This window comes from Ranitomeya variabilis, chromosome 1 (assembly GCF_051348905.1).
Source record: "Ranitomeya variabilis isolate aRanVar5 chromosome 1, aRanVar5.hap1, whole genome shotgun sequence".
Lineage (NCBI taxonomy): Eukaryota > Metazoa > Chordata > Amphibia > Anura > Dendrobatidae > Ranitomeya > Ranitomeya variabilis.
The window spans coordinates 320,932,213-320,993,160 of NC_135232.1; the positions used below are offsets into that span (position 1 = coordinate 320,932,213).

Here is a 60,948-nt window from a genome sequence, read left to right on the forward strand (position 1 = left end):
CCTTTGTTTTTATTGATAGATCAGGCGATTCTGAACGCGGCCATACCAAATATGTGCAGGTTTGATTTTTTTTTTATTGTTTTATTTTGATTGGGGCGAAAGGGAGGTGATTTGAACTTTTAAATATTTTTTATTTTTTTTATATTTTTAAACACTTTTTATTTTTTATTTTGGCATGGTTCAATAGCCTCCATAGGAGGCTAGAAGCATGCACTACACGATCGGCTCTGCTACATAGAGGTGAAGCACAGATCACCTCTATGTAGCAGAAATGCAGGTGTGCTTTGAACGCCGACCACAGGGTGGCGCTCAAAGCAATCGGCCATCAACAACCATAGAGGTCTCAAGGAGACCTCTGCTTGTTATGGCAATGCACCGATGACCCCCGATCATGTGACAGGGGTCAGCGGTGCGAGCACCACTGGCCGCGCGGCTGGGAGCGCTAGTTAAATGCCGCTGTCAGCGTTTGATGGCGGCATCTAACTAGTTAATGGACGCGGGCGGATTGTGATTCCACTCGCGCTCATTGCGCGCACATGTCAGCTGTCAAAAACAGCTGACATGTCATGGCTTTGAGGTGGGCTCACCGCCGGAGCCCACGTCAAAGCGGGGGATCTGCCAGCTGACGTACTATTCTGTCAGCTGGCAGAAAGGGGTTAAAGTCACTTTCAGGGGTGTACATGACAGAAAATACCCAAACTTTACACCGTTCTAAAAACTACTCCCCTCAAGGTGCTCAAAACCACATTCAAGAAGTTTATTAACCCTTGACGTGCTTCACAGCAACTGAAACAATGTGGAAGGAAAAAATGAACATTTAACTTTTTTTTTTGCAAACATTTTAATTCAGAACCAATTTTTTTATTTTCACAAGGGTAAAAAGAGAAAATGAACCACAAAATTTGTTGTGCAATTTCTCTTGAATACACCGATACCCCATATGTGGGGGTAAACCACTGTTTGGGCGCACGACAGGGCTTGAAAGAGAAGGAGCGCCGTTTGACATTTTCAATGCAGAATTGGCTGGAATTGAGATTGGACGCCATGTCGCGTTTGGAGAGCCCCTGATGTGCTTAAACAGTGTAAACCCCCCACAAGTGACACCATTTTGAAAACTAGACCCCTTAAGGAACTTATGTAGATGTGTGGTGAGCACTTTGAACCTCCAAGTGCTTCACAGAAGTTTTTAACGCAGAGACGTGAAAATAAAAAAATCACATTTTTTTACACAAAAATTATCTTTTTGCCCACAAATTCTTATTTTCACAAGGGTAACAAGAGAAATTGGACCATGAAAGTTGTTGCTCAATTTCTCCTGAGTATGTCGATACCCCATATGTGGGGGTAAACCGCTGTTTTGGGCACACGGCAGAGCTTGGAAGAGAAGGAGCACCGTTTGACTTTTTCAATGCAGAATTGGCTGGAATTGAGATCAGACGCCATGTCGCATTTGGAGAGCCCCTGATGTGCCTAAACAGTAGAAACCTCCCACCAGTGACACCATTTTGGAAACTAGACCCTTAAAGGAACTTGTCTAGATGTGTGGTGAGCACTTTAAACCCCCTGGTGCTTCACAGAAGTTTATAACGTAGAGCCGTTGAAATAAAAAAATCGCATTTTTTCTACAAAAATGATCTTTTCGACCCCAAATTTTAATTTTCACAAGGGTAACAGGAACAGGAGAACTTAGACCTCAAAAGTTGTTGTGCAATTTGTCCTGAGTACACCAATACTCCATATGCGGGGGTAAACCACAGTTTGGGAGCACGGCAGAGCTTGGAAGAGAAGGACTTCCGTTTGACTTTTTCAATGCAGAATTGGCTGGAATTGAGATCGGACGCCATGTCGTGTTTGGAGAGCCCCTGATGTGCCTAAACAGTGGAAACCCCCCACAAGTGATCCCATTTTGGAAGCTAGACCCTTTAAGGAACTTGTATAGATGTGTGGTGAGCACTTTAAACCCCCAGATGCTTCTCAGAAGTTTATAACGTAGAGCCTTGAAAATACAAAATCGCATTTTTTCTACAAAAATGATATTTTCGCCCACAAATCTTTATTTTCACAAGGGTAAAAGGAGAAATTAGACTCGAAAAGTTGTTGTGCTATTTGTCCTGAGTACGCCGATACCCCATATGTGGGGGTAAACCACAGTTTGGGCGCATGGCAGAGCTTGGAAGAGAAGGAGCTCCGTTTGACATTTTCAATGCAGAATTGGCTGGAATTGAGATCGGACGCCATGTTGCATTTGGAAAGCCCCTGATGTGACTAAATAGTGGAAACCCCCCACAAGTGACCCCATTTTGGAAACTAAACCCATTAAGGAACTTATCTAGATGTGTGGTGAGCACTTTGAACCCCAAAGTGCTTCACAGAAATTTATAACGTAGAGGCGGGAAAATAAAAAAAAATCTTTTTTTTCCCTCAAAAATGATTTTTTAGCTCCCAATTTTTTATTTTCTCAAGGGTAACAGGAGAAATTGGACCCCAAAATTTGTTGTCCAAATTGTTATGAGTACGCTGATACCCCATATGTGGGGGGGGGGGACCACTGTTTGGGCACACATCAGGGCTCGGAAGGGAAGTAGTGACGTTTTAAAATGCAATGATGGAATGGTCTGCGGGTGTCATGTTGCATTTTCAGAGCCCCTGATGTACCTAAACAATAGAAACCCCCCACATGTGACCCTATTTTGAAAACTAGACCCCCCAAGGAACTTATCTAGATATGTGGTGAGCATTTTGAATGCCCAAGTGCTTCACAGAAGTTTGACACAGAGCCTTGAAAATAAAAAAATAATTTTTTCCCCACAAAAATGATTTTTTAGCCCCCATTTTTTTATTTTCATAAGGGTAACAGGAGAAACTGGACCCCAAAAGTGGTTTTCCAATCAGTCCTGAGTATGCTGATACCCCATATGTGGGGATAAACCACTGTTTGGGCGCATGGCAGAGCTCAGAAGGGAGGGAGCACCAATTGACTTTTTGAACGCAAAATTGGCTGTCGCGTTTGGAGACCCCCTGATGTACCTAAACAGACCCCCTGATGTACCCAATTCTAACTCCAGCCATAACCCCAACACACCCCTAATGCTAATCCCAACCCAATCAATAACCCTAATCAAAACCCTAACCCCAAAACACCCCTAACCCTAATCCCAACCCTAACCATAACCCTAATCACAACCGTAATGCCAAAACACCCCTGTTGTGAATTTGGATTCTGGGCTCCCCCGGTGGCTACTGGTGGAATTGAACTTGTGACATCATCTTCCCTGTTCACCTGTTCTGATTAGATCTGGGTGTCGCTATATAACCTGGCTTCTCTGTTAGATGCTTGCCGGTCAACAATGTTATCAGAAGCCTCTCTGTGCTTGTTCCTGCTCCCAGACATCTACTAGATAAGTTGGACATTCGTCCATGTTTTGTTTTTGTATTTTGGTTCCAGTTCACAGCTGCAGTTTCGTTACTGTGTCTGGAAAGCTCTTGTTGATCAGGAATTGCCACTCTGGTATTATGAGTTAATGCCAGAGTCCTAAAGTAATTTCTGGATGTGTTTTGTTAGGGTTTTCTACTGACCATGAAAGTATGCTTTCTGTCTTCTGCTATCTAGAAAGCGGACCTCAAATTTGCTAAAACTATTTTCCTGCTGCGTTTGTTGTTTCATCTCATATCACCGCCAATATATGTGGGGGGCCTCTGTCTCCTTTTTGGGCATTTCTCTAGAGGTGAGTCAGGTCTTATATTTCCCTCTGCTAGCATTATTTAGTTCTCCGGCCGGCGCTGGGCATATAGGGATAAAAAGTAGGACATGCTACCTGGCTACTTCTAGATGATGCGGTAGGTTTAGTTCATGGTCAGTATAGTTACATCTTCCAAGAGCTTGTTCCTATTGAGGCTTATGCTAGTTCTCTGGCCATGGAGATCATGACAGTTTGACCGGCCCACTAAAGGGTTAAAATCCTTGGCTGAGAAAGGAGAGAAATAAGAAGTCTGCTGAAAATTTTTTTTTTTTTTTTTTTCTCTAGTAGTTAGTGTGCTCTTAATTGGATCACTTGCCAGTCTGTCTATGCTGCAGTCTTTCTTTTTTTTCTCTCTCCTTCTAATCTTTGAATGGCTCTATGTTCACCTGTCTATAATGGATCTACAGAGTGTAACTGCAGGTTTGAATAATCTCGCCACGAAAGTACAAAGTTTGCAAGATTTTGTTGTTCATGCTCCGGTATCAGAGCCGAGAATTCCTTTGCCGGAATTCTTCTCAGGGAATAGATCTAGCTTTCAGAATTTTAGAAATAATTGTAAGTTATTTTTGTCCCTGAAATCTCGTTCTGCTGGAGACCCTGCACAGCAGGTTGGGATTGTGATTTCCTTGCTCCGCGGCGACCCTCAAGATTGGGCTTTTGCATTGGCACCTGGGGATCCTGCGTTGCGCAATGTGGATGCGTTTTTTCTGGCCTTGGGCTTGCTGTATGAGGAACCTCATTTGGAACTTCAGGCAGAAAAAACTTTGATGTCCCTATCGCAGGGGCAAGATGAAGCTGAAATTTACTGCCAAAAATTCCGTAAATGGTCTGTGCTTACTCAGTGGAATGAGTGTGCCTTGGCGGCTACTTTCAGAGAGGGTCTTTCTGATGCCATTAAGGATGTTATGGTGGGGTTCCCTGTGCCTGCAAGTCTGAATGAGTCCATGACAATGGCCATTCAGATCGATAGGCGTCTGCGGGAGCGCAAACCAGTGCACCATCTGGCGGTGTCCACTGAGAAGACGCCAGAAAACATGCAGTGTGATAGAATTCTGTCCAGAAGCGAGCGGCAGAATTTTAGACGGAAAAATGGGTTGTGTTTCTATTGTGGGGATTCTACTCATGTTATATCAGCATGCTTTAAGCGTACTAAAAAGCTTGATAAATCCGTTCCCATTGGCACTTTACAGTCTAAATTTATTTTGTCTGTGACCCTGATTTGCTCTTTGTCATCTATTACTACGGACGCCTATATCGACTCTGGCGCCGCTTTGAGTCTTATGGATTGGTCCTTTGCCAATCGTTGTGGGTATGATTTAGAGCCTTTGGAGACTCTTATTCCTCTGAAGGGGATTGACTCCACCCCATTGGCTAATAATAAACCACAATACTGGACACAAGTGACTATGTGTATTAATCCGGATCACCAGGAGACTATTCGTTTTCTGGTGCTGTATAATCTACATGATGATTTGGTGCTAGGATTGCCATGGCTGCAGTCTCACAACCCAGTCCTTGACTGGAGAGCTATGTCTGTGTTGAGCTGGGGATGTAAGGGGACTCATGGGGACGTACCTTTGGTGTCCATTTCATCATCTATTCCCTCTGAAATCCCTGAGTTCCTGTCTGATTATCGTGACGTTTTTGAAGAACCCAAGCTGGGTTCACTACCTCCGCACCGTGAGTGCGATTGTGCTATAGATTTAATTCCGGGTAGTAAATACCCAAAGGGTCGTTTATTTAATCTGTCTGTGCCTGAACATACTGCTATGCGAGAATATATAAAGGAGTCCTTGGAAAAGGGACATATTCGTCCATCGTCATCTCCCTTAGGAGCCGGTTTTTTCTTTGTGTCAAAAAAAGACGGCTCTTTGAGACCATGTATTGATTATCGGCTTTTGAATAAAATCACGGTTAAATATCAATACCCATTGCCGTTGCTGACTGATTTGTTTGCTCGCATAAAGGGGGCCAAGTGGTTCTCTAAGATTGATCTCCGTGGGGCGTATAATTTGGTGCGGATCAGGCAGGGGGATGAGTGGAAAACCGCATTTAATACGCCCGAGGGCCACTTTGAGTATTTGGTGATGCCTTTTGGTCTTTCTAATGCCCCTTCAGTCTTCCAGTCCTTTATGCATGATATTTTCCGCGATTTTTTGGATAAATTTATGATAGTGTATCTGGATGATATTCTGATTTTTTCGGATGATTGGGACTCTCATGTCCGGCAAGTTAAGAGGGTTTTTCAGGTTTTGCGGTCTAATTCTCTGTGTGTCAAGGGTTCTAAGTGCGTTTTTGGGGTTCAGAGAATTTCCTTTTTGGGATATATTTTTTCTCCCTCTTCCATTGAGATGGATCCTGTCAAGGTTCAAGCTATTTGTGATTGGACGCAGCCCTCTTCTCTTAAAAGTCTTCAGAAATTTTTGGGCTTTGCCAACTTTTATCGTCGATTTATTTCTGGTTTTTCGGATGTCGTTAAGCCATTGACCGATTTGACTAGACAGGGTGCTGATGTTGCTAATTGGTCCCCTGATGCTGTGGAGGCCTTTCAGGAGCTTAAGCGCCGTTTTTCTTCTGCCCCTGTGTTGCGTCAGCCTGATGTGACTCTTCCTTTTCAGGTTGAGGTCGACGCTTCTGAGATCGGGGCTGGGGCAGTGTTGTCGCAGAAAAGTTCTGACTGCGCCGTGATGAGGCCTTGTGCCTTCTTTTCCCGTAAATTTTCGCCCGCTGAGCGGAATTATGATGTTGGGAATCGGGAGCTTTTGGCCATGAAGTGGGCGTTTGAGGAGTGGCGCCATTGGCTCGAGGGGGCCAGACATCAGGTGGTGGTATTGACTGACCACAAAAATTTGATCTATCTTGAGACCGCCAGGCGCCTGAATCCTAGACAGGCGCGCTGGTCATTATTTTTCTCTCGGTTTAATTTTGTGGTATCGTACCTACCGGGTTCTAAGAATGTTAAGGCGGATGCCCTTTCTAGGAGTTTTGAGCCTGATTCACCCGGCAACTCTGACCCCACAGGTATTCTTAAGGAGGGAGTTATCTTGTCAGCCGTTTCTCCAGACCTGCGGCGGGCCTTGCAGGAGTTTCAGGCGGATAGACCGGATCGTTGTCCGCCTGATAGGTTGTTTGTTCCTGATGATTGGACCAGTAGAGTCATCTCTGAGGTACATTCTTCTGCATTGGCAGGTCATCCTGGAATTTTTGGTACCAGGGATTTGGTGGCAAGATCCTTCTGGTGGCCTTCCCTGTCACGAGATGTGCGAGGCTTTGTGCAGTCTTGTGACGTTTGTGCTCGGGCCAAGCCTTGTTGTTCTCGGGCTAGTGGATTATTGTTGCCCTTGCCTATTCCTAAGAGGCCTTGGACACACATCTCGATGGATTTTATTTCAGATCTGCCTGTTTCTCAGAAGATGTCTGTCATCTGGGTGGTGTGTGACCGTTTTTCTAAGATGGTCCATTTGGTTCCCCTGCCCAAATTGCCTTCTTCTTCCGAGTTGGTGCCCCTGTTTTTTCAAAATGTTGTTCGTTTGCATGGTATTCCTGAGAATATCGTTTCTGACAGAGGAACCCAATTTGTGTCTAGATTTTGGCGGGCATTCTGTGCTAGGATGGGCATAGATTTGTCTTTTTCGTCTGCTTTTCACCCTCAGACTAATGGCCAGACCGAGCGGACTAATCAGACCCTGGAGACATATCTGAGGTGTTTTGTGTCTGCTGACCAGGATGATTGGGTTGCTTTTTTGCCATTGGCGGAGTTCGCCCTCAATAATCGGGCCAGCTCTGCCACTTTGGTGTCCCCGTTTTTCTGTAATTCGGGGTTCCACCCTCGATTTTCCTCCGGTCAGATGGAATCCTCGGATTGTCCTGGAGTGGATGCGGTGGTGGAGAGATTGCATCATATCTGGGGGCAGGTGATGGACAATTTAAAGTTGTCCCAGGAGAAGACTCAGCTTTTTGCCAACCGTCACCGTCGTGTTGGTCCTCGGCTTTGTGTTGGAGATTTGGTGTGGTTGTCTTCTCGTTTTGTCCCTATGAGGGTCTCATCTCCTAAGTTTAAGCCTCGGTTCATCGGTCCGTATAAAATATTGGAGATTCTTAACCCTGTTTCCTTCCGTTTGGACCTCCCTGCATCCTTTTCTATTCATAACGTTTTTCATCGGTCGTTATTGCGCAGGTATGAGGCACCGATTGTGCCTTCCGTTGAGCCTCCTGCTCCGGTGTTGGTTGAGGGTGAGTTGGAGTACGTTGTGGAAAAAATCCTAGACTCCCGTGTTTCCAGACGGAGACTCCAGTATCTGGTCAAGTGGAAGGGATACGGCCAGGAGGACAATTCTTGGGTCACTGCATCTGATGTTCATGCCTCTGATCTGGTTCGTGCCTTTCATAGGGCCCATCCTGATCGCCCTGGTGGTTCTGGTGAGGGTTCGGTGCCCCCTCCTTGAGGGGGGGGTACTGTTGTGAATTTGGATTCTGGGCTCCCCCGGTGGCTACTGGTGGAATTGAACTTGTGACATCATCTTCCCTGTTCACCTGTTCTGATTAGATCTGGGTGTCGCTATATAACCTGGCTTCTCTGTTAGATGCTTGCCGGTCAACAATGTTATCAGAAGCCTCTCTGTGCTTGTTCCTGCTCCCAGACATCTACTAGATAAGTTGGACATTCGTCCATGTTTTGTTTTTGTATTTTGGTTCCAGTTCACAGCTGCAGTTTCGTTACTGTGTCTGGAAAGCTCTTGTTGATCAGGAATTGCCACTCTGGTATTATGAGTTAATGCCAGAGTCCTAAAGTAATTTCTGGATGTGTTTTGTTAGGGTTTTCTACTGACCATGAAAGTATGCTTTCTGTCTTCTGCTATCTAGAAAGCGGACCTCAAATTTGCTAAAACTATTTTCCTGCTGCGTTTGTTGTTTCATCTCATATCACCGCCAATATATGTGGGGGGCCTCTGTCTCCTTTTTGGGCATTTCTCTAGAGGTGAGTCAGGTCTTATATTTCCCTCTGCTAGCATTATTTAGTTCTCCGGCCGGCGCTGGGCATATAGGGATAAAAAGTAGGACATGCTACCTGGCTACTTCTAGATGATGCGGTAGGTTTAGTTCATGGTCAGTATAGTTACATCTTCCAAGAGCTTGTTCCTATTGAGGCTTATGCTAGTTCTCTGGCCATGGAGATCATGACACACCCCTAACCCTAATACCAACCCTAATCCTAATCAAATCCCTAAGCCCAACACACCCCTAATCATAATCTCAACCCTAACCTCAAACCTAACCCTAACCTTAACCCTAGTCCCAAACCTAACCCTAATCCCAAACGTAACCCTAATGCCAACCTTAACCCTAATCCAAAACCTAATCCCAACCCTAGCCCTAATCCCAACCCTATCCCTAACTTTAGCCCCAACCCTAACTTTAGCCGCAACCCTAGCTTTAGCCCCAACCCTAACCCCTAACTTTAGCATCAGCCCTAGCCCTAACCTGAACTTTAGCCCCAACCATAACCCTAACCCTAACTTTAGCCCCAACCCTAACCCTAGCCCTAACTCTAGCCCAATCCCTAGACCTAAACCTAACCCTAGCCATAACCCGAACCTAATTGGAAAATAGAAATACATACTTTTTTTTATTTTATCATTTTTTCCTAACTAAGGGGGTGATAAAGGGGGGTTATTTACTATTTTTTTATTTTGATCACTGTGATAGGATCTCACAGTGACCAAAATAAAACAAGAGGAAGAATCTTCCTCTGCCGGCCGGCACATCATGGCAGGCACACTGCGCATGCGCCCGCCATTTTTTTCCGACGGCCAGGAGGGGACGCAGGAGGACCCAGGGACACCGGTAAGTATGATAGGGTCCCCGAATCCCCCAATTTCTCTGTCCTCTGATGTGCGATCACATCAGAGGACAGATAATGACACCCAACTTTTTTTTTTTGCGTTCGCTGGTAAACGGTTAATTACCGGCGATCGCAAAACAGGGGTCGGTAAAAACCGACCCCGATCATGTTCTTTGGGGTCTCGGCTACCCCCGGCAGCCGAGACCCCAAAGATCTGCTGGGTGCCGGCCGGCAGGCACACTGCGCATGCGCCCGCCATTTTTTCTCCAGAAAAAGATGGCGGCGCCCATCGGGAGCCACGAGGAGCATTGGGGGAGACGGGTGAGTATCGGGGGGCTATAGGGGACCCCATTTCTCTGTGTTCTGATGTGCGATCACATCGGAGTACAGAGAAATTAAATGGGAAATCGCGGTTTTTGGGGGGTTTTTGCAGCCGCCGGTAAACGGCTAATTACCTGCGGTCGCAACCCAGGGGTCAGTAAAAATCCCCCAAATCATGTTCTTTGGGGTCTTGGCTACCCTCGGCAACTGAGATCGCAGAGAAAATCCGACTCTGAGGGGCGCTATTCACTTTTTCCACAGCGCCGTTAATTAACGGCGCTGTGGTTTAAGTACCCTTAACTGCCGCCGTTAAATGGCATATCGGCGGTCATTAAGGGGTTAAATCTTTCCTGCCGGTAGTTCTGCTGCTCCATGTCAACAGAACAGCTGTTCCTCTTCCGAGCTGCTCTGTTGACAGGGTGTAACTGTTGACGTCATGCTGATTAACAGTAAGGCAGAAGAGAGCTGGCTGTCAATCAGCATGACATCAGCAGTCGTGCCCCATCAACAGAGCAGAGTCAAAAAGAAACAGCTAGTCTGTAGAAGTGATGTCAGTGGAAGCTGCAGAATAGCCAGCAGGAGCAGTCTGTGACCGATCTATATTAGCACTGCAGAGATCTTCGCTGGGCAGGACAGCCAGGCAGTTAGCAACTATGTGCCTTTTAGTTCATAGGCCCATAGTAAAAACAATCAAATAGTCCTAGATAACCCCTTTAATTTATTATTAGAAATTGGAAACATTCACTTGATAATTGAAACTGATCTAACAGCAAGGTGAATGGATGTTAAAATTGTGATGCCAGCCTTTGCCAGTAATAAAGTTTGTAGCATACAACGTTTATATTCTATCATGATCTTTTGCATTGTGTTTTTTTCTATCCATTGGTCAGATATCTTCAATGTGCTTGGTGATAAGAGGGATAAAGGAGCTATGGTGCTTACTGGAGTGCTGTGGTCCCTTTACTGCTCTAGGAGAGTGTGACATAAAAAATGAGAATCCCCAGCAATGTCTGGCATTTGTACAGGAGTACTGCCATCTACGGTCCAAACGGGATCCGGCGGAACTGATCAGAAGAGGGAGAGTTTCAGGAGGGACAAGTTTAAATGGAGCACCAGGTTAGGTGTCATTGATGATGCAGTTCCCCAGTATAAAAGGCCTGCACGCCAAAACAGGAGAATGGACAGTCAGGACTGGTGTCAAGGAAGATGCTGAGGCTGGGGCGCCAGGCCATGGCAGGAAGCGTGAAACAGAGGGTTGTGGCGCACCTGGAATCAGAGCCCAGGCGGCACCTGACAAGTTCCGGAATCCAGACGTCACCGGTCAAGGCCCAAAGACCAGACCTGTGTCAGGCAAGTTCGGAAGACCAGACTACAACGGTCAAGACCCAAAGACCAGACCTGCGCCGAGCAAGCCCCGGAGCCCAGACGATGCCAGTCAAGAACTGAGGCCCATCCCTCATCCCACCACTTGGGGGTGGAGGCTTATGGTTGTGAAGGCAGGTGCATGTGAGCCGAGCCGTTGCTTTCCAGCACTGATGTACGGCACAGGGGTTGCCTGGGCTAGTATAACAGACAGTGTGTGGGCTAGTTGAAGCGAATGAGGCCCAACAAGCCTTGTTAGTCTTTGTCAGAAGGACTTGTGGTCTAGCGGGAAGAACCATAGACCCCCGCTAGGGTATGTGTTAGGGGAAGAAACAGTACAGTGACTAATTTTTACTGCAGCTATTTAAAGTGGCTAAAGAAAATGTACACACCCCTGTTAAAATGCCAGGAGAGTACAAAACGTTTTTCAAGGCATTAGATATACCATTGAACAGTGTGAAGAGTGGTTTAAATTTGGTATAGCAGTGACATTACCTAGAACTGAAAGACCCTCAAAAGTTGATAAAAAGACAAGAAGAAAATTGGTTAGGGAGGATACCAGAATAAAAAAAACAGAAAAAAACAGCCTTACCAACACCAAGTCAGATCACAAATGCACTAGCAAGATGTAGCAAACCCCCATGATAAAGACGGGGGCAGCTCAGGTGGCCAGGATGCCTACAGTTACATTAAAGCAGCTGCTGGAATATCTGACAAGCAGGACCAGGAGAAGAGTTCAACAGGGTTGGCATCAGCCTAGGGCACTAACTGTTAGGGCTGGCGGAACGTACCGAATAATATAAAGATAGTAATAAAGTGCGTTCGCAGGCCGGTATCCACCATGCAGCAATGGAACCTGCTGCTAGGTAATGGCGGCACTATATGCGGTATTACACCAGAATAGACATAGGTTCCGTCACCCGGTATGAACTGATGCGAACTCTGTTGCTTCACAGAGTCGCAGGGAAACAAAGGAAATACTGTGCCCTGTTAGCAGTCACAGGGTGCAGCAGAGGGATGCTAGTGGGATCCCTGAAACTCACCCCCAATACGCTGGTGATTGATCTCACTCTGACCCTCGATGGCTTTTGATCCCGCGCCTGAGGACGCCCTGAGTCAGATGCTGAGATCAAGCGGGAGTTCCCACCCTACACTGACCAGTTGTCAGGACTAATTAAAGATTACCGCACAGAGTGCGTACAGCGCCGCTCTGGCGGATGCCACTAACCACCCTAACTAGGGCTAGGAAAGCGCACTGATTGCGCACGGCGCCACACTGGCGGCCACTGCTAACAGATGCAGTATCATGTGCTAGATGTGCGGGAAAGCACTGTCAGGCGCTAGGTAGCTTCCACCATTCGCGAGCAGTCAACTCTAGGGATTGGAATGATTCGGAGCTTTCATCCATCGACAGGCATACATCCACACACACACGTTAGCAAGTTTATACTAGCACATGGCCGAGTGGCCATGCGAACCTTTTATAGTAGTAGCACTCCAGGACCTTCCTGATGGTCCAATAGGAGTCTCAACAGGACCTGAGCATGTGACCCCCAACCTCCAAAGGGAGGTCGACCAGTGGGCATGCTCAGTATGGGAAAAGCAGGACTTAGTCCCTGAAACGTCTGCTCGCTGCTGATCAGTGCTGGCTACAAAGGCAGAACCAGGAAAGGCAGCAGTAACCAAGTGCACAGTATCACCTTGAGCCAGACGCTGGGACCGACGTCTCTGCTGAGCAGGCTCCACTGCGGCTGGAGGAGAATGGGAGACTGCAGCGGACATGATTCGACATTCCCCCTGTGCAGCAGCAGGAACTCAACACCTAACAAACACCTTCCTGTCTGTGGGGGATCACTAACCCTGCACTCAGTTGTATTCACGTATAAGAAGTAAATATAATTGCTGTGAGCGCCGCCCAGGGCAAGAGCAGAAAAGCTGTAATCAGCTGCCTGCTCTGCCAGGAACTCCATCAGAATGCAGGCTACATCTATCCTATGCCCTGTTGGAGATGGCATATGCAGAGAAGATGGGCGGTGTTATGATGTCACTGCATCGTGCTGTTCAGTGCCAACTGCTGTACCAGACAGAAGAGGAGACTGGGGCTGTGCTGAATGGGGACAGTGGATTCATTGAGTACATGCTTTTTTTAAATTTTAATTTCCAAAATAAAAGGGGCAATCACAAGAGGAGCTGTGGGGACATTACTAGGGGATGGCTGCATGTCCATTATGAGGGAACTGGCTGTGTGGACATTACAAGGGGCTGGCTGCGTGGACATTACGAAGTGCTGGCTATCTGGACATTATGATTGTCTGGCTGTTGGGGCATTATGAGGGGATGGCTGTGAGAACATTACAAGAGGGGCTGGCTGAGGAAACATTGCAGAAGAAGCTGTGGGGAACATCATATTATATGGGAAACTGGGGGACATTATACTATACATTACATAAGGTGCTGTGGTGGACATTATACCGCAAGAAGGCTGTGGTGCACATCATTATGTGTAAGGGGACAGTGTGAGGAGTGGGGTACAGTTTGGAGAGGACAACATGATGAGCAGTATGAGGGTATATTGTAACAAGGGGATATAGAATGGATATGAGGGTGCAGCGTGAAATGGGAGCACAGTATACAGAAAGGTTAGCATGGTAGGTGAGTGTGGAAATATAGAGAGTGTAAGGGAAAACAGTGGACAGGGGACATCCATGATATAGGTCATGGTTCATAGGCATAAGGGTAGAAGGTGTGTTGGTTAAAGCTGATTGTGACAGACAGTGTGGTTGTTATAGCTCATCAGGACAGATAGTGTGAAAGTCATATATCATAGGAGGCTTATTTAGGACATAGCATGCTTTTATGCAGAGGGCATTTTAATAATACTTTTATTTTTAAGGGCTCCATATTGGGATTTACTGCAGAAGAGGGAAGAAGAAGGGAGTCTGCAGATAAGAGCAGTGGATGTGAAAAGTCATCATGACATCTGGACAAGATGGAGACAAAAAGAAAAAACTACTCAATCAGAGAAGATATCATCTATAAAGTATATGGATGTAAATGTTTACTAGTTGATACTGACTACGTCTCATCAGTACTATGGTTCCTGTATGGTCCGTAGTCTTATAGTGACTGATAACCAGGGCCAGTTTTGCACAAAGTGGGGCTCTGGGCAAGGTTTGAAGTGGGGCCTCAAATGCTAACATATTGCACCATCACACAGATACATTTTGGTTGTATTTACATGCACTGAGTTCAGGCAATTATTGACAAAATTGACGTCATTCGACGCTTGCTTCCTGGCCTCTTTACACTTGTTGAGGAAGAATGATGGGTACGGAATGATCACTAGTGGATCAATCTGTCCCTGAACAGTATTAGGTTATCAGCAGCATATCTACAGTTTCCACAGGATGATGTGCTGCTGAGAATAATGATTTTTGTTCCAGCATATACAATCAAATCACTCGATGAGTAGGCAGCATTATGCTTGTTTAGTATAATGCACCCCAAAGTGTTCCACATAGTATAATACACCCCATAGTCCTCCATATAGCATAATGTGCCCCATAGTCCTCCATGTAGTAAAATGTGCCCCATAGTCCTCCACATAGTATAATGTGCCCCATAGTCCTCCATATAGTATAATGCACTCCCCATAATCCTCCATATAGTATAAAGCACACTCCATAGTCCTCCATACAGTATAATGCACACTATTGTCCTCCACATAGTACAATGCACTCCCCATAGTATAATGCACCCCATAGCCCATCAATCCCCCATACAGTATAATATACTCCACGTAGTCCTCCATACAGTATAATGCACCCCTTAGTCCTCAATAGAGTATAATGCAGCCCCATAGAGTACAAATAGTATAATGCACTCCCCATAGTCCTTGATATAGTATAATGCACTTCCCATATAGTATATATAGCTTAATGCACAGCACATAGTCCTTGATAGAGTATAATGCAGCCCCCTATATGGTATAATGCAGCCCCCATATAGCAAATGCAGCCCCTCATAGACCTCCAGTATTATGGCCACCACATGATATAATACAGCCCCCCATACGGTACAATGCAGGCTCCATAGTCCTCCAGAATTATTGCCACCACATGGGAGAGTGGGGGCCCTAGGCAAATGCCTAGTTTTCCCTGCTCTACCGCTGACCCTGCTGATAACATCAACTCACAGAATCTCTTTACCACTGTTAAACGCTTTCCAACGTTGGGCTTAATAATATGCCGATGTCGGACACCGTTCCTTTGATGTGGGCTCCGGCGGTAAGCCCACATCTTTTCCAGCACATGTCAGCTGTTTTGAACCCGCTGTCAAACTCTCACATCGGCATTTAACACGTGCTTCCGGCAATCGTGCCGGAAATCACGCCCATCGGCACCCGTGTCACATGACCACAGGTCGCCGATGGGTTGGCATGATAACCAGAGGTCTCCAGCAGACCTCTATGGTGGTCACTGCTGGATTGCTATGAGCTGTAGAGATTGACACCCTACTGTGAAATGGTATGGCATCCCCGCTCAACGTCGGCAGCCCTATATACCCTTGTAAGGCCCTAAACAGATATTTAGATAATAGACAATGCCCCCCTCTTTTACTACTAAATAAACATATGGTGTCTTATTTAACACACAACAGTAGGTCACCCATAAGCACAGGATATGGCAAAAGGCCACAATATAAAAAGGGTAAGATTTTAAGTGGAAATCACAATCGCTACCTAGACCAAATGGTTGGTGTATACAAAATATGATCAAAATGTCATTGTAGTAGATAGCTGTAATAAAATAGCGCTTTATAAATATAGATATCCACCAGACTCAGGAATTCATATAGATATAAGCACTCATATAAAAAAAAACATAAGGTGCTCCCCAATCAGGACAAAGGAAAAATATCCAATTTATGACACGATTCCAGCCAATCCTGCTGGGATCATAGACATCCATAATAGATGTACATGTTTTACAGTCAAAACATAATAAAGGCATGAAACAGCTTGTCCCAAGCATAGGTAAGTATGTTAATACACTCACACTACATTACATGCACATATACACACATTTAAAGGGAACTTGTCACATTAAAAAATGCTATTAGGTGTAGAGATAGTGGCGCAAGTATCAAGGATTTTCTGCCATGAATATGACAGTAACCATACTGTTGTCAGAAGAATGAATATTTAAAGAGTGTATTCGTGCTGATAAGTCCTTATGTTTAGTAGAGAAATGCCCAATAAATATTGTAACCAATGGTGGTATAGTATGATGGTAATAGCAGGTAGGGGATTGAAAAACACCATAAATATTACACCAATTCTGCATATACAGTTTTGCACAGTAAAGTACCTAAAGACATTCAGTCTTAAAAATATTCAGTCTTAAAAATATTATCGGCAAGGAGACAATACTGAACTGTCTATTACCATATGAGGCGGTGCATTGTCCCAGCACTAGAGGACCCGGTGTCTGTGTAGGCAGTCGGATGATGAGATGTCGGAGAGCTGTCCCGGCCGGTGGCAGCTACTCTGTGCAGTACCTCCTGTAGTCAGCGGCGTCCCATCACTGTTCCATGGTGCTGTGCTCCGATGCTGCGGGCTGTCGCTATTCCTAGGTGCTGCGTGCCGAAAGTGAAGTTGATCCAGCTGGAACAGGACCTTCGTGACATTGTAGACCACATTGTAGACCATCTCATCATCCGACTGCCTACAGCAGCAGAATACCAAGACAGACACCAGGTCCTCTAGCGCTGGGACAATGCATCACCTCATACGGTAATAGACAGTTCAGTAATGCCTCCTTGCCGGTAATATTTTTAAAACGCTATTAACCTGCAGACATGGGGTTAATCTGCAGGTTAACAGCAGTGTGATCCTGCCCAGTGCTGACACTTAAACCTCCGCTGCCAGGAGGAAACTTCTTTCCTCCTGGTACTGTTTGGGTTTTCAGTCACGGGGGTGGTGCCACCGCGGGTTTAGTTATCGAGCCAACAGCACTGACTGACAGCAGCTCAGCATTAGGGCCAGCAGTTAGTCAGTCCTGGGGGGCGCTGTTACAGCTGCCACTCTCTATACACAGAGCCGAGAGTGAACTTGTGCCGGGCCACCCCCGTGGCTGAAACTGAAATGCAATTGGGAGGAATAAAGTTTGTTTTCTCCCGCAGGGGGGGGTTTAAGTGCCGGCACCAGAGAGGGTCAGAACTCTATTACCTGCAGTTTAACCCCATATATGTAGGTGAATAGGTGATTTTTTTGAAGGTGGGAAAAGTTCTGAAATGCTTCTTCTTGGTATGATTTTTTATGACAAAAACCTGACATTTTAAATAGGTGCGCAGACATTTTATATCCACTTTATATGTGTTCTTTTTATTCTTGTCCACTGTCTGTTGTACTAGGAAATATGATAATTTTGAAATAGTGCACATTATATAAGACTGCTATTAACACAAAGATTAATTGAAATAATAAACAATTTTGCTGCTTCTTAACATTTTTACAGAATATTCATGACCAGAAAGTGTTTTATAACAAGGAAAGAATTCTAAAGGACGTCAGTGGAACACAAGTGTTATAATTATGAGTGGTCATTATTGATCATCTACAAAACTCTCATTTGTCTGTGGATAACTATAATAATTTTTATTAACCAGATTTGCTATACATGTATACTGTGCTGCTAGGTTTGTGTATTATCTAAAAGTGGATGAGAGTAATTGTTCAAAGAACTGCCACTTAATTGGTTATTGTTCAATTCAGACAGTAGAGAAACTATTTTACACCACAATAGGGCTTCTCCAATGTGGCCACCAGAAACCACACAGTTTATTCTGCAATTATTAGTAGTTGTGGTATAAGATATGTAGTATGCAGATTGGGTCCATCAAGTGCACCTTGCTCCACACAATGACAAATGTAAAAACTGCCTTACTTTATTTGCAGAGGTGGGAAAAGTAAATGTAAGAGGTGGGAGGTTGCTATGTTTCGATGGTGGCACCATCCAAACTTCGTTAGGTTTAGGACAAGAGGCAGGGCTAAGCAAGGTGCATTGTCTTGCTCACTGGATATAAGACTCCACGCATTGGACATACACCAGTTAGACTAAAGAGATACATCAGCTAAATTAGAAGTCCTATTTTCCTACCGGGACGCAGAGGAGATTCCAAAGGGTGAGTATACTCTTTAGTTTTGGATATTCGTATTGTTATAAAACAAGAAGACAAAGAATATTGAAAGCTTTTCAGGAAAATCCTTCAGGGTATGTTCACACTAGGTGTTTTGCTGCACTTCTTTTATGCGTTTTTTAATGCAAATTTTCAGCAGTGTTTTTTAGTACCAGCAAAGTCTGAGATTTCAGAAATCTCATGCACACAGCTTGTTTTTTTTGTTCTCAGTATTTTGTGGTTTTCTTGGTTTTAGCAGAATAGAGCATGTTTTTCACCTATTGTATGTAATCAGTGGTGTTGCTACGTTTTTTGTGTCAAAACCTTATGGAGTAGAATATTATTTATTTTTTGTCGCTAAACTTTATCAGCATGCACAAGAGACAAATGTAGCATGACAAAAACGCAGCAAAAAATGCAAAAAAAACCAGGCAGAAAAAAAAATGCAGCAAAAACGCCATGTGTGAAGATAGCCTTAGAAGGCTATGTGTATATGTTGTGCATTTGCAGCGGATTTTTCTGCACCAAAACTAGAGTGTTGGCAGAAAAAACACTGCATACAACAAACACAATTTTGATGCTTTTTTAGTGTGTATTTGCTTGCTTTTTCCGATTCATTTAATTGGATGAAAAACCGTAAAAACACTAATAGAAATTACATACTGAAAATTTTAAAAAAATGCATCAATGGTTAAAATTTGCTTCTAAAAAGGTAAGCAGCATATACATGAGATTTCAAGAAATCACTTTCATTTTGCTGGTAGTGTAAAGCGCTGTGGTTTTTTACTCTTGAAAAATGCTCTGAAAAAAAAAGCAACAAAAAAAGCAATATTTGAACAAGTCTTTCGTATATAAGAATTATACGCTCATATTAGAAAAGTGTTACATATTATCAGTGCTTGGTTTGTGTGGGTCTTTGTGTATTCCCTAGCTATTTTATATATTCTAATTACTGATCATCCATATATCATTATTATTATTATTATTATTATTATTATTATTATTAAAGGCCTTCAGCTCAATCTCGAGCCATTGCGACTTGATGGATGAATGCTTTTTAGGAAGATTGATCTTGTGCAAGCCTCAATAGGTCCACCAGGGTTTTCTCCACCATTATCTCGACTGTATCAAGCCATTGTGTTGCTGGTTTTCCTCTTTGTCTATAATGGCTAAAAAAAAGGTTTTCCCTTTTTGGTAACCCTAAGCTCCGTTCACATGTCAAGTAGTAATTTCCATTTTTGCATCTATTTTGGGATCATAAACAGGAATAAAATGTTACAGTACAGGATCCATCCATTTGATGGGGAACAAAAGTGTCATAAAATGTCTCACATTTGCCTCATTCCAGCTGCATCAGCTGGGAATTAGCTTGATCAAAAAACTTTGAGGTTATCTACTGTTGTGTATATTTGCCTGTGGCTAACTTTAATAAGAATATTGCATTATTAGATGTAAAACACAAAGAAAACAACATTTTACAAAATGTGCAGCTGCCAATCGACCAAAAGAAAATCCTGGAGGTACACAAAATGTTGTTTGATGAAAATACAGTTCTGACAATTCCAACAAAAATGCTAAGATTTTGGAGCATACATACATATACTGTAAATTTGTTTATACTCAAAAATCTTAGCATTTTTGTTGGAACTGTCAAAACTGTATTTTCATCAAGCAACATTTTGTGTGCCTCCAGGATTTTCTTTTGGTCCATTGGCAGCTCCACACTTTTGTAATATTTGTTTTTTTAAGAAAACCCTTTAAGGACTAAGCAATTATTCGTTTTTGCACATTTGTTTTTTCCCAACCTTCTTTGAAGAGCCATAACTAGTTTTGAAAATAGCCATATGAGGGCTTCTTTTAGGCCTGGGTCACACTTGCGAGTTGAATGCGAGAAACTCGCGCATCAATACGTGGCAATGCCGCTGACACTCAGGACCGGAGTTTGTGGCTGCATAGAAATACATGCAGTAGCACGCTCCGGTCCCGAGTGTTGGCGGCAGTGCCACGTATTGATGCGCGAGTTTCTCGCATTCAACTCCCAAGTGTGACCCCGGCCTTATTGCGAGACAAGTTATAGCTTTGAGTGACACTTCTCTTTTTATCATCTAATGTACTGAAACATAAGAAAAAAAAGTTCCAAGTGTGATAAAATGGTGAACAAAATGCAATACTGGTGTGTGTGTTGTTTCTATGGTGTTTATTGTGCGGTAAAAATGACCTGTAAACACAATTATTCAGGTCAGTCTGATCACGCTGATAGAAAACATGCAGCAATTTTCTTGTATTTAAGTGATAAGAAAAATATCACAATATCGTAAAAAAAATTTTTTTTTTGCTTTGCGTTACCATTTTCCGAGAACCAACACATTTTTATTTTTATGTTGAAGAGGCTGAGTGAGGATTTGTTTTTTTGCATACTTAGATGACATTAGACTTAAAAAAAAGTGCAATGAGTTAACAAGCCCTTAAGCCATGTGCGCATGTTGAGTATTTGGTCAGTTTTTTACCTCAGTATTTGTAAACCAAAACCAGGAGCGGGTAAAAAAATGCAGAAGTGGTGCAGGTGTTTCTATTGTACTTTTACCACTGATTATTATTACACTCCTGGTTTTGGCTTACAAATACTGAGGTAAAAAAAACTCACCAAATTCTCAATGTGTGCAAGTGGTCTTAGTGTTGATATGACATGATTAATTGCTACATTTTGTTTTCCAGAAAATATATCCAATTCCAGCAGATCTTCTGTCTGGAGCTTATGAATTGCCCAAGGAGTAGTCCTTTCACTATTGGCAGATTCACTATACAGAGAGTCTCCATGTCTGGCCACTGTGGAACATGGGCTCCTAACAGAATGCCTGATTCCAGTGAGCAAGTTTCCTATACAGTTTACTGCTCTGAGGATCGACAAAGTTACAAAAATGTCCATAAAAAGTCTACTCTTGCTGCTGGGAAAGACCATGCCCATGTACATGAGAACTGCAATTACCCAACTCAAGGGTATTCTCCAGAGAGAAATACAAAGATGGCTATCACAAACACATCTAATAGTGTGGAGTCTCTAGAATGTTCATCTGGCAGTGATGACCTCTCCTTGGGATACACCTCTACTACTGATGGGCTAGCTTTAGATGGACCAGAAGAACAGGTACAGGAAGCTCTGAATCACCTTAACCAGTCAATCGAGGACCTTAGTACAGGACTTCAGATGATTCCATGTTCCACTGAAAATGAGGAACATGAAATGGTTGGGAATTGTGGAGAAACAGATAATTCTTTGTCAGCTGGCATCTGCCTAAATCCTGCACAGCTACCTATGAGTAATAATCTGATCGCCTACAATACTCTGGATGCTATACCAAGGCATGAACATTATATCAATTCTATAGCCCCTGGAAGACTGAAAAGGAGTCGCCCATCCCTCGATCTTCTTCGTAATGCCATAGTGGTAAGTCAGAAATGAGAAGCAGGTAAATGTCTTGCCCACTTTTTATAGCTTTCATATTGTGAAGTGTTTCCTCATTTCTCCGTCACTTACAATCATGAGTGCTTTGCTTTATGCTTCTTCAGGACGAACAGCAACTGATTCCAGTACATTTGGATCAAGATGTAGAAATGTGTGACGAAGACAAGCTTGAATTCCAGGAGGAGACTGATGAGAAGAATAAGAAAAAGAAAACTAATTCTGAACCTGTTCGGTTTGGGTGGATCAAGGGTGTAATGGTAAGAAGAGCCAGACATTGTAGAAGAAGTTCCTTTACAATCTACAAGCATCCTCAATGTTTGTATATTGAAATATGTTCAATACTTTAATACGTTTATTATTTTATTCTCTCTTCAGATCCGGTGCATGTTAAATATCTGGGGTGTCATCCTGTACTTGAGGTTACCATGGATCACTGCACAAGCTGGAATAGGTATGGACAATTGGGTACAATAAATTTTCTGATTTGGACATCCCAAATATAATATGACCATTATTTCTTGTTGTTCTTTATTTTATTTTATCTTTTTGAAAAATTATTACATTAAACAGCTAGATTATTAAAAATGATGAGAAAAGACACAGAATATGGAAAAAGAGGGAATTCCAGGAATTGATTAAAAAAAGACATATTATGAAGGGAAGCCTGTGTTGGACAGATACTGTAGACTTTCTGCGAACAAAGTGAATATTAGAGGAGTTTAGAGGACCAGGTCAATATAGAATAGAACAATATATATTTTATATATATATATATATATATATATATATATATATATATATACACACACACACACACACACACACACACACACACACACACACACACACACACACACACACACACACACACACACACGGGAAGTGACCAAAACTACCATATTTTCTCTTTCCTTTGTTTAGGTCTCACATGGCTAATCATTTTAATGTCTGTACTAGTAACAACTATGACCGGCTTGTCAATTTCTGCAATCTCTACTAATGGGAAAGTTAAATCAGGTACGTTTTATCACACTTTTTAGGGATGCAGTAGCACTTTGTATCACTGATCAGAAACAAAAAGTTATTACTGATATTTATTTAAGAGGTTGTTTATTAGGGATTGCATTTTTTTCCCACTTGTTCATGGGCTGTGTCTGTCTGTCTGCGTCTCCTCCACTTAAATGAGCTGTAATACCAGCCACAGCCCAAGTGCAAGTGTGTCATTTTTTTTCATTATTATTGTTTGAAAAAATTCCCAGGTAAGACTAACATTGATAATGAGTCTTTAGAAATGTTCCTTTACAACTGAAAGCTTTCCACAAAGTTTCCTTCCAATGTTGGTCCCATAGATGAACTTAGTTAAAAAGTAAAAAAAAAATTGTGAAACTATAAAAGTCACAAAATAATAACAAAAACTAAAAAATATATTGTACCCATAAATAAATATTTATATGAAAAAATGCTTTTTCATCACACCGAACAAAAAGTGGAATAAAAAACGATCAAAAAGATTAATGTAAATAAAAATAGTATTGAAAAAAGACTCGGCACATGTTTCTACTACGCTCTGCATTGAGCGCTTACACTGGGTTTTCCATGTAAATCTCTGAAATACGTGATTCAGATGGAAGCCCCGGTGGAAGATTCCCTATAATGAGGCAGATGGAGGCACGGTGGACGCTCTCTGACCTATGATCTGGCGGTGTCTGTCTTTTTAGGATTGCATAAAAGTGCTGTCAGCCACAGTTTTGTGCACCTCTGAAAAAAATGACAACACTGAACCGAGACCAGACGGACTCCAGAGTAACTCTGCTGCCTCATTACAGTGAATGGATCCCTCGGGGGTTTATCTGAATTGCGTCACTCAGAAATTTAGATGGAAACCCCAATGTAAGTGCTCAGCATAGAGCGCCGGATAAATGTGATCCCATATATTAAGTAAATTGTTCCTAAAAAAAAGCTTCAAATTAATCCACAAAAAAGCTAGTCCCCACTCAGGTCTGTCATCTGTCAATGGGAATATAGATGGTTTCCAAGTTACTGGTAGTAAAAAGACGCTGAAAAACCAAAATGGCTCCTCGACTCCCAAAGGAAATCCAGCTATGGCCAGGGTCACACTTGCGAGTGTGATTTGAGAAACTCGAGCAAGTCTCTCGCATCAATACCTGGCACTGCTGCTGGCACTCAGGACTGGTGTGCGGCTGCATAGAAATACATGCAGCCACATGCTTCAGTCCAAGTGCTGGCAGCAGTGCCGAGTATTGGCATGAGTTTCTCGCATCAAGATCGCAAGTGTGACCACGGCCTAATTGTGAGCTCCCAAATCAAAATGCCTCTCTCCCTTCTAAGCATGTAAGACGACCAAGAAATCTCACAGAGCTGGAAGAATTTTCCAAGGAATAATGGATAAAAAGCCCTCAAAGAAGAATTGAAAGACTCTTGGCTGGCTACAAAATGCATTTACAAGCTGTGATACTTTCAAAAGGGGGTGCGACTAGGTACTCACCAAGCAGAATGACCAAACTTTTGCATTGGCCCATTTAACTTTTTGCAATATTTAAAATGTAAAACATGAGAATTTTTTTTGCCTATAATGCAAGGGAAATGTGTCCCCTTTAATGTTAAGCCTTTTAGCGATCATTTCATCTTCATCTTGCTTAACTGTTCACAATAGCAGTAATTTTGACTGAGCCTGATTGTAACAATATAAGATAATTATCTAATTTACTGCCTAGGTATCACTTGAGGCAGTTACTTTATAATATTTCCTCACAGTCAGTGGTGTATGTAGAGTCCGATGGGCCCCGATACAAAATTCGACTCAAACAAAAAATGCAGCACTCTGTGGCACCATAGCATGTAAATATGAAAAATGAATTGCATTACTGCACTAGAAACATGAAAAACCATGAAAGCTTAGCACATAAATTGGCCAACTCATATGTACATGGAATCCACATTAAGGCGTTTCTCCTTTCCAGGACCTATCAATTTCATTCCTCTCTTAGAATATTTATTCTAAGGAGAAATGCCTTAACGTGGCTTCCAGGTACACATGAGTTGGCCAATTTATGCGCTAAGCTTTCTCGGTTTTTCATGTTTCTAGTGCAGTAATGCAATTCATTTTTCATATTTGCATGCTATGGCGCCACAGAATGCTGCCTTTTTTGAGTGTATATGAGTTGGTGACTCTAGGTTAGCACCTGTTCACACTTGGTTTATGTTTGGAAGTGACGGTCAGCTTTTTGAAGTTTGATACAAAATTCGGACCTGGGCTACCAACGACATGTTTGGTCAGATGTATGGACCCTTGTAGGGTTCTAGATATTATGTCCCCAGCCTGTCTCCTTCCTGCAATAATCTTCATCCTGGCCCCTCCCTGTTATAATGTCCCCCATCCTGGGGACCCTCTTGGTATAATGCTACCCATACTGGGCACCATCCTGGTATAATGCTACCCATCCTGTGACCCTTCCATTCTTCTCCAGCACATTTTAAAAGACACAATTGTTTCTACCTTCCCCCACTCCCACAACATGCAGTATCCTCCTCTATAGCTGGTACAGAAGCTGGCAGCTAACTTTGGCACGTCAGCATGAGCAGCACATGATGTCACTGCCATGCTCTGCCTGTCACAGGCAAGCCAACATCTGCAAAAGGCCTCTGATTGGTCGGCAGCATGTATTAGAGTGCAGGGAGCTGGCGGCTTTCTGTGTCGCAGTACATTTTGGATGAATGTGCATCAGGGGATGCTCATCCAGGTGAATTTGAGGTTGGCATTGGCAAGCATGTTGCAAGTTCACTCCAAAATCTGATGGGTGTGTTAAAAAAATCACATGCCTTATGGATCATCAGAGTGGCATCCGATTTTTACGGATACATTACAGTTCTGTAGCATAGGAAACAATCCTGATTAATAGCTGTTAAGTAAAAAAAACGGACACCACATGGATGACAAGTGAGAAAAGAAAAATCGTGCCACTCCCCTGGATGAGAATGGGACTGAATTCTTATACCTAAGTGTGAGTGAACCCTAAAAATGACAATTCCTTCCACTTTTATCTGTCTTCCCTGTCATGTTGAAATGTAACATGTATTTCCTTGGCAAACAGGTGGAACATATTTCCTAATTTCTCGAAGTTTGGGACCAGAATTAGGAGGTTCTATTGGACTTATATTTGCTTTTGCAAATGCAGTAGCAGTTGCAATGCACACTGTAGGCTTTGCGGAGACAGTTCGAGACCTACTTATAGTAAGTTTGTGTACTCACCTTCTACCGTGTACATAGTCTAAAACAAACAAAAAAATTGGTAAGAAAAGATATTGATGAAGCGTGTTCCTAACTGTCTATTGAACTTTCTTAGGAATATAAAGCTGTGATTGTCGACCCTGTCAATGACATCAGGATCATAGGTGTAGTTACTGTAACAGTTCTTCTGTTCATCTCACTAGCTGGAATGGAGTGGGAAGCAAAGGTACAGTGAAATACATTTTATAACATGTTTCCAGGCATAATAAAACCTTATTTAGTACAAATAAACTAATATTTATCTCAATAATTTTAAACAGGCACAAATAGTATTCTTCATTGTCATCATGGTGTCTTTTGCAAGCTACATAGTGGGGACACTGTTACCTCCTAGTGAAGAGAAACAAACTAAAGGATTCTTCAGTTACCAAGGTGAGAACCCACATAGACAATCAGTTCAGATAGGTGTTATAATAATTGGGCCACTCAAGTATGCAAATCCTGAATTGATATGATTGGCTCCATGTGCAACTGCATGCGCTTGTATACATTGCGGATGGACCATTGAGGTCCTCATGGAAAATTGCTCATGTGCGCTAGCACATAGGTGACAATTGGTCCCTACGTTCATCTGAACTCAGACTTAGACATGAGTATCTGTAAGGTCAAAATTCATGAAATTAAACAAAAGCTTTATTCTGAAGAATTGCATAATACAAAAGCCTGGCCTGGCTAGATAACACATTTTTTCATCAGTGTTCATTTGATCATGTCTATGTGTAAGTGCAGCGCCCCAGAGTCCTGGTCGTTGCAGTACTGTGGCTCCGCCACTATGGGGAGCTATGGTACGTTTGATGGCACTGAAGGAGTTCATCTGATCAGGTATCACAGACACCAATACATTTCACAGTCGGGCCTCCGGGGGGAGCAAAGGGTTCTATTCACTAGGCCACTCCCCACCATAGTGGGTAAACTGGGGGTCAGGCAGGAAGTTAGATCAGAAAGCTGACTGGGTTGGAACCAGGCAACACCTTGTGGCAAAGGGTGTTGTGGGGGAAGATACAGTAGGGTCTCTGTCAGGGGTGGGATCCTGACAGAGGCTTGGCAACGAGAACGAACGTAACGGGACCGTGCCTGCTCAGGATAGCGGCGGTGTCCAAGGAAGGATCAGAAGCGAGATAGATTGTGCTGAGTGAGAAACGAGATCAAAGCAATAAGGAGAATATACCAGTAGGAGTCGTGCTGTAAGACCGAGGCAACTTCCTACTGAGGCGCACTACCGGTGGCCGGAACGCCGAGGGAGTATTATAACATTCAGCTTCATGCAATACTCTAAACAGCGGCAGGACAGTCAGTCTAAGGCGGGCTGTCTCACTTAAATCACCTATGCAGTCTTGGGGGGCAACTTGTGGAGAGGGGCGACTCTAGGGTCCCGGAAGAGCTCCGAGCCTACCCGTCAAACGGGTGCCGTCCCAACCAGAACATCAGGGAGGGACGGAGGATTAGCAGAACATCATCTAATCGAGTTGTGAGGGAACTTAAGAAACAGACACAACAGTTGTGGGGACTTTCTGTAAGCACAGCAGGGAAGGACCACAACACATAGCGCTAGCAGGAAGGCACAGATTTCCACCTGTGAAGAGAACTCTGGAGGTGCCATTGGACCGGCCGGACTTGCGCAGCCTGGTGAACCGTATTCTGGACTGAGGACCCAGAGATCTTCAGTAAAGAGGTAAAGAGACTGCAACCTGGTGTCCTCGTTATTTACTGCACTGCACCACCACCATCTACATCCATCATATCTATCACTGTACGCCCCTCGGCAGGGTCACGGACCGGGCCTAGCCACTGTGACAACCCCAGAGCAGAGACTCAGAGGCCCGGTACCGGGTACCCCTCGGCCCTGCGGCAGTGGGGGCGCTACATAATCCTTTCATGTGCACACAGGCTCAATCTTCTTGGAAAACATTGTTCCCAACTGGCGTGGAGAAGCTGGCACGTTCTTTGGAATGTTTTCTATATTCTTTCCATCTGCTACTGGCATCCTTGCTGGTGCAAACATCTCAGGAGACCTTAAGGTATAGTATTATTATTATTATTTATTGTTATAGCGCCATTTATTCCATGGCATAGTGTTCTGAATGTTGCAGTTTTACAGATTACAGTGACATACAATTATACCATACCATTGTTGTTTTTATTACCCTATGTTTACCTTCTATACTGATGCCATACCAGTAATGTTGGTGCTGGGTTTTCTAAGGCTCACATGATATGCCATGTTTCTCCAAAAATAACACAGGATGTTAAAATAATTTTTTGTTTGGAAAGATTGGTTCGGGCATACAGATGTATATACACATACTGCACATATGGTACCTACCAGCCTCGTTCCTTTAGACTCCCGCAGTTAAAGGATCTTTGGTTGCATCAGTGTCATATGACCGTGATGTCACCAAAGATCCTTAAGCAGTAGTAACCTAAGAATAGAAAAGCTGGGAGCTCCTAAGGGTGCATGTCCACGGTCAGGATGGCCGGCGGTATCGCCGGAGCGGCGAAGCCGCTCGGCGCTAAGCCCCGCCCCCTTTCTGGGATGCGATCATGCCGGATGTGTACTGTACACATCCGGGATCATAGCACCCCTCGCCATAGGGCCCTGTGATATTACTTGCGGCGACGCAGCGTCGCCGCAGGTAGCACGGACATGCTGCGATCTGAAAAGACGCGCAGCATGTCCGGAGTCGCAGGGCCGCCGCGTGCGGGTTTCCACGCATAGTGGACACGGGATTTCAAAAAATCCCCTCCACTATGCTGGAACATCTGGACGCTGCGTGTTTGACGCTGCAGCGTCAAACACGTAGCGTTTACTTACCGTGGACACTCACCCTAAGAGAGTGGAGGCCCTAAGAAATTGCTCAGTTTTCCCTCTCTTCCCTCTAATGCTTGCCCTCCATACTAGCCTGTCTCCTCTTTAGTTCCTCTAGACTTTGCAGTTACAGGATCTTTAGTCACATCATGACCATATGGCCGTGTTGTCACCAAAGGTCCTTAAGCAGTCTTAACCTCTTAATAGAAACACCTAAGATTGAGGGCCTTGGGCAATGGCGTAGTTTATTCCCCCAAGACCAATTCTGAGTGTAACTAAGGTTTATTTTCGGAGTATGGATTATACTCCAAAACTCCTGTAAAATCATGCTAGGGCTTATTTTCAGCAAAACACAGTAGTTATGCTACATGAGCCCTGAAATCAATCAGCGGTTGCTAATAGGCAGCACTGCTAACACATCTCCCAGACGTCCAAAGTCCGTCATTAAAACGAGAAAGCACAATAGTTCAATAGTGGATGTTGATTGGCTACAGAGCTCACAAGGCATAACAATGTCACGTGAGCTTCAGGAAATCTGGCAATGACATTCCTGGAAGCGCTGATACGAGAGTTGAGTATAGGGTATTTTTATTTTAGGGAGTATATAGTATTTAAGAATGGGTTGACCTAATAGTGGACATCTTAAAGACTCATCTTTTAATACATATTTCAGGATCCAGCAGTGGCCATACCTAAAGGAACCCTGATGGCCATATTTTGGACCACAGTGTCATACCTGGCTATTTCAGCAACTATAGGTGAGTAGGTAGTTGAACAGCATCAGCTCAGACAGTAAAACAATTAGAATGTGATTCACCTGCATGAACATTTATCTGTTGCAAACATTGTCATATATGTTATTCTCATATATCTCTACAGGCTCTTGTGTCCTCCGTGATGCCTCTGGCATCATTAATGATACAATACTTCTAAATAACACAGACTGTGAAGGGCTTAGCTGTCAGTTTGGCTGGGATTTTAGTGAATGTCGCCAAAATGAAACTTGCTACTACGGGCTAGCAAACCATTATCAGGTGAGAAAATGTTATGGATAAAATAAGATTGAAATGAATGTCATTTTTTTTAATTTTCATATTAGGTTTTCATTCTCCAAAATCAAAGACAAATAAAATAAAAGTGACAAAAGTCTATGATCTGATTTCCAGAACTCTGGAAGGAATGTAGTGATTTTTTTTAAATTATTTTTGTATCTATTATGGGGAATAAAAAGGAACAGATGTCATATTTCACATTACATTTCTGACTTTTCATTGTAGGCAATGAGCATGGTTTCCGCATTCAGCCCCCTCATCACAGCTGGAATCTTTGCAGCCACCCTGTCCTCTGCTCTGGCCTGCCTGGTCTCTGCTCCCAAAGTCTTCCAGGTATGAGGATATTGGAAATGCCCATTAAATTGTGAGATGTTCGCTTCATTTTGTGCCTTCTAGACAATGAACCATGAGATACAATACAACACTATATATGTTCTCATTTTAAAGCGAAAATGTAATTGTGGGATACCGACATGGCACAATATGCTATGGACCCACATCATATTTTCCAACATAGTTACATGTCTATTAAAGGCAATCTGTCACCCCAAAAACGGCCTATAAACTGCCACCGCCATCAGGGGCTTATCTACAACATTCTGTAATGCTGTAGATAAGCCCCCGATGTATCCTGAAAGATTAGAAAAACAGGTTAGATTATTCTCACCCAGGGGAGGTCCCGGTTCTGTTCGGGTCCGATGGGAGTCACGGTCCGGGTCCAGCGCCTCCCATCTTCATACGCGGACGTCCTCTTCAGGTCTTCTTGCCGCGGCTCCTGCACAGGCGTACTTTGTCTGCCATGTTGAGGGCAGCGTAAAGTACTGCAGTGCGCAGGTGCTGGGCCTCTCTGACCTTTCCCGGCGCCTGCGCACTGCAGTACTTTGCTCTGCCCTCAACAGGGCAGACAAAGTACGCCTGCACCGGAGCCGCAGGAAGAAGACAAGAGGACGTCAGCGTATGAAGTTGGGAGGCGCCGGACCCGGACAGCAACTCCCATCGGACCCTTATCAGAATGCTGTAGATAAGCCTCTAATGGCGGTGGCCTTAGTTTAGTTTATAGGCCGTTTTTGGGGTGACAGATTCCCTTTAAAGGTGCTTGAAATCATTTTATGGGCACTCCCAAGCATATTTCCTTACCACTAACATAGAATGCATCTTTGCAGTGCCTGTGTAAGGATAAGCTGTACCCCTTTATTGGATTCTTTGGGAAGGGCTATGGCAAGAACAATGAGCCTATCCGTGGATACCTTCTCGCCTTTATTATTGCCATTGCATTTATCCTTATTGGTAAGTGTATTCTATAACCCATCAATCTGTTCCATTTACAGTATACAGTGGGCTGAGAATATCCAATATTAGGTATAGATGGCAATTTATGAAATCTAGTGCAGAAAAAATGTGTTGCCCTTTCCTATGTGGTTATATTAGCAGTCAAAGTAATATATATATATATATATATATATATATATATATATGTATGTATGTATGTATGTGTATATATATATATATATATATATATATATATATATATATAATCAAAGGTTTTGTCCACTACTAAAGTTACCTTAATATCTGCTCCTTATATAATTACGTACAAATTACTAATTACTACCAAAGATGACCCTATCCGAATATACAGTATTCATGTGTCCTGGCAGCTTAACCCAATACTCGACATAAGATGTGAAGGGGGCTGCCTGGCTGATTTGGGTAGCTATGTTAGCACCTTCCTCTGTATATGCATAGGCTGGAACAGAGAATGGGTCTGACTGAGCAGTTAAAACGAACCAAAAAAAATCCATGAACCAAAGCACCAGACGATCTCCTTCAGATGATCACTTTATTAGTAACATTATACACACAAAAAAACATTACATGCAATGTTTCGGCCACACAGGGCCTTTATCAAGCCATACAAATAAGAGATGTTTTTATTTATGATATTTTTATGGATTGTTAAGGGTCCAGAACGACTGAAACGTTGCATGTAATTTTTTTTTTCGTGTACACTGATACTAATAAAGTGATCATCTGAAGATCGTCTACAACATCATGGAGGGTTGTACCAACACTGCACAGACTGCAGAGAAATGCACGGGATATATGTTTTGTGAATTAAAATCAACCAGTCAGACAGGAAGTTAAGGGCAGAATGTGTAGCTGCCAAAGCCCTTTCATCACAACATTTGGGAGTAAATATTTCATGTTATTTCATGGAAAGAAATAAAGAGGAAAATGAAATATACTAAGGAATAATTGACAGAAAATCTCTGCAAGGCAGATGTAATGCATAGAGTTATAAAGAAGACCTAACATCTAGTCAAAAGTGGCCAAATTTTTGCTCTTATTTTATCCCGGCTGCCTCTCTAATACATAGTATTAAAGATTTTGTTTTTCTTTGCTTTTCGTTTTTTGAATCCTTCATATGCTTCCAGAAATATAGCCCTTTTTATCTAGTACAATGTTTATGGTCTTTCCCTGGGGGATGGGGCAGAGTAGCCTAAAGCCATGCCCCTAGAGATCCCTTAGAATGATGCCCCCTTAGTAAAGGTCAGAAAATGCAGCACTAAGCAAATCCTAGTCACTATTGACATGATGACAGTGACGGGTCCTTTTAGGTTTGGCAGATTTTTACTTCAGTGCAGTTCATTTGTTTTTACTAATCATATCCGTTATTCCATGTAATTTTCCTTAATGTCTATTATTTAACTCTTATCTCTCCACAGCTGAGCTAAACACAATTGCCCCTATTATTTCCAATTTCTTTTTGTGCTCCTATGCTCTCATCAACTTCAGTTGCTTCCATGCTTCCATCACCAACTCTCCAGGTAAAGACAAAACTGTATTCTTCCATTATCCTCAGTGTCTAAATCTTTTTTTCTTTTGTTTGCTTTTCTAATTTTACTGTGTATGTTAGCGTATTTTCTAAAGGTGATATTGACATGCAATTGTCACCAGATGTAACCCATCCAATCCACCTAGGCTAGGAAATCAAACCATAGATGTCCTCAAATTAAGTTATGCGTAATAATGAAAAATGACACAGGGAAAAATTACTGAACACATGAAGAAAGAGAGGTGCAAAAAGCCATGGAAAGTTATATGACACCAGCTGAAATCTATCATTAATTAGAAGGCAATTCTGCCACTTAGTGAAAAATAATATCAGCTAGTTCAACTGATGGCCTATAAAAAGGTGTCTCATTACCAAGATGCCACATTGGACACATCTCATGATGGGTGAAATCAGTGAGCTGTCTCAAGACCTTCACAACCTTATTGTTGAAAAACATACGGATGGCATTGGTTACATAAAAATTTCTAAACTACTACTAAAGAACATAATTTCACTATAAACTGGCCACAACTAGGTGGTCTCCACAAAATTTCAGACAGTGAAAATAATTATCAGAACAGTTGTTCAAGAGCCAGGGACCACTCATCAAGAGCTACAGAAAGACCTGGAATCAGCAGGTACAATTGTTCCAAAGAAAACTATAAGTAATGCACTTAACCTCCATGTCCTGTATGCACGCTCACCATGCAAGACTTCATTGCTGAACAAAATGCATGTTCAAGCACGTTTAAAGTTTGCTCAACAATATTTAAACAAGTCTGTGAAATACTGTGAGAATGTAGTCTGGTCAGATGACACCAAAATTGAACTCTTTGGATGCCATAATATTCTTCTCTCTACCCATGAAATGTTCCCTGTGCCATGGGTTGCAACACAGCCCAAAAGCGTGATTGATCTACCCCCATGCTTAACTCTTCCATGAAGGCCATGTTTGGGCAGATGTCTCTAAACAGGAACAATGCACCACAACTTAAGAGTCTGCTAAATCTTTCCGAAGGTTTTTAGCAGTCTAGCAGGGATTTTGATTTGCCTCTCTAGCAATTCTACGAGCAGCTGTCACTGAAAATTTGCTTGGTCTTCCAGACCTTATCTTGACCTGTTAACTGCCATTTTTGCTAAATTCAATTCGAACTGAGGAAAAGGCAACTTGAACAGCTTTGCTATATCCTTATAGCCTTCTCCTACTTTGAGGGCATCTAAAATTTTAATTTTCAGAATGCTAGGCAGCTGCGTAGAAGAACCATGGCTGCTGTTTTTTGTTTTATATTTAAAGGAGGCTTTCTATAAAGCTGATGAATCTGCATCACCTGGATATATATATCCTGTGGTATATTGTCTCACTCGACTGGACACAGAGGTAGAAATAGAACACTGTCTCTTTAAGAACATGCTTGGTTTATTAAATGCAGCATAAACCAAGCTGTAAAAAAGTAAACATGGCCCTCTCCTAGCAGAATCACAAAACAGTCCTTCTGCTAGCGGAGATCAGCCCGCTCAGGGTTAGCAATGCCCACGATTCAGGTCCTCTGACACAGGCACAAACATTTTCCTTGAGTGCTTTCTCTTCTATCACTGACCACTGCTGCCTTTGGAGGCAAGCTACTTAAGCCCCAGACCATGTGACTCCTCCCCCATGTGACTGATCACATGACTGTGACACCACACAGGTCCTGTCAGCACACGACGGTGCCGGCTCTGCAGGTGGAGATAAGATGGACATCCTCCCATCCACTCTATGGATGCCCACATACAAGCCAGCCCATTATGCAACTTAGCTTAACCCTCACAACACTTAGTGTGCTGGAGGAAAAACTCTGGGTTTTATATCACTAACGCCATTAGACGTAATTAACCCCTTTCTGACCTCGGAAGGGATAGTACGTCCGAGGTCAGAAGCCCCACTTTGATGCGGGCTCCGGCGGTGAGCCCGCATCAAAGCCGGGACATGTCAGCTGTTTTGAACAGCTGACATGTGCCCGTAATAGGCGCGGGCAGAATCACGATTCGCCCGTGCCTATTAACTAGTTAAATGCCGCTGTCAAATGCAGACAGCGGCATTTAACTACCGCATCCGGCAGGGCGGCCGGAAATGATGGCATCGCCGACCCTCGTCACATGATCGGAGGTCAGCGATGCTTCAGAATAGTAACCATAGAGGTCCTTGAGACCTCTATGGTTACTGATCGCCGGTAGCTGTGAGCGCCACCCTGTGGTCGGCGCTCACAGCACACCTGATTTTCTGCTACGTAGCAGCGAACAGCAGATCGCTGCTATGTAGCAGAGCTGATCGTGCTGTGCCTACTTCTAGCCTCCCATGGAGGCTATTGAAGCATGGCAAAAGTAAAGAAAAAAAGTAAAAAAAAAATGTGAAAAAAATAAAAAAAATATAAAAGTTTAAATCACTCCCCTTTCGCCCCAATCAAAATAAATCAATAAAAAAAATATCACACCTACACATATTTGGTATCGCCGCGTTCAGAATCGCCCGATCTATCAATAAAAAAAAAGCATTAACCTGATCGCTAAACGGCGTAGCGAGAAAAAAATTCGAAATGCCAGAATTACGTTTTTTTGGTCGCCGCGACATTGCATTAAAATGCAATAACGGGCGATCAAAAGAACGTATCTGCACCAAAATGCTATCATTAAAAACGCCAGCTCAGCACGCAAAAAATAAGCCCTCAACCGACCCCAGATCATGAAAAATGGACACGCTACGCGTTTCGGAAAATGGCGCAATTTTTTTTCTCTTATTTTTAGCAAAGTTTGGAATTTTTTTTCACCACTTAGGTGAAAAATAACCTAGTCATGTTAGGTGTCTATGAACTCGTAATGACCTGGAGAATCATAATGGCAGGTCAGTTTTAGCATTTAGTGAACCTAGCAAAAAAGCCAAACAAAAAACAAGTGTGAGATTGCACTTTTTTTGCAATTTTACTGCATTTGGAATTTTTTTCCCATTTTCTAGTACACGACATGGTAAAACCAATGATGTCGTTCAAAAGTACAACTCGTCCCGCAAAAAATAAGCCCTCACATGGCCAAAATTGACGGAAAAATAAAAAAGTTATGGCTCTGGGAAGGAGGGGAGTGAAAAACGAACACGGAAAAACGGAAAATCCCAAGGTCATGAAGGCGTTAAACATATCTTCCTTCCAGCACTTTATCAGTGACTTTGTCACAATATATATACAGTGCGTTCAGCATAAATGAGTACACCCCCTTTGAAAAGTAATATTTTAATCTCACTGAACATAACAAAACTTTCTAAAATTTTGACAAGACTGAGTTTCATAGAGCATTTTTTTAATCTGAAGGTAAGGTTAATAATATAAATTTTCATTACAAAATCTTCAGTTTTACTCAAATTACTTGATGCAAAAATGAATACACCACACATAAAAAAACATGAACACCACCAAGTCTTCGAAGCATCGAAAGAACAAGTTGGCAACATATTGCCACATCTATCTTTTTCCATTCTTCAAGAACGACCTCATTTATAGCCTGGATGTTGGAGGGTGATGCTCAACTTGTCTCTTCAGGATTCCTCATAGGTGCTCGATAAGGTTCAGATCAGGAAACATACTTGGCGAATAAATCAGTTTCACCCTGTTCTTCAGAAATGCAAGTGTTTTATCATGTTGAAAAAGTCAACGTCTACTAAGGGCACAGAGTGATAGTTGCACCTTCTCTTTCAATATACAGCAGTACACCTGTGAGTTCATGATACCATCAATGAATTGTAGCTCCTTGACACCAGTAGCACCCATGTAGTTCCACATAAGGACACTTCCACCACCATGCATTTTTCTTTGCACTTCTCACCTTTGTGACCCCATAAAGTTTTGAAGCCATCATTTTCAAAAACATTTATCTTGGTCTTATCACTCCTGAGTTCAGAGTCCCAGTTGTCTTTATATTCTTCAGCACAGGCCCCGGGCTTCCTTTGTGGACAACACCCATGCATGCCATTCGTCTGCAGTGTAAGATGTATTGCATAATGGGAAGCACTTACCCCAGTTTGACTTTCTACTGCTTTAGCTAACTGCAGTGAACTTGCATGTCAATTTTCTTTAATTCTTCTCCTGCTCCTGTTTACTTGTTAACTTCCATGGTCGGTCTGGACGTCTCTCTGAGATTTTTGCAGTTCCATCTTTGTTAAATTATTGTATCACTTTTGCTATAGTATGCTCATTGATAACTAAAGCTTTGCTGATCTTCTTGTAGCCTTCATCTTTTTTGCATAAAAATATCTTCTTTCTCAGGTCTTGTGACATTTCTCTTCCATGTTGTGCCATTGCTGACAACATGAAATTTGAAAGGGTTTTATTTGTGAAATAATGACCTTTTATAGTCAGCTGTCTGCTGGACACCTGTTTAATGACTATTTAAACTTCCATGTGATTAAATTCTTGTTAGTTAGAATTTTATAGTCTAAACTTTAGCTTTGCTCCCAAGACTTTAAGGCTATGTGCACACGTTGCAGATTTTTCCGCACCGTTTTTGCAAAATCAGCAGGTAAAACGCACTGGGTTACCTGCAGATTTACTGCGGTTTTACACCTGCGGATTCCTATTATGGAGTAGGTGTAAAACACTGCGGAATCCGCACAAAAAGTTGACATGCTGCGTAAAATACAACGCAGCGTTTCTGCGCTGTATTTTCCGCAGCATGTGCACTGCGAATTTGGTTTTCCATAAGTTTACATGGTACTGTACAATGCATGAAAAACAGCTGCGAATCTGCAGCGGCCAATCCGCAACGTGTGCACATAGCCTCATTGGGGTGAACTCATTATCTTACTTGGTCTATAATAAATTTGTTAGGAAAATTATTTTGAGTGCAAAATAACAAATCTTGCTTGCAATCATTGCTCCATATTTTCTAGTATCCCATAGAAAATGTTGATTCTTAGGCTACTTTCACACTAGTCCGTCAGTACGGGCCGTCGCAAACCATCGGACAGTGTGCTAATTAATCACAATGTGGGCAGTGGATGCAGTCTTACGATGCATCCGCTGCCCAGTGTGATGAGCGGGGAGGAGGGGGCAAAGTTTCAGCCGCGCATGCGAGGTCGAAAATGGCAGACTCGACGCACAAAAAAACATTACATGTAACGGATGTGACGTGTGGCCATACGTCTTTAATGTAAGTCTATGGGGAAAAAACGCATCCTGCAGACAACTTTGCAGGATGCGTTTTTTCTCCTAAACGACGCATTGCGACGTATGCAAAAGGCGCTAGTGTGAAAGTAGCCTAAAAGGTATCTAAAGGTTTTCTGACAAATCTGTTAAAGTGTACCCATTTATGCTGAGCACTGGATAGATACTGTAGATAGACAGTATGCGTGTGATTCTTACTCTGTTCCCACTATCATTTATATCTAATATCTTATAGGATGGCGGCCATCATTCCGTTACTACAACAAATGGACCTCCCTTTTTGGGGCTGTAGTCTCAGTGGTCATTATGTTTCTTCTGACGTGGTGGGCAGCTATCATTGCTGTAGCGATCATTGTCATACTCCTAGGTTATGTCACCTACAAAAAGCCCGGTAAGATTGATTACCTTTATTCCATATCCAATATGAAAATGAATTACTATATCTTTTCAGATGAGTGATCAGGACTCTGTAGTATTAAACAAGTTTTCCTCTGCACCATTAGATGTGAACTGGGGGTCTTCTGTGCAGGCTGGAGCTTACAACATGGCACTAACCTACAGTGTGAGCCTGACCGGAGTACAAGAGCATGTCAAGAACTTTAGGTAGGGAAGTTAATATGAAGCTGATAACCTTAGCATGAACTGTGTGCAAGGCATTAACTTCTATTGTTTATTCCTACTGATAGACCACAATGTCTCGTACTAACTGGACCCCCCAACTTCCGTCCTGCCCTGGTTGACTTTGTCAGTTCTGTAACAAAGAATACAAGTTTGATGATCTGTGGGAATGTTGTAATTGTGAGTATTAGATATGCAATATTTCTTAAAAATTGAGACTGTAAATGGTTATTCCCAACTTCATAGATATTGTTGGACCGTGCTTGTAAAAACAAATGCAAATTACTGCTTATTAGAATTTGCGATTGTTCTTGAGAAATTAACACTTTAGTTTACATCTTGCTGCCTAGATAACCCGTCACTGCTGCTTTCTTGCTTGTAAACACTGCCCTGAAGCTGGTCGGGATTAGAAGGTAACATCGCACTCCCAGCTTCATCACAGTGTCTACAAGCTCAATGGAAAAGAGTTTGTGAGCAATGACTATTCTCCTGTCTAGCAGCGGTGGTCAGTCTCTAACGTACTAAACTGTAAACAAACAAAAGTTAATTTGTCAAAAAATGAAGTAAACGTATTTAATGACATGAACATAAATTATTAACCCCTTAACGTCCAATGATGGATATATCCGACATTGGACACTTCCCCCTGCGATGAGCTTGCACCTTTTCCAGCCAATGACAGCTGTTGGTCGCGATTCCACCCGCGGCTATTAGGGGCAAGCAGTACAAGCAATCGGATGATCGCAGCTTCTAGTCTCCCATGGAGACTATTGAAGCAAGTAAAAAGTAAACAAGAAATGTTTTAAAAAAAATTAAACAATCCAAAAAATATGAAAGCTCAATTCACACCCAAAGTAAAACAATAAAAAAAAACAATCAAATACACACATATCTGGTATCACTGCATTTAGAATTTCCTGATCTATCAATATATAAAAATAATTAATCCAATCAGTAAACGGTGTAGAGAGAAAAAATTTGAGATGCCAGAATTACGTTTTTTTGGTTGCTGCAACAGCAACATTGCAATAAAATGCAATAACGGGCAATCAAAAGATCGTTTACACATCAAAATGGTATAAATAAAAATTTCAGAACAGCGGGCAAAAAAATAAGCCCTCACCCGGCCCCAGATCCTGAAAAATTTAGACACTACAGGTCTCGGAAAATGGCTTTTTTTTTTTTTTTCTTTACAAACTTTGGATTTTTTGCACCACTTAAGTAAAAAAGAACCTGGACATGATTGATGTGTGTGAACCCATAATGACCTGGAGAATCATAATGGCAGGTCAGTTTTAGCATTTAGTGACCATGGCAAAAAAAAATCCCCCAAAAATTGAGGAATTGCAATTTTCCAGTACACAATATGGTAAAATCAATGGTGACATTCAAAAGGACAACTTGTCCCTCAAAAAACAAGCCCTCACATAGCCATATTGATGGAAAAATAAAAAAGTTGCCAAAAACGGAAATACCCCTGGTCCTTAAGGGACTAAAGAAAATGTCCTTAAAAACCACCATCTATAACCACTATTTATTGACAGGACTCAGACAAGCTACCAGACTCGGATGGACAGCTTCGGTGGTTAAACACTAGGAAGGTGCGATCATTCTACAGTGTGATCCAAGAAAAGACTTTACAAGCTGGAGCCAAAAGTCTCATGCAGGTACAAAGACTTAACACCTTTATAACTCATAGTTAACTTTATGCAGCAGCAACATATTGTGTAGTGATGTACAATCCCATGTACAACTAATTCACGAGTTGCATACAGTACATCTGATCATATGTATTACATGATTACTTTACTCCTGAAATGGTCAACTTCACCTATTGAAATCCAGTCCCATCTTCTGGCACCATGTTATGGAGCAGGGGGAGCTGAGCAGATTGATACATAGTTTTGTGAGAAAAGCTTCAGTTGAACTTGCATTTCAATAATTTAATCCTGGGTTCTCCCTGGGATTTTAAGTCCAGTGGGCAGTCCTATCAGTGATTGACAGCTATCCATGTCTGTACACATGTATAAAGAAAGATGTCAATCACTGATAGGATTGCCCAATGGACTTAAAATCCTAGAAATAGCAAAGGTTTGTATATACACTGCTGAAAAAAATAAAGGGAACACTAAAATCCCACATCCTAGATATCACTGAATGAAATATTCCAGTTGTAAATCTTTATTCATTACATAGTGGAATGTGTTGAGAACAATAAAACCTAAAAATTATCAATGTATATCACAACTAATATCCCACGGAGGTCTGGAGTTGGAATGATGCTCAAAGTCAAAGTGGAAAATGAAGTTACAGGCTGATCCAACTTCAGTGGAAATGCCTCAAGACAAGGAAATATTGCTCAGTAGTGTGTGGCCTCTACGTGCCTGTATAACCTCCCTACAATGCCTTGGCAGGCTCCTGATGAGGCGGCGGATGGTCTCCTGAGGGATCTCCTCCCAGACCTGGACTAAAGCATCTAACTCCTGGACAGTCTGTGGTGCAATGTGACGTTGGTGGATGGTGCGAGACATGATGTCCCAGATGTGTTCAATCAGATTCAGGTCTGGGGAACGGGCGGACCAGTCCATAGCTTCAATGCCTTCATCTTGCAGGAACTGCTGACAAACTCCAGCCACATGAGGTCTGGCATTGTCCTGCATTAGGAGGAACCCAGGGCCAACCGCACCAGCTTATGGTCTCACGAGGGGTCTGAGGATCTCATCTCGGTACCTAATGGCAGTCAGGCTACTTCTGGCAAGCACATGGAGGGCTGTCCGGCCCTCCAAAGAAATGCCACCCCACACCATTACTGACCCACTGCCAAACCGGTCATGCTGAAGGATGTTGCAGGCAGCAGATCGCTCTCCACAGCATCTCCAGACTCTGTCACATGTGCTCAGTGTGAACCTGCTTTCATCTGTGAAGAGCACAGGGCACCAGTGGCGAATTTGCCAATTCTGGTGTTCTGTGGCAAATGCTAAGCATCCTGCATGATGTTGGGCTGTGAGCACAACCCCCATCTGTGGACGGAAGGCACTCAGACCATCCTCATGGAGTTGGTTTCTAAATTTGTGCAGACACATGCACATTTGTGGCCTGTTGGAGGTCATTTTGTAGGGCTCTGGCAGTGCTCCTCCTGTTCCTCCTTGCACAAAGGCTGAGATAGCGGTCCTGCTGCTGAGTTGTTGCCCTCCTATGGCCCCCTTCACATCTCCTGGTGTACTGGCCTGTCTCCTGGTAGTGTCTCCAGCCTCTGGACACTACGCTGACAAAGCAAACCTTCTTGCCACAGCTCGAATTGATGTGCCATCCTGGATGAGCTGCACACCCTGAGCCACTTGTGTGGGTTGTAGAGTCCATCTCACACTACCACGAGTGTGAAAGCACAACCAACATTCAAGTGACCAAAACATCAGCCAGAAAGCATTGGTACTGAGATGTGGTCTGTGGTCCCCACCTGCAGAACCACTCCTTTATTGAGTGTGTCTTGATAATTGCCAATAATTTCCATCTGTTGTCTATTTCATTTGCACAACAGCATGTGAAATTGATTGTCAAACAGTGTTGCTTCCTAAGTGGACAGTTTGATTTCACAGAAGTTTGATTTACTTGGAGTTATACTCTGTTGTTTGCGTTTCCTTTATTTTTTTTGAGCAGTGTATATTTCTATAATGAATCTACTCAACTCCTTCTGCTCTATATCATGCTATACATTGAAGTGTATTTTCATGGTGACAGGTTCCCTTTAAATGTGTCACTTGTATGCAAGCGATGTAGGAAATGCCGTCACTTGCTAATCATAGGGATCTGATTGCAATTACCCTTTTGATGATTACACTATTTCAGCGGCATCGACAGTCGCTCTCCTGGGGCCAATGTGACCTTTTTGTGTGTTACACGAGCCTTGCGCCCAATCAGTGTTGGCTTCACTTTCCCGCCTTCAGACGTATCAGACATTAATAAGAAGTGATCAGCCAGCCACAGGTGACTTCCTCTAAATGTCTGATTCATCCGGGAGCCTCAGTGGAGCAAGTGTCAACACCGTTGGGACAGCAGTGACACCAGGGTGAGTATTAGTGTCGTTATTTTATGGGGGCAAACAGATTATAAAGGGGTTGTCCGAGTAGTGGACAACCCCTTTATAGAACTAACACTTACTAACAATCCGCTATGGTCATTAATATAGATGAGACATAATTTCCTTGATTGTAGGCCCTTTGGATATTATGAGATCGGTACAAGATATAAACATGCACAATTAACACCAGTTTGTGAAGTATCTCACATATATTCTCTACTGCATAGATACTACAGCAATTTATGATACCTTCTGTCCATGCAGGTAACTGGTCTAGGTCGTTTAAAGCCAAACACAGTGGTGTTGGGTTATAAAAGTAACTGGCAACAAGTTCCAGGGCAATGCTTAGAAGAATATGTGGCAATCATTAAGTGAGTAGAGTCTAGATTTCAAGAGGATTCTTCGATCTGTAATAATGTATAATCTCTTCCTCTGTAAACATAGGCCTGATTCATCATTGCATTTTGCCAGCGTGTTAGCTTGAACATCTCACAATTAGTGACTTGTGCCTTATTTACAGTTGTCTTTTAATGTTTAGTTAATTTTCTGATTTTTACATCAATGTGGCTTTTCCAGATGTTGTAGACTAATGCATCAAATTAAACTTTTTAAAAAGCAACAATTTGGCATAAATGTACTAAATAGTGGCAGAATGGGTCAAAGACCAAAAAAGGCATATTTTTTTATTTGTGCAAAATTTATGAAGCATATGCACCATTTTTAAAAATGTGGAAAAGAGACAAGCGCACATAGGGTGGTAGTGTTTTGTAAGTGGATAAGGGGTGAGAATGATACTCCCGATTGGGCTTTGTATGTCACAACTCCAATAAATGCCCATATCGAATTAAACTGCTGCAGTCCCATCTACAGAAAGAAGTGGTCCTTGTGCATAAAAGTTGAAAAATAGTAGACAAATTTGACATATACCTGACCACATTTTTATGTAGAATAAATTCTTCCACGCTTGTAGTTGTGCTTTTTAAGTAGTTCAGAACACGTTTCGAGTCCATACTGTTCTCTTTCTCAAATCAAAATACTGTAAGAGACCATTGCAGCCTTGAAACGCATTATAAACTACTTAAACAGCACAACTTCAAGTGTGGAAGAGTTTATTCTACATAAAAGTGTAGTCAGGTATGTGTCAAACCTCTACCATTTCTCAATTTTTAAGAATTTGGCTCAAAAATGACAATGAATGCAAATGATGAATTCGGTCCTATGTATGGTAATATGCCATCGCTGATGATCTTCCTTTTCTGACTTGCTCATTTGTGTCTTTGGTTTAGCACCTTCTTCTTATAATCTGCAATTTATTTATCTGTAATTGAGCTGTAATCATTCCAAGTGAATAACTTTTACTCTTTTCATAGTGACTCCTTCGACTGTCAGTTTGGTGTGTGCATTCTACACATAAAGGATGGCCTTGATGTTTCCCAGAAGATGCAGGGGCAATGTATGTAGGTAGAGGGTTATATCACAAGATAGTAAGACTTATGAGTAATCTGTGGGTGCCCATTGTTATCAATTGAAAAAGACGTTGAGCATACCGTGCACATTATCGTAATAAAGTAGAAGGTGTGCTATAATATTTGCAGCACTGAAGAAAAAAAAACACAGCTACGGCTTCAGCCCATCTTAATCAGCTCCATTTCTCATTTTAAGGCTGTACTGACTACAATAAGTACGCTATCCGAGCACGTTTACTCATCACTAATAGATAGATATCCCTCAAGTGTCCTTAATAAGCAATTGTTGTATATATAGATGTTAAATACTGATGCGTTTTGGACATGTCCTTACATGATGGCTGATCCACCAGCATGCATGAAAAATGTGAATTCCTTAGGACGTGTAGTTTAAGATGCTTTAGTGGTTTAGAAATAGAAAATCTGATTCTGCGACAGCAGATTTACAATCCAGTAAGCTTAGATATTGAGCATCTCCAAAAGAAAAGTAAATATGAGTATAATGTTTAAACCGTTAATTCACAAATCATCATATATGTCCTATTATTGCTTTAGATAACTTAGCATTCCAGGATTCGGACGAAGAAGTTATATGTGACAAAGAAACAGAAAAAAGTAAGATTCTATTTCATACCATGGGGTTAAGTTTTGACTAATCTTTTGTGATGAAAATTCTCATTATTTAGTATCACATCTGTTCTTCATTCCTAGAGCCCCCAACTATATTGCCAGAAATAATGAATCAAACCAACACTGAATTCCAGAGCCGCCAAGGCAAGAAAAGCATCCATATTTACTGGCTGTATGATGATGGAGGTGAGAACAATTCAATATTTTTTGGCTTATCAATACATTTTATATACGTATCAACAAATATTTCATATTGAACAAAAACTATTGCATGATTTTTTAATTTCATTTTTATTATTCTCAAGGTCTCACCCTTCTTATCCCTTACCTGTTAACTCGAAGAAAACGTTGGAGCCAATGCAAAGTACGAGTCTACATCAGAGGAACCCAGGAGAATGCAGAAGAAGAGAGAAAAGAGTATGTTTCCATTGGAATGCCATATGGATGGCCGAGAGAAAGTGGGTGGTCAAGTGGATGACAGCAAAAGAGCAATTGTACCCTACTAATGTCTCTTATCCAATTTCTACCAACAGAATGCATATACTGCTAGAAAAGTTCAGATTGGGATTCCAGGATGTTGTGGTGCTGACAGATATTGACCAGAAGCCCCATCCTAAAAAGTAAGTACATAGGGTTCTGTAGGGATCAAGCTCTTTGGTAGTCGATAGCATACACACAGGCAGGCAATGCGGTCAGGTCCAACATAGCTGACATTTATTATTTCCATAAACTTCCAGGTAAAGTCCAAACAAAACAGCCTTTTCTGGGCTCAAAAGTTATAACAGAACCAAAACAGAAAATAAGCAGTCCATATAATGCACAGGATCACTCATTTAGACGTCAGTCCTTCACTCAGCCTCTAGCAGATTCCGAGCCACAAGAACAAGGTCTTTCACTTTCCACACAAAAGACACAAATACCAGAGGTGTTACCACCTCTAAACCCAGACACTTGTGAACAGGCCAGCTGCCATGTTTAATCCAGCTGCACCTGATGGATTGAAGGATAGGTATGACCAGTCCCGCCCATCTCTTACCAGCCATTCCTGAAACCTAGACCCATGCTGCTTCATTTAACAAACCTCTCAATCTCAATCAAGTACTCGATCAGTGCTAGAGCCTTCTTTCTAGGTTTCATAGTACCGAGGATCAACACCTCGGTGATACATGCACTATGTTCCGGACTTGTCCAGCTGCCTGTCTATAGCTCCTATAATGCTAATTAGGGCGCAGACAGAACTATAACTCGTATGATGATCGCATCACATTGCATGGACTGGAACAGAACCTCTCCTGACCTGAGGAAGACAGCGTATAATATTTCTGTGCACTGTCAAATTTAGATCAGGAGAACAGACGGCCAGTACGAGGATTGCGATGCATTCCTCGCAAGAGTTAAACAGTCGTCTATCTGCTCCCTTATAGGAATCTTTTTACATTTATTCAGCTAACTACTTAGATATTAGAGGACAATTTCAATAAGTAGTATACCGTTAAAATTATCTTCAGACAATGAATGGCCTTGAAAAAGTATCCATACCCCGTGAATTTCTCCACATTTTTTTCATATTACACCCACAACTTAAAAGTATTTTATTGGGATTTTATGTACCATACCATCACAAAGTAGCAAGCATTTGTAAAGTGTGAAGGAAATGATACATGGTTTTCAAAATATTAAAAAAATATAAATATGAAAATTGTGCCGTGCATTTATGTACAGCCCTCTATAGTCTGATAATCCAAAATAAAATCCGGAGAGACCAATTGTCTGGCACAAAATTCCAATAAAATACATTTACGTTTGTGTGGATGTAACATGGAAAAATGTGGAAATGTTAAAAGGGTAATACTTTTTCAAGGCACTGTATATACTGTTAGTTTCTACTAGAAAATCGAAAACCCTGTCATACTTAAATATACTTTAACCTTTTTCCTCTCTGTAAACAGCATGCAATTGTTTGAGGACCTTATTGCCCCATATAACATTGATAACCAGACGGGGAATGAACTAGAGATCCCACCCTGGAGGATCAGTGACAAGGACCTCCTAAACCACACGGCTAAGGTAAATATTATATTCATATGACATAATATTGGGATGATGGCGAGTTTTCATAGTAAAATGACAGTGCTTCTTGTGTGCTGTATAAACAGTATATATAAATAATGTATGAGTTACTGGCTTCTACTATAAGGTCAATATGCTCTACATGCCAGCAAAATGCGTAGACATTGTCTGGCAAGACAGTGTGTAGAGATATTAACAAAGAAAAAAACAAAAAGGCAAAGTACAATAAGTTCCAACAATTTAATTCCCCTTTGGGGAAAAAGAGTTAGAGTGGTTGGGGACCATTTTTGACTATGTGAGGAAACAAAGAGCTTGTAAAAGCAGAACATTGCAAAATTTCTAATTAAATCAAGTTGTGAAAATGGGTTCTAGCCCCAAATACATGCATGTAAAAAAAAAAAAAGGTGGGCTACCTCTTTAACCCCCTAAATCAATGGCATACACCTACTTACGTGGGGTGATCGCATGTGGAGGTGGCTCAGGAGCTGATCTCTCCACACAGGTCCAACAATGGCTGTATTTAACCCCTTAACCCCAAAGGGTGGTTTGCATGTTAATGACCAGGTCAATTTTTACGCTTCCATGGATCCCGGTGATTCTGACATTGTTTTCTCGTGACATATTTTACTTCACGTTAGTGGTAAAATTTCTTTGATATGACTTGCGTTTATTTGTGAAAAAAATGGAAATTTGGCAAAAATTTTGCAATCTTCAAACTTTGAATTTTCATGCCCTTAAATCACGGAGATATGTCACACAAAATACTTAATAAGTAACATTTCCCACATGTCTACTTTACATCAGCACAATTTTGGGTTAAAATTTGACCAGCGATTTCTCATTTTCACAACACCATTTTTTTTTTAGGGACCACATCACATTTGAAGTCACTTTGAGGGGTCTATATGATAGAAAATACCCAAGTGTGACACCATTCTAAAAACTGCACCCCTCAAGGTGCTCAAAACCACATTCAAGAAGTTTATTAACCTTTCAGGTGTTTCACAGGAATTTTTGGAATGTTTAAAAAAAAAATGAACATTTTAACATTTTTTCACAAAAAATGTACTTCAGATCCAATTTTTTTTTATTTTACCAAGGTTAACAAGAGAAATTGGACCCAAAAAGTTGTTGTGCAATTTGTCCTGAGTACGCTGATACCCCATATGTGGGGGAGCCACTCGTTGGGCGCATGGCAGAAATCGTAAGGGAAGGAGCACTGTTTGACTTTTTCAAACTAAAATTGGCTGGAATTGAGATCAGACGCCATGTTGCGTTTGGAGAGCCCCTGATGTGCCTAAACAGGGGAAACCCCCCACAAGTGACCCCATGTTGGAAACTAGATCCCCTAAGGAACTTATCTAGATGTGTGGTGAGCACTTTGAACCCCCACGTGCTTCACAGAAGTTTATAATTTAGAGCCGTAAAAATAACAAATCATTTTTTTTTCACAAAAATGATCTTTTCGCCACCAAATTTTTATTTTCACAAGGGAAACAGGAGAAATTGGACCCAAAAAGATGTTCTCCAATTTGCCCCGAGTACGCCAATACCCTATTTGTGGGGGTAAATCACTGTTTGGGCATACAGCAGAGCTCGGAACGGAAAGAGCACCGTTTGACTTTTTCAACACAGAATTGGGTGGAATTGAGATTGGACGCCATGTCGCGTTTGGAGAGCCCCTGATGTGCCTAAACAGTGGAAACCCCCCAATTCTAACTCCAACCCTAACCTGAACACACCCCTAACCCTCATCCAAACCCTAACCCTAACTTTAGCCCAAACACTAACCCTAACTTTAGCCCCAACCCTAATCCTAATGGGAAAATGTAAATACTTTTTTTTTTAATTATTTTTCCCTAACTAAGGGGGTGATAAAGGCGGGTTTGATTTACTATTTATAGCGGGTTTTTATGTTTGGCAGCTGTCACACGCTAAAAGACGCTTTTTATTGCGCATCACCACATTTTGAGAGCTATCATTTTTCCATATTTTGGCCCACAGTCATGTGAGGTCTTGTATTTTGCGGGACAAGATGACGTTTTCAGCGGTACCATGTTTATTTATATCAATCTTCTTGATCACGTGTTATTCCATTTTTTGTTAGGCGGTATGATGATAAAGCATTGTTTTTTGCCTTTTTTTGCGGTGTTCACTGAAGAGGTTAACTAGTGCGACAGTTTTATAGGTCAGGTCGTTACGGATGCGGCGATACTAAATATGGGTACTTTCATTGTTTTTTTTATTTACAGTAAGAAATGTATTTATTGGAACAATATTTTTTTGTTTATTTAGCAACGTAAAAAAAAATATTTTTACACAGTATATATTTTTTTACATTGTCCCGGAGGGGGTGGGGGACATCACTGTATAAAGTCAGATCGCTGAATCGCTGATCTGGCACTTTGCACAGCACTGTGTCAGATCAGCGATATGACAGGCAGTGAAGGCTTCCCGGTGCCTGCTCTCAGCAGGCACTGAGAAGCCACCTCCCTGCAGGACTCGGAAGGACCCTGCGGCCATCTTGGATCCGGGGGTCTGCAGGCAGCGAGAACCTCAGAACATGTTCACATCGCGTTGTTCTGAGGGAAGCACACAGGGAGCCCCCTCCCTGCGCGATGCTTCTCTATGCCACCGGAACACTGCGATCTTGTTTGATCGCAGTGTTCCGAGGGTTAAAGTGCTGGGAGCGGCACGTGACCGCTCTTGTCACTTAGTGCCGGGTGTCAGCTAACACTCGGCGGCGATCAGCTGCGCTCTCCCCGGGAGTGCAGCTGATGGCATTGGACGTACTATTCTGTCCATGGGAATTAAGTCCCAGGTCACATGGACAGAATGGTACATCCAATGCCAGAAAGGGGTTAAAGGTTTTCCCATGAACAAAAGTTGATTTTATTCAATAGATCTAATAATAACTTTCACAATTGGATGTGTTTAACAAAAAATGTTCCTGTTCCTGTAATGGCTGTGTCTGACCTTACGGGGGCATAGTCTGATTATACAACATCTCCTGGCCAAGGAAGGATGGGGGGGGGGGGGGGGGGGGGAGTATACAGACATTACAGCACAGAATCACAAATGATTTGAACCCCACCGGCGATCTCTACACCAGCATTTAGATGGAATACACACTATTACTTACCCAGCACTCATCAGCACCCTGTTTCACAATAGTAAGGTGCTGATAGTTTACCATGGTAGCTGGGAGCCTGTGAAAGGCCCTAGTCACCGCCATCTTGGTAGTCCTTAGAAGCACAGCTATATGCGGAGCTCCAAAGGAGATTGTATAAAGTATAAGCAATCACATATCCATGTCCCCTAATGAGACCTGCAAAAAGTAAAAAAAATTTATATATATTATATATATATATATATATACACACTAGACTGTGGCCCGATTCTAACGCATCGGGTATTCTAGAATATGCATGTCCCCGTAGTATATGGACAATGATGATTCCAGAATTCGCGGCAGACTGTGTCCGTCGCTGATTGGTCGAGGCAACCTTTATGACATCATCGTCGCCTTGGCAACCATTATGACATCTACGTCGATTCTGTGCCCGTCGCTGATTGGTCGAGGCCTGGCGGCCTCGACCAATCAGAGACGCGGGATTTCCATTATGACATCATCGTCGCCATGCTGTGCCCGTCTCTGATTGGTCGAGGCCTGGCGGGCCTCGACCAATCAGAGACGCGGGATTTCCAGGACAGACAGACGGAAAAACCCTTAGACAATTATATATATATATATATATATATATATATATATATATATATATATATATATATATATATATAGTAAAAAAAATATAAAAGTTCAAATCATCCCACTTTTTTTCCCATGAAAAATAAATAAAAAACAATAAAAAACACTTATTACCGAGTCCGATCTGTTAAAATATTAGTTTAATCAACACAATCAGTAAATGCCATAGTGGGAAACAACACATCAAAACTTCAGAAATGCGCTGTTTTGGTTACCCACTCCTCCCTAAAAATAATGTAATAAAAACAGATTAAAATATTTCATGTAGCCAAAAATGGTGTCCGTAAAACTGTCACCTTACCACGTAAAGAAAAACAATCCCTCACACAGATTAATCGATGGAAACATTTTTTTTTTTTACAAATGTCTAAGTATATGGTGACACAAAAATTTTTTTTTACATTTCTGATTTTTCTTCGTCATGTCCGTATGTGACACAGTCAATTCCAATGTTTATAGCAGACTGGGCGCTACCGAATAGTGTCGAAATCCAGATGTTTTTGAATTGTGGAACTTTATTTAATACCTCGGTATTCAACACATTTCGAGGTATATAACGTCTTCCTCAGGTAAAATGAGACAAATGTACTCCAAACTGAGGGAATCCAACAGCATTGAAGTAGAGAAGTAATTTATCAAGGTGGTTTATTAATACGACTTGTATTTTCTTCTCAGACGGAACGATATGTCAGAATAAACGAGATCCTGCAACAAAACTCCCAGGATGCCGCTCTTATTGCAATGTAAGTGAAAAAAAGAAAATCAGCATTGGAAGACAGGAAATTGTGGGTTATTTTTGTTCTCATTTACAATAAATGAGGCCTGGTATGCAATTATGCCTTTTTTTGCACCATACATAAACAGAAATGATAATCACATGTCTGAAAATTTTGAACTGTGAGAAAAGAAGATAAAGGGCTCATTCCCACTTGTGATATAATAGGGTACAAAATTTGGATTGCACTTGCCCCAATGTTTCTCTATGGTGTGATTATTTTCTGATGCCGATCCGGCATGCTGCGATTGCACCCGAGAATCAGCTCGCACGCACCCATATAAGTCTACCTGAGTGCAGTGTGATTCCCACCAAAAAAGGGAGATGGAGAAATTAGTTTCTCCGTCTCCTCCGCACCTGTACTCAGAGTCTCTCATGCGAGAGGATCGGAGCACAGAGCACTGACACTCGGATCACGCTCGCAGCAGAGGAGGAGCCGAGGGTCATTAGCATATCGCATCCAATGCTCTCGCATGAGAGAATCATCGGATACCATACGCTAATGGGACTTTGGTCAAACATAGGAAATTCACAAGAAAATAACAGTTGTTGCTCATCTATGTCTGATATTGCACCTGAAAAAAAGTATAAGCAAATATATACACTCCTCAACATGGAAATTGCAAAACCAAGAAGGAAAATTTGTGGAATTATGAAAATTACAGGATGGATAGAAATGTTAGTGATTTGCAAATGGTGAAAAAAAAATGGAAACAAGATTTTCAAAACATCGTTTTTTTTTTCAGCGTCAAGTATGAGCGCCACACGCAGAAACACATGTACTTACAGGACTTGACTGCTATCAATGAGGTTTTTAATGGTTGTCTGAGGGATGTTCTGCCACGCTGATTGCAACTCGGGCAAGAAAATCAGTTAGATCTGCTGCTGGAAGCCCCCTTTGCAATTGCAGACCAGTGCACGATGGGAGACAAGTCTGGAGGTACCGCAGAGAATAGTAGCATGTTTCAGCCACGCAGGCAGCTCACAGTGGCACAAGTACCATGTAGTTTGGCATTGCTATGTTGAAAAACAGCTCATCAGTCATTTTTGAGAAATGGTCATACCAGTAGTTCCAAGATTAATCCATTCCATACTGCAACTGATATTCGACGCCATTTACCAAGCATAAGGCATCAAACAGTGTCTACACAAACTACCAGAAGGCGTTTGCACGACATTGGGCTACTAGCCGGAACTCCAGCTACAGGTGTTCCTTTTACCTCATTCCACCACTATCAAAGGCTATTATGGCGCAGAGCAAGACGACAATGGAGGCTGGAGCGGAGGTCCATCCTCTCTACCCGGTTTGGTCTTGTAAGCAATGATAGCTAGATTGGTATGGAAAACATCTGGGCTACATCACAAAGAGGCCCTAATGAGAGATAGTCACATAGAGCCTATTTTCATGTTTATGGTGTAGGGTGTCATAATATATGGAAGCCGGACCCTAGTCTGCATTCCAAGTACGCTAGCAGCTCAGCAATAAATTGATTTAACTGTGGAACCAGTGGTATTGTACATCCCAAGATCTGTTTTTCAATATGACAATGATAGGTGACTTGTTGCTTGTGTTCCTATGAGCAGCCTGCATCACCTAAACGTGCTACCATTGCATATAGTCTCAAGGACTTGTCTCCCATTGAGCACATCTGGGACGTCATTTCAGCAATTGCAGAGGGAGCTGACAGTAGCTGATTTGATGATTTGCGTGCCCAAGTGCATTCAGCGTGGCAAAACGTTCCTCAGCCAACCATTAATAACCTCATTGATAGCATGCAAAGGTGTGTAAGTGTGTGTATTTCTGCAAGTAGCACTCATACTTGATACTGAATAAATCAAGATGGTGTGTTAATTTTTTCACTATATGCATATTATTAATAGGACTATGATCATGTGATTTCCTAAATGCTACAATTTTTGCTTCTTGGCTGTTGCAATTTCACCAGGCTTTCCCAATATAAAGTACGGTGAGCACATGTAAGCCCTGTTACAGTATTATGGAATAATCTATTTCTGTCGTCAATCCAAGGCACAAAATAGACCTTTTATTATACTCACCGACGGTGCAGTCCGGTCCGCTGGGCGTCTTTGGTCTTGGTCTGGCATCTCTTCTCTATTACGTCATCCACAGTGTACGCTATTGTGCTCCTTCGCAGGAGCATTTCTCTCTGCCATGCCAAGGGCAGAGCAAAGTACTGTACTGCGCATGCGCCGGAAAAGGCCAAAGAGAGCTGATGACCTATAGGTTAAGCTGGCGCATGTGCACTACAGTGCTTTGCTCTGCCCTTGGCAGAACAGAGAGAAGTGCTCATCGGACCAGACTGCACCATATGTGAGGGTTGGGGACATGCATGCAGAATGCTGCCGTACTTTATAAGGGGGAAACCTGGTAACCGGTTCCCTTTAAGACAGATTTCTGAATCCTTCACAATACTGTCCTTCACAATATCTCCCTATACCCTATCATTTTGACAGAAAGCTCCAAATACATATAAAATGCATTTTTAAGACGTTATTAGGTGTTAATACAGTGTCCTTCTCTTATTTATTTGCAGAAGCCTGCCAATTGCCATCAAATCAGCATGTCCCAGTTCCCTCTACATGGCTTGGCTGGAAAGCTTATCCCGAGACATCGTCCCACCAGTAACTTTCATCCGTGGTAACCAGCAGGACACTCTGACAATATACTGCCAGTGAACACTGAAGAAAGTGGATCTTAAAGTTATGATAAGAATTGTGCGAGTAGGTCGCCTTGCTGAGATGAGATTCGCTGTATGGTGATTTAAATCCTCTTATCCATAGCAACAGACTACCTTCCTCTTTATACAGTGAATTGTAGCCTGTTACTAAGGAACAAAATTTATTTTTTTCTGGCAAAAAATACAAGTAGTAGTGCCCTAAATTCTCTCAGAATCTTTTATAAGGAAACAGTGAGAAGCAGCTGATGAAAATTATGAATTACATTTGTCAAATCTCAGTTGGGAGGTCCCTGCATTTTTTTTTTTTTTAGACATCCCCCATGTAAATAGTCGTTCTTTAACTGCAACAGTTGTAAGTTTATCTTGTCTCAAGTTTTTAAAGATAAATTGCAAAGTGCTTGCAAAAAACAAAGTAGTTTTGCAATTGACACCCTATTGTCAAGAATGGATTTTTATTTGCCGTTGCCTAGGTTACCAGCCACTCTGCAGTTTTCAGAGTGGCCAGTTGCCTATGCAAATAGCTCGATGCAAGTAGGTTTTATGCTTTATAGCCTGCTCATGGTACTTTGAAGCTGGCCATATTGCTGGATAAGTCCAGCCTCAGTGCCCCAGTGGGTCTCCCAATGCTGCAGAAGCTGAGCTACCTCTGCTCGCAGCCTGGGATAATGCACTGTTCACACCAAAGGCACGACCATTCCGCCGGTACAAACTGTCAATCTACAGGAACGCTCTTGACAATAGAACAAACCATTAAGACAACTGTTTTTTTCTGTTACCTGACCTGTAAAATAGCCTGTAAATAAAAGTTGTCTTGTAATTATTTTGTAGAGATGTTTTATTCCATTTCAGCAATTATTGCAGCCTGGATTTTTTTTTTGTCATAGGTGACAAAGCAGAAGTCAGGTATTATTTAATATATACTTCTATTTCTTACTTCTGATAGGTCTCCTCTAAATTTGGACACTACAAAAATGCATATTTTTGTTCTAAAGTATGCTGCTATACTCAGGTCTAATCTATTATACTGTAGTCAGAATCATGCCATTGTATGGCCAGTATTAGCCACGTGTATAAAACACTACTTCAGTGTGATATGCACCCTTTCCGCACCCTGACATAATAGTATGCTAAGGGCTGGGGTAGTCTGGCCACCTCGATGGGATATTACCCACATGATGACTGGTGAGAGCAGGAATATAGTACACAATAATACTCCTGGTCACACTGGTGGGATGGGAAAATTATGATCTCAGTAGTTAATCCCCTTTAGTGCCACATTCAGACCTAACACTACTTGTACTGAATATGCTACTGTATACATTCTAGGGATTTAGCTTGTTTGCAGTTGGTAGTGTCCACACAGGCACACAGTTTCTTGTCCAAACAGGAAGGTTTAGTAACTCCATAAACTTCCAGCAGAAAGTAATAAAACAAAGTCCATACAGCAGTATGAGAAACAGAATGGTCGTCTGCACAATATTCAAAGTCCTCTGGCAGAGTCTAAACAACTTACACAAGTCCTCAACTTTCATACTCAGACCCAAATACCAGAGGTGTTTGCACCTTTAGTCCCAGACAAGGAATTAACAGTTCAGATGCCCTTTTAAACCAGCTACACCTCCTGGATTAGAAGGTGGGAATGACTAGTTCCGCCCATCTCATCTAATTATTAACAAACCTTGACCCATATATTGGTCCTATTAACCCTCTCAGAACTTTCTATCCAGGTTTCTGCCAGCTGCTTGTCTACATACCTTGCCCTCTGCCTAAAGCTGGTGGCATCTTCACCTAATTGTGAAACCCATCCCACCAATGCTTGACCAAGCTGAATTGACATATATGGTGGAGCTTCCTTTTCGTTAGGTTGCTAAACTTTATGGTGGCCCTCAACAACCCTTTCCAACACTTGATAGGGTCCTTGCCACTTAGTGAGGAATTTGTTCCCCATGGTGGGCACCAACATCCACACCCAATCCCAGGATTAAATTGTTTCACCCGAGTCAACGGACTATACCCCCTGGACCGTGCCTTGAGGAAGCACTTTTTTGCCTGGCCGTTCAGCTTGCTCCCTTGACATAATCGATCAATATACATAGCCAAACGCGGAACCTGAACATTGGTTCCCAGCTCCTCGGGAACAACATTTAGCACCCTTATTTTAGCCCCAGTATTTATTTATTTTTTTTACAAAAGTCACTGAGTTGGGTGGTTACAAAGGTTCTCCCGGACACCTCCTGCTCAGAGATATTAGCTGCTGTGGATGCTTCCTCCTCCTCATCAAACAGTATCGACAACGGAAGCTCGTCGGCTGTAACATGTGACGAGGTTTCTTCAGTTGTGACCTGGCTACCAGCCAAGCTACCAGGCGGTACCGCTTTCCCCCACAAATCCCAAAATAGAAGAAAACCATGAACGACAATTACAGGGTATAACCAAGTCTTTGACCACTCACACTTTATGGGACACGGAACCAGTTTGTATCTATGTCTACCTGGGCCACAGAAAAGTCCAGTAGCCCTGTCACTTGGACACTGTTCACAGTCACCTGGCATTCCTGAAGTCACTTGCAAGGATGAAGACCAGTGATGCAAGCAGGGTAGGCGAAGTAGGGGCAACGTCGGCCCATGCTGCAGTCCATCGGCTCAGACGTCAAGGGACAATTGGCCGATATAGGATCTGGGGCACGACAGAGCTTTTTCCTATTGGTTCATTTTGATCACTGTGATTAGGGTTACAGTTGTGGTTTGGTGGTTACGGCTGTGTTGGGGTAAGGGTTGGGATTAGGGTCAAGGATAGGGATGTGTTAAGGTTGGAGTTAGAATTGGGGGGTTTTCACTGCTTAGGTACATTAGAGGGTCTCCAAATGCGACATGGAACTAGGCATTGATTCCAGCCAATTTTGCGTTCAAAAAGTCAAAGGGTATGTTTCCATGGTCAGGATCACATCCAGATTAGCTGCGGATTGAACGCTGCGTACAGCCACAGCGTTCAATCCGCAGCGTCCAGATGTTACAGCATAGTGGAGGGGATTTTGTGAAATCCCATCTCCACTATGGGTGCGAAAACACATCCGGCGGCCCTGCATTTTCGGACATGCGGCGCGTGTTTTTAGAACGCAGCATGTCTGTTTACCTTGCAGTGACGCTCTGCCTCCACAAGGTAAATAACACAGTCCTATGCATAGGGTGCGGCTATTTCGGATGTGTTCGATGAACACATCCGGAATCACTGCACTTGCAGAAGGAGGCAGCGCTTTTGGTGGAGCGGGGTTTCCGCTCCGTCCAAAGCGCCAGCAATACGGCCCGTGGACACACACCCAAACGGTGCTCCCTCCCTTCTGAGCCCTGCCATGCGCCCAAACAGTAGCTTTCCCCCACATGCGGGGTATCAGTGTACTCAGGAGAAATTACACAACAAATTTTGTGGTCCATTTTCTCTTGCTACCATTTTGAAAATAAAAAAAGTTTGAGTCTAAAAAAAAATTTTGGTGAAAAAAGTAAAATGTTCATTTTTTTCCTTCCACATTCCTTTAGTTCTTGTGAAGCACTTGAAGGGTTAATAAACTTCTTGAATGTGATTTTGAGCACCTTGAGGTGCGGTTTTTAGATTTTAGACGCAAGTCATACTGAAGAAATTTTATCACCAACATGAAGTACAATATGTCACGAAAAACAATCTGTGTTTATTGTAACTTTATCCCATACGTGCCAACACCACTGAACACAGGTCATCAAACATACGTAAACTTTCTTATTCAAAGACGTTTGGGGAAAAAAATACTATCACCCTTAAAAACAGTACACTGTGTTCCAAATTATTATGCAAATTGGATTTAGGTGTGATAAAGATTTAATTGTTTTGTTTTTCAAATAAACTCATGGATGGTATTGTGTCTCAGGGCTCAATGGATCACTGAAATCAATCTTAAACACATGGGATAATTAGTTTTCCAGGTGATTCTAATTAAAGTTTTCAAGTAACATGGGAAAGAAAAAGGATCTCTCTGCTGCTGAAAAGCATCAAATAGTGCAATGCCTTCGTGAAGGGATGAAAACATTAGAAATTTCCCGAAAACTTAAGTGTGATCATCGTACTGTTAAGAGATTTGTGGCTGTATCTGAGCACAGATGTGTTTGTGCTGATAAAGGCATAATGAGGAAGATTTCTGCCAGGCAAGTTCATCGGATTAAGAGAGCAGCTGCTAAAAAGCCATTACAAAGCAGCAAACAGATATTTGAAGCTGCTGGTGCCTCTGGAGTCCCTCGAACCTCAAGGTGTAGGCTCCTTCAAAGGCTTGCTGTGGTGCATAAACCTACTATTCGGCCACCCCTAAACAGTGTTCACAAGCAGAAATGGTTGCATTGGGCCCACACATACATGAAGACTAATTTCTAAACATTCTTATTTACTGATAAGTGTTGAGCAACCCCGGATGGTCCAGATAGATGGAGTAGTGGATGGTTGCTGGATGGCCACCATGTCCCAGCAAGGCTGCAACAACAGCAAGGAGGTGGAGGAGTCATGTTTTGAGCTGGAATCATGGAGAAAATCCGGATTACTTACCGGTAATGCTCTTTTAATGAGTCCACGACAGCACCCCACATGAGAGAGAGGGATCCGCCCATAGGAACAGGAAACCTACAGAATAAAAGGAGGCGGTCCCCTCTCCTCCTCAGTTTAGTTTACAGAGTATAAAAAGGGAACCGCAAAAGCTTTAGTATTAATTCTTATTCAGCAAAATATCTTAAAACTCTATACAACCATTATTTGTGAACTTAAAGGAAAGAGCTGTGCATAATTTCGGGAGGGTAGTAAATGGGTGCTGTTGTGGACTCATTAAAAGAGCATTAGCGGTAAGTAATCCGGCTTTTTACCCTTCGCCACGACAGCACCCCACATGAGAGATTTTCAGAGAGTCATTATTTGGGTGGGAATACTGTACTAAGAACAGCTCTACCGAAGGTCAGATCAGAAGATGTGGATAGATCGAGTCTATAATGGTTGTAAAAGGTAGAAGGTGTAGACCAAGTTGCGGCCTTACATATTAAATGGATTGGTACATCTGCTTGTTCCGCCCAGGAGGAAGCCATGGCTCGTGTTGAGTGCGCCTTTATACCCACTGGAGGAACCTCGCCTTTTGACGTATAGGCCAAGCAGATAGCATCTCTGATCCATCGAGATATGGTAGCTCTTGTGACCCCATGTCCTTTCTTGTGGCCCTGAAAGGAGATAAACAGAGCCCTACTCTCCCTCCATGTCTGACACCTTTCTATATAAGTCAGGATGGCTCTTCTGACATCTAAGGTGTGGAACTTATGTTGTTCTGGAGTTACAGGTGAATCAAAGAAGGAAGGGAGAATTATCTCCTGTGACCTGTGGTAGGTGGATGCTAACTTAGGGAGGTGTCATGATCTCTGCAGGCAGAGATCATAGCAAGCCTATAGAGGGACAAGCTCTCGGAAGATGGAACTATACTGACCATGAACTAAGCCTGCCGCGCAACTAGAAATAGCCAGGTAGCATTTCCTATTTATCGCTAGATGCCCAGCTCTGGCCTAAGACCTAAATAGCTAGCAGAGGGAAATATAAGACCTGGCTCACCTCTAGAGAAATATTCCAAAGAAGACAGTAGCCCCCCACATATAATGACGGTGAGTTCAGATGAAACAACAAACGCAGCAGGAAAATAGTCTTAGCAAAATTGAGGTCCGCTTACTAGATAGCAGAAGACAGATAGTATACTTTCATGGTCAGCAGAAAAACACTAACAAAACACCATCCAGAGATTACCTTAAACTCTGGCATTAACTCATAACGCCAGAGTAGCAATCCCTGATCAACGAGAGCTTTCCAGACACAGTAACAAAAACTTCAGCTGTGAACTGGAACAAATAGGCAAAACGAAACATGGACAAAAGTCCAACTTATCTAGTAGTTGTCTAGAAGCAGGAACAAGCACTGAGAGGCATCAGATAACATTGTTGACCGGCAAGAAACCACCAGAGAAATGAGCTTAAATAGCGACACCCACTACTGATGGAACCAGGTGAAACAGGAAAGAGGATGACAAGTCCAATTCCACAAGCGGCCACCGGGGGAGCCCAGAATCCAAATTCACAACAGTACCCCCCCCTCAAGGAGGGGGCACCGAACCCTCACCAGATCCACCAGGGCGACCAGGATGAGCCCTATGGAAGGCACGAACAAGATCAGAAGCATGAACATCAGATGCATTGACCCAAGAATTATCCTCCTGGCCGTAACCCTTCCAGTTGACCAGATACTGGAGTCTCCGTCTGGAAACACGAGAGTCCAAAATTTTCTCCACAACGTACTCCAACTCACCCTCAACCAACACCGGAGCAGGAGGCTCAACTGAAGGCACAACAGGTACCTCATACCTGCGCAATAACGACCGATGAAAAACGTTATGAATGGAAAAGGACGCAGGGAGGTCCAAACGGAAAGAAACAGGATTAAGAATCTCCAATATTCTATAAGGGCCGATGAACCGAGGTTTAAACTTAGGAGAAGAGACCCTCATAGGGACAAAACGAGAAGACAACCACACCAAATCTCCAACACAAAGCCGAGAACCAACACGACGATGACGGTTGGCAAAACGCTGAGTCTTCTCCTGGGACAACTTCAAATTGTCCATAACCTGCCCCCAGATGTGATGCAATCTCTCCACCACCGCATCCACTCCAGGACAATCCGAGGATTCCACCTGACCGGAGGAAAATC

General features: G+C 42.4%; 1 protein-coding gene across 2 annotated transcripts; it reads left to right on the forward strand.

Annotated features, from left to right (window-relative positions):
• The first annotated feature begins 18,375 nt into the window (after nucleotides 1–18,375).
• On the forward strand, nucleotides 18,376–55,016 carry LOC143793969 (solute carrier family 12 member 3-like). 2 transcript variants are annotated; one of them, XM_077280888.1, is made up of 27 exons: nucleotides 18,376–18,450; nucleotides 21,160–21,889; nucleotides 22,012–22,164; nucleotides 22,283–22,358; nucleotides 22,829–22,924; nucleotides 26,020–26,159; nucleotides 26,272–26,382; nucleotides 26,477–26,588; nucleotides 28,104–28,234; nucleotides 29,696–29,780; nucleotides 29,902–30,056; nucleotides 30,300–30,407; nucleotides 31,238–31,361; nucleotides 32,801–32,902; nucleotides 38,332–38,487; nucleotides 38,600–38,699; nucleotides 38,783–38,894; nucleotides 40,259–40,381; nucleotides 43,057–43,163; nucleotides 44,163–44,245; nucleotides 44,814–44,873; nucleotides 44,970–45,074; nucleotides 45,194–45,305; nucleotides 45,422–45,508; nucleotides 46,838–46,955; nucleotides 51,403–51,470; nucleotides 54,058–55,016. In XM_077280888.1, exons 2-27 carry the CDS (start codon nucleotides 21,200–21,202, stop codon nucleotides 54,197–54,199), a joined length of 3,456 nt encoding a protein of 1,151 aa, XP_077137003.1. In that variant the 5' UTR covers nucleotides 18,376–18,450; nucleotides 21,160–21,199; the 3' UTR covers nucleotides 54,200–55,016. The 2 variants fall into 2 exon arrangements, with proteins under 2 accessions (XP_077137003.1, XP_077137002.1); XM_077280887.1 differs by lacking the exon at nucleotides 18,376–18,450 and having other exon boundaries at nucleotides 21,005–21,889.
• Nucleotides 55,017–60,948: the final 5,932 nt, after the last annotated feature.

Bases quoted from the DNA above. Each gene is read 5' to 3' on its own strand.
- LOC143793969 (XM_077280887.1), top strand. From the start codon at position 21,131: ATGATTAATTGCTACATTTTGTTTTCCAGAAAATATATCCAATTCCAG. The intron at 30,408-31,237 runs GTATGAGGATAT...GCATCTTTGCAG, and splicing joins CTGCTCCCAAAGTCTTCCAG to TGCCTGTGTAAGGATAAGCT. The intron at 38,700-38,782 runs GTAGGGAAGTTA...TCCTACTGATAG, and splicing joins GAGCATGTCAAGAACTTTAG to ACCACAATGTCTCGTACTAA.